Below are 71,420 nucleotides of genomic sequence, written 5' to 3' on the forward strand. Positions count from 1 at the left end.
ACTGCCTATCAAATCATCTAACAGTTTTATTTCAGTCTTTTGTTTTACTCAAGTCTCACAGCTTACATGACTTTTTATTCCCCCAGAGGTTTTTTATACCTAAAGTAAAACTTGCCTACTGCACTCACCAGCTGAGGCATTTCTTGACTACTCAGGCATCTCTTTTCTTTGAATGCCTGTTGAAAATACTGTTCTTTCAGGACGGCTAGGGTTGGCAGCTAGAAGGAAAAAATCCACAGTCTTTGTTAAGGAGAAAAGGCATCTTTGGATAGCTGCAAGCACAAGTATCCTCAAGGTCTGTCTTTAACACAGACAGAGAGCCAGCCCACATCTTCTTCTGCAGCTGAGCCTGGAATTTGAAACTGTATGGAGTGAGAAAGCCAAGCTGGCTGTGTAAGTGGTGATGCTGTGCCCGTTATGGGCTTCCCTTGCCTATATGTAAATTTATCAGCTCTCATGTAGGATATTGAAGTGACTTCTGATGCCATTAAGACAAGGTATCCCTGTCTGGACTCAATTAAAAATGGCCTTTGGGTCATTAATACACAATTAAGTGCAGTCTGAACACTCCTCCAGCCTTGTACAACATCATGGCGTGAGACTGGAAAAAGAGGAAGTAAAAGGCACATAATCACTAAAAAGGACCTTGTCAGCATATAACCTGTCTGCTCCTATTTGGCCCAGACATGAGGGAGGAGTCAAAATTCAATCCACTCAAACTAGCAGCTTCTTCTCCTTATTGTTTTCTCTTGGCAGCCCACAGCACAGTCTCTGGGAGCTTTCTGTGAAGATCTGCAGAACCACCTCTGCCCCTCAAAATACCCTGACAAGGGTGGGCACATCACTACATATCTGCAATGCCAGAAAGCAGGCTGTCTTTCAACTTTCTTTCCCCATAGATAAATAAGTAAATATTTAAAAAGAAAGGTTGTCTTGATTTTAAAACTGCCTTTATGGAGGGAAAAACCCCAAAAAACAAAAAGCCCCATGTTTTTTTGGTTTCAGCTGTCCAGCAGTGCAGCCAGCTGGCCGCTGCAGCTCCCTGAAGTGATTCTGCTGGTGTCAGAGAGCAGAGCCACGACCACCCCATGGTGCCAGTCTGGGAATGTCAAACAGGGGCAGTCGGCGCAGGCAGCACTGCAGTGTGACAGCAGGGGCTCTGTCAGTCACTGCTCACTGCTCTAGTGGATTTAGTTCACAAATGATGCCAACATAGGCTAAGAGGGTCAGGCGCAATCTCAAATGCAAAATAAATTTGGTCACAATTTGTCTGTATGGGATTAAACTGCATTATCCACCCCTTGGGTTAGTTATTCTGCTGTAACTGGATTCATCTTAATAGTTTTTCAGAACTCCTTTTCATCTCTGGTACATTAGTTTCTTTAGCCAAGGCTTTGAATTTCTCAAGTGTTTTCAAACATAACTGAATTTTTCTTTGTGGGTTTGTCATTGTCTCATTCTTCCTCTCTGCTTCATCTCACCTGTTCTCTGTTTCATGGTGCTGAACAAAATGTTGTTCTCCCTCTTGTCTTCAACAGCTATTACTTCTCAAGTAAGTTCATTAACTCTTAAATTCTCCACTTTCTCTATGGAGAAATGTAATCAGATGATTTGTGTCTAGCCACAGAAGTTGCACACTTTGCCTAAGCCATCTTTGCATTATCCTGATGCTTCCAGGGCTGCTTCCTACACATTGACATTCTCTGCTTTGGTGTTGCTCAAGATGACTGATCACGTTGTCTTGTTTGTCATTAATAGAATCTTTCAAGTATTGTTTAAAAACAAGTATAAAATATAAATGCACCTTGGTCTTCAAATGAAAGGCTGTAAGTTTTTTGTGTGTTTTGGGCCTGTCCTGTGCTCTTGCAAGCATCAGAAAATTCTGCATCAACATGAAGTACCTGTTGATCCCTCCACTGACATCTCCAAAGTCACAAGCCAAGGTGAAGCACATTGCCTGCAGCTGTACAAAGGCTTCCTGTGTCATGTGTTGCACAGGACTGACCTCACCAGCTGAATGGAGCTACTGAACCAGTTACAGATGCAGTCTGACAGTCACAGAACAAACATGACTCATTTAAGAACATTCCCTACCTTCCTTTTTAATAACTGGTTTCTCCAAAGTCAGTAAAGTAGAACTGAAGAGAGAACAAAGAGTTCTTCAGTGAGCTCTGCACAGTGTTCTCACACACCCCTTCCTGCACTGCAGGAGCATGTTTGAAACAAGGGCTCCACAACAACTCCCTCTTCTCTGGTGGTGTCCAGCTCTCACACTGTAATCACCCCCAGCAGCAGATATGGACATGCCAATACTTACAACAGCAATACCATTACTAAGGAATGGATGGTTCTGCGTCCTGGATCTAAAACCAAAAAGCTTTAAAAATACTAAATGTTGGTGTGCTGCAGAGATCATAATCCATTATTATGATAATGATGGTGTTGAGATGAGAACAAGATTCTGAAAATAAGGAGATTTGTGTCTAATTTGACCATCAAAGCTTGGTTGTGTAACTTCACATACAAGAGTGTTCAACTTTCACACTCAATTTTCTTAAGAATGAGCTAAGAAATTAATTCCTGGTATGCTTTTGCTTTTCCACCTTGCAGTAAATCAATTATCACTTTGATAAAACTTTTGGACAAAGTAGATAATAGAAATTACAATATATCAGGGTAAACTTTGAAAATTAGACCTTTACTTGTAAAATATTTTTGATATTACAAAATCTTAACTCCACCAGTGCCATTGACAACAAAGAAAAAATCTTGATTCTATAAGGGGATCTGAGGCTTTGTTTCAGATGAAGCTATCAAAGTACGCAAACAGTAACGTAATACACAGGTCCTCATACTAGGTCTTCTCCTGTTGTTTCACTTTGATTGTAGTGGACTGATACTACAGGGTTGCCATGGCATCCCAAACTGGAAACAAGGGAATGCATTCACCTCAGTAGCAGTGGCTGTGCTTGGATGGGGCCAGTGCAATTTTCAAGTATATTTTGTTAATAATCTCCCTATACAATTCATTGTACTGTAATCCAACGTGTGGCTGGGAAAAGCTTCATTCAAATAGATTTGGCTTCTGTAACTGGCATTTGACATTAACTCAGTGTGAATTGCAAGATTCTCCATCTCAGAATTCGAGGTGTAGTGTAAGGGCCTCACGATGTGGGAAGTGCCCTGTCTCTGGTCTTGGGCACTGATTTGTATTTCTGGGGGATCTGAGTCCAAGTTCAAATGATCAAGTTTGTACTCAGGTAATAGCTTATAGATATGGACATAACGAGCTTTAATTGCAGTTTAGAACTTGAGGAGATGTTTTCTCAGTAGTAAGTCAGTGTATGACAAGAAAAGTTGATTCATTGGTTATTAGGTTCCAGTGAAGTCTAAAATCTGTCATTTAAAAAATATTCCCTTTTTTGGTTTGATTTCTGAAGTGCCTTGAAGAGTAGGACAACATCACTGATTAGGCCAAAACACAGCTGAAGTAGATTAGCCCTGTCTTTAAATATGAGCTGTTAAGTTTAGTCAAAACACCTGTTTGCTTTTAATCCTCCTCTTAATGTGTTAGCTAACTCTTGATAGGGAATCCCAGATAGGACTACAGGGAAGCCAGCACAGAGAAGGTGCAAAGTCTTTCTGCAGAGGAAAATTCTCCTCGTTCTAGCAGTGCCATGAGTGGATGACCGCACAAGGAAACACTTCAACAGACTTCAAGGCACCATGAATTAGGGGGGCAGCAGCAGCACGACTGCAGCCTGCCCATGCTGCTGCGTGCTCCCCAGCTCGAGCAGGGCACAGGCTCCATGATTCAGCACTCCTTGGTTCCTTGGGTGGGCTTTCCATCCACTCTGTGCCTGTCCAGGGGGTGCCACTAGTGCAAAGCTGACTTGGGTATGCCCTCACAGGCTGCCACTACAACGCAGATGTATTCTAAGGCTGCCCCAAGTCTTCCTTGCACTGTGTTCGCTTTACAGAGACCAAGAATGCTATCACTGCATGAGAGGAACCAGTCCCCCAACTAAGCACTGCTTTCTGCAGTGTTAAATGAAGACAGCAAAGGCTACCAGCATTGTTACCAGCCACAGCTGGTGGGTAATGCACAGCAGGAGAGCAGGGCTGGGGAAACAAAGTGATAATTGTAAATTACCCATATCAATAAAAGGAATGAAAGATGCCTTTTTTAGATGTGTTTTTTACACCCACTAGAAAGAAAGAAACCCCAATGCTCCCTTAGTTCTCTATCCAGACCCAAAGAAACTATGAGCAGCATTTTTACAGATGTGTATGGAAGGCATATCTCACAACTAGTTTTTTTTTGGCAAGGTAAGATTTCCTTCATCTTTCTGTTTTGTTCTAGTTACTCAATTTTTCTCAAATATAGTTCCTTTGCTTTCCTGTAGCACAGCCTTTCCTCTAAGGAACAACAACTAGCTAATATTACTTAGGATTACTAATTCCTGCATTTTTTTTTATGTCCTTTAACCATTCTCCTTTAAGAAGTAAGGGTTTGGTTTGGTTTGGGTTTTTATTTTTTCTATTCACTGACTTAAACTACTTGTTTTTTTTTTTTTTTATTGTGAAGTTGCACAACAAAAGCATTGAATTCCAGAGTTCTTCTACTGCTAATGAAGTATGACATGTTATAAGTGGATAGAGTATGTCTCATTATGGTAATGAGTACTATATTTTAGTGAGCTTCTGTGTAAAAACAGCTCATGTGATTGTTTTGGTTTTGTCTGCTTCGCTCCATTCAGATGGTAAACTTTAAATTGGCTACTGACAAATAGCAAAAAATCCCAAGGATATTCCAGACAAAAAAATTTCAAGAAATTTTACACCCAGGAAATGGGAAAGATTTCAGCCCTCTTTGGTTTAGTTACTCTCTTAAGCAAATTGCCAAAGCTGTTTATATCAAAGGGATTTATCAAAACACACTTTGTATCAACCCTTCACCCCTTGCTTCTATGTTTCAATGACATGTGCAAAGTGAGCTGTCCTTTATCTTTTTTTCCAATTGATTAGAATTAAACCAAAAGAATTTCTGATCTCTTATCAGAAACTTCTATTTATTGATAGCATCTGTAAAACTTTATTTACTGAAGTCTCCCTAATTGACTTAGTACAAGGGACTTTTGCAATGCCTGATTATTAAAATCCCTGCTTTGTTTTCAGTAGTGTGGCCAGGTACATCAGGTTTTCTTCCTGAAGCAAACTCAGGCAGTCACTAAACACCCTCTCCTGAAAACAAACCCAAGCTTCCGCTGACTTCAGTAGCAGCAACGAGCAGTTCAAAACAGCTCAAGTGTGAACGAAAGCCGGAAAATTAATTGACACAGAGGAGTAATGGGAAATCCAATCTGAAAATGAAGTGTTTTTAATTAAGAGACACTCTCCAGAATTATACAGAAAGACACTCTTTCCCATTTAGAATTTGGCTCTTCCTTCCTCAACAAGTACAAATCACCGGTCTATAATTAGTACTGTTGTGGAAGGAATGGCTGAATGTCTGGCTGGAGTCAGGCCTGTGACTGTGACAGGGATGCTGCACCATTCTAGCTAGTTTGCCACTTAGCATCCAGTTTCTTACAAATGTTTCTGTTATAGTCTGTTAATGTTATCATATTTGTTAAAAATGAAAACAAAGTAAGGAGGAAGGGTGCCTCGATTCCCAGTAGCTGAGAGCAGCAGCGCGACTACCTTGGATAACGACTGTCAGTTTATCTGTGAACAAGTCCAGCTCCAATCCCAAGCCAAGACCTAATCCAACACTTTATGTAATGATTATTTAATAAAAATAAATGCTCACTGGTGGAGAAGTCCGTACCCAGATGTTATCTCTCTACCCTTATTCCATTTGTAAAGGAAGGTATGTCTCACTGTGTTTCTGTAAGAGATTGGTAACATTTCACTCTGCAGCAGTGAGCCCAAAAGCAGATCATAAATGAGACAGAGGGCAGTAAACTGACTCTGGTCAGCAAATGCAGCATTTAAATCAATGCAAAGTGTGTGCATTAGGAACCAGTGGGGAGGTGAGGGTTGTTATACACTGTGGTACAGGTACAGAACCATGTCCTGGATGCTCAGGTGTCTGTTGAAGAATTTGGATGTCTCAAGAACACCTGCTAAATATGGGCACATTTAATCCAGAAAGGAGTGCGCCTCAGGTATCAAAAGTGTGGAAATATTCTCTGCAGTCTCACTCCCTTTAAAAGAGCTTTTCAGTGCCGTATCCATGCTATATCTGGACTCGGGAATGTACTTTCTCACCAAGGAATATTCAGTTTACAGGCAGGAAACAAACCCAGGGAGCTTTCTGAGAGATTAACAAATGGAACTGGCTTGCTGAGGGGCCAAGGAAGCAGCAGAGTGGGAAAAGGAACAGTCAAGACCACATAGGCATGAGTACTTGGTGGCAGTGGTGCCAACCCCTTGATGGAAGTGAAATGCTAGATCAGCTCAGAAATGCTGTGAAAGCTGTCTTTGGCATAAATGGCTGGATGCTTTTGAATGGTGAAGCCCAACCTTATATAATCACTTTCTTTCAGGGCAGAAGAGGATGTATAAATCCAACACAGCAGGCAGGAATGAGGATGCACTTTCCTGCTTAGCATCTCTTACTAGCTCTCTTATGCTAATCTAATGACATGCAAATTTCATTTTAAGTGCCTATCTCTGTAATTTGATGTTCCTCTTGGTCTTGGATCCTCACTCCAGCTCAAAATATGTTCTTTGATCCTGTTTTGGTTTGGCTTTTGTCTTCCCACAGCTGTGATGTAATCCAACCAAAAACTTCTTTCATGGGATATTTTCAGTCAAGTCGGTTTCCTAATCTAACTAACAGTACAATTGCATAATCACTGATTTTTGACTCAGTGGAGGTGGTAGGACTGTTCCTTTTGGTGGATGTGTAAGGACTTTGATCACCTTAGGCAGACCGTGAAATCACAAACTATCACTCTCTGAGTTATGCAGGAAGCTTTAAACCCCTTTTCAGCACTGTGAATTCAATTTCAAGCTCTCTTCATTCAGCCTTCTGTGTGGCTGACTGCAGAAGATGAGTTGCTAATACACACTAAACAGAAGGATCTCAGACCTGGAGTGCTCTGAGCTTTTGCTTCTAAAATCATGCTCATGGGCTTGGGGATAAGCACAGGGAGGTACAGTTTGTATCCTTCTAAAAGAATTCAGAGCTCCTTCATGTGTCAGTTTCAAGATATTTGGAACATAAAATTACACTGCATTTGCCAATAGAAACTGAGTTTTATAAGAATAGTAAGAAAACAGTAAGAATAGGGACAGAATGAAAACCTACATTCCCCAGAAATTGTCAGCAAAGGTTTTCTGTCTGGTGACAAGCAGACACTTGTGCAGAGGACTTTTGAACTGCAGCATATTTCAGGAACTTGCTGCTTCAGTTGAAGCTCTTTATCGCGTTTTTTACATTCCTTTACATTTTAATCAAAGCATTTTCAAAACTGTATGATATTGCTGTGTATTTGTTGCAGTTTGTTCATACGCTCTGCAATGCTTTTAGAAAAACCTGTCCATATATTTATTGGTGATGAGCAAAGTGGGTTTTTTCCTTTCCTCCTCCTTTGTCTGTACGGAGAGCAAGAGTGATGACTTTTGCTCATTAGCAAAAAAAGCCTTTCCGGATCTTTGTAAGAATCAATGACTGTCAGCGTCACTGTAAATGGTGAGTAATTAGACCTAGGAAATGAAGAATTAGACGTGGGCTCCAGCTGTAAAGTATTGATTGTTATTTTTAATAATACACAGTTCCGTCAGTGCTGTGGAGTATCTTTGAACAGGCAGCTTCTACAAGTGGATAGGGAAGCACAGTTTTTCAAAAAGAGGAGCCTTATTTCCTTAGCAAACCTAAGCAAGCAGTCCTCAGGTAGTTTTTCAGGTGGTCTCAAACTATTATTTTTCCATATTGAAAGTCTCGGATTTTTCCCCCTTTAAAAATGTAGGTACTGTCAATACGTTGCTGCTTATCAGAACTGACTGAATTGCTTCAGTTAAGCAAAAATTCTACTTTTTATGTATGCTGGGCAAAGGTTCGGCATTTGCGTGTGCGCCTAACAATCTACTGCTGTACGTGTGAGAAGCAGCGGGATTCCATAAAAAGCCCCACAAGGAGCAGCATTTTCCTGGCGGGGCCGCACGAGGGAGCCGGGCAGCGCTGGAAGCTGTGCCCCAGCTCGCCGGGGCAGAGCCGCCTTGGGGCAGTGCCAGTGTGGGACCTGTGTGCGAGGCACACGCACAAAGGGCTCGCTGAACATAGCAGTGATTTGTTCTGCCATGCTCCAAGAGTTACAACTGAACGCGCACACACACAAAATAAACAAAGCTGGGAAAAAAACCACAACCATTTAAATGCTTTTCTTACAAGCTTTGTGTTCTGTAGAACCATTTGTGTGTGCATATAGGTATTTTACTCCTGCCTATCAGACAAAGTCACCTTAAAAACAAACATGTAGAACCCATAAAATTTTGCAATAACTTTATTTTGCTCTATTCCTTAGTAGATGAGTCAATAGCAATATTCACTCCTTTGGAAGCCATGTGCATTGCACTCTTGTTATTTCAAATTGGAGATGTCTGGAATAATTTGTATCTACACATATGATTTCTCTTGTGCCAATTTTCTGGAAGTTGCAGAATTTGGACCGAACTTGTTCAGAGTGCATAATCGCATTTTGAATAACACAGCTTACCCTGTTTTTTGGTACATTAAATATAAAGCTGTAACTACTAAAAGGTGATATGAATAGAACTTAAAAATTATTCCCATAAGCTTGACTGAAACAGCTGACTAGTATCCCTTTAAATAAGCAGAACTCAAGTAATGCCTCTGGTAGTTACCAGGGTGGAAAAGGTACAGGCTATTTGTGGTGGTGGGGGTTGCCCTTCTGCCAGGACTGGCATGTCCTGCTGCAGGGGGGAATGTGTGCCCCGGGAACTCATTTAGCTCTAACACAGTGCCATGGTTTGCCATCCTTCTCATATTTGCAATCTGATGGGGTGGGGGACAGTGTGGATCTCAAGGTTTTGCTTTGGTTGAAGTGCCTTAGTTGGAGTCTGTGGTAAAAGACCAAAGCCCTTAGCACACAGCCAGGGACAGGTATTTTTGGCACGTAACACGAGAAACAACATCCCATGGAAACCAAGAATATTATTCTACATCCCGTTAACCCTAAAGCAGAGAACTTACAAAAAGACAATGAAATTCTGGATGTGAAGACCTACCAACAACAAGTTGAGCAAACTACACAAAGACTGCCTAATTAGGATTAATCTTAAAATTAGACTCCTCAGAGGAGCACAAACTAAGAATGGTATCCTGGTAAGCTTACTTGTGCATTGCAACAAATCCAGTTGCAGAATCTGGTCCTAATGCTTCCGCTGCCCACCCCCTCTCCTCTCCAGCAGTTAAATACTCCACAGTCCTTTACTCACAGGCTGTTTCTGTAACAGTCAGAGCATAAATATCTGTGTACCTAATAGACTTATCCTTAACACCGCAGTGAGGGAGGGAAGTGGCATTAACCTCATTTTGCAGATAAACAGTGGAAGCACTGATGGTTGTCCTGTGCTTCATCCTATGGAGCAACTGCATGCATGGAGTGTAAAACGCTGTCAGCCTGAATGTGGCTTTGGCACATCCTCTGTTCCTTCTTTGCAAAGCCATCTACCACAGTGGAGACAGAGGAAGCTCAGAATATGCATAAAGTAACATGAATTTCTCAGCTACTGATTGCTCTGCTTAGCCTTGGAAGATGTGGAGACTGGAGCAGGGCCGCAGTGTTTAGCCATGGGTTATTGGCTTATCTCACTGAACTGCTCAGGTTCTCTCACCAGGGTAGCGTGGATGGTGCAGGGGCCCGAGGGCGAACCTGTGCGACCGATGTGTAAGAATTCATTAAATTCTTTATTACTGTAAGATGGGAAGTGTCGATGGTCTTCGAATGTTTTGCTTGAACAGAAGCGGAAAAACTTCTTTAAACAGAGAAGTTTTTAAACATGACTCTTTAAACAGTCGGAATGGAAAGCAATTGTATGGTAACGTGTTACCATGGAGAAATACTGTTGCCGAGAACAGTATATACGTTTAATAAGAGCTCGGAAATTCTTACTTTAATCATTGTTGTAGCTGTTCAGACCGATGCTGCCGGCCGGTGCGGGAGAAAGCTGCAGCCCTACGCTCTGCTGCGCTGCCCTTTGCTTTGTGACCCGGAGCCTGCTGAACAATACGCAGGGGCACTTTCGAAACTTCAGGGCGTGCACCCAGCGCGGGCGACAGCACCAGGAAACGGGATACGGGTGCTGCTGCCTTATGTAAGCGAACCGAGCGCCGGCGGGGTGACCCCCGAGGGCTGCGGAGCCGCCTGCGCGGGCGCGGTCCGGGCGCGGGCCCCCCCCGCCCTCAGGGCGGGCCGCGCCGCGCTGAGGGGCCCGCTCCAGGCTCGGTGCGCGCGCCCCGGCCGCCAACGGTCCCTGCCCGCGCGCGCGCGCGACACGTCACGCGCGGCTCCGAGCGGGCGGGGGCGGAGCCGCGCTCCCTGAGGGCGTCACGTGACCGCCGCCCCCCAATCCATCCTCCTCGGCCCGGCGGTCCCGTGGCGGCGGCGGGCGGGGGGCGCGGGCGAGCGGAGCTACCGCGGCTTCGGCGGGAGGCGGCGCAGGGGCTGGCGGTGAGTGCGCCGCGGCGGCGGCGGATCGGGGGAGGGGTGGGCCGGCGGCGGGGAAGGCTCTGGAGGCGGCCGCGGCTGTCGGTGGAAACATGGTGCCACACGTGAGGCTTATGTAAAGTGAGCGGCGGCCCGCCCGGCCAATGGCAGCGGCGCGCGCCCCGCCCCCGCCCGCGCGTCCCGCTGGCGTCACGCGGCCGCGGCCAATGGGAGCGCGGGCGGGGCGGGCGCGCGGCGGCCGGTCACGTTTCTGCCCGTATGAAGCCCGAGCCGGGACGCGCCGGGCCGGTGGGACGCGCCGCGCGCGGTGAGTGGGGGCCCGCCGGGCGCGCTCCGCGCGGCCCGAAGGGGCCGGGGGACCCGTGGGGAGCGGCGGGAGGGGGCGGCGAGCGGCGGTTGCGGGGGGCACAGCTCTCCCGCTTCCCCCGCCCGCCGGGCCGAGGTTACGTAACCCTCGCGCCGGGGCTCTCCCGTTGCCGGGACGCTGCGTGCGCGGGTCGCTCCTGTGCCGCGGGGTCCGTCCCGCTGCCGGCCCCGGCCCGCCGGGGAGGGGGCACGCGGGGCTCCCTCAGAACGGCGGCTGTGACACGTACCCCCACCCCCCCGCTCCCCGTGAAACCGCAGCGAGGGAAGCGGCGGCCGGCTGTGAGTCGCTCGCCGGGGCGGGGTGCGGGGCTGAGTGCGGCACGGCCCCCGCCCGCCTTGGACGGGGAGAGCGTCCGGGGGTGGGGGCACAGACACCCCCACCCCCAGCGGGGCTGGGACGGCAGCTGGGCTCTCCGAGGGGCGGCCGCCTGGGGCCGGGCAGGGGCGCAGCGGGGGCGGCGCTGGCCCTAGCCCGGAGCGGGGGAGGAGGCGGCGGGACCGGATCCGGTCCCCCGGCGGGGCTCCGCTCTGCCGTCCCCGCCGGCCGCGGGCTGCGGCCGCGTCTGTGCGAGGGGGTGCGGAGCGGGGGGAACCGGTGGAGAGTACGCGTATCCCATAGGAGCGCTGAGCGGCAGTGCGGGGGCACCGAGCTGGGTCCCGCTGGCCGGGCGGGCTGCTCCACGGGAGGAGCTGTGTGGCAGTGAGAAACAGAATCTCAGCGCCGCTGAGATGTGTGAGCTACAGGTAGAAGGCAACAGGTGCTGTCCATTTGTTTCTTGTGTTGCCTATAGTTGTAAGGACGCACTGTTCCTTGAGACGGTGTGGTTGTGCTGCTGTTCACATTAGGTGCATAGTATTACATGCATGATTACAAAACCCTTTATGTAAGTACAGTTTCATGCAAATAGGTGAGCAGCACGGTAACAGTCAAGCTGACGCTTTACATTTGACTTTTCGTAATAGGGTAAGCATTTCGTAAAGAGACAGCATTTCTCTGTGTACCATAGGAGCTTAAAAAGGCCTCCCAGGAGGTTGGTATGAGGTCTAAGATACTTGGGAAACTACAGTGCTTTACAAGTGTATTCCAGTGAAAAGGTAACTTGGCTGAGACACTGCATTGATCTGGATCAAAGAAACAGAATCATTAAGTATGGAAAAGACCTCTGAGATCCTTAAGTCCAACTGTTTCATCCATATGTCCAATCTAAATCTGCCCTCTTGCAGTTTCAGACCACTGTCTTTCATCCTGTCACCACATGCCCTGATAAGAAGTCTTTCTTCATCTTCCTTGTAAGTTCACATCTTTCTTTTCCAAATGCAAGACTTTGAGATTTATTGTCTTGGACATCTGAGATTGCATAGCTGTCAAAAGTAAAGGGAAAGAAGTGGAAATTCTCTAATGATTCTAGTGGTAAGAGTATCTATCAAGTCAGAAGTAGAGTAAAAACCTGATTAGTATGGTAAGAAAACCTTCCAAGTTGCTACTATTGTTTCAGCCACAGTTTGATTTGTGTTAGGGAGAGTGCCCACATTGTTGCACTGTAACATCGAGTTCCTTCTTGCTTATGCTTGTACGTGTTTGAGTGCTTTTATGATCTTTCTGTTTTGCCTTTGTCTCTGAAACTTGCATTATTTCTGCAAAGTGGGGAAGTTTCACTGAAGGACTGGACTGTGTCCTTGCTGCATGCAAAGCTAGATGGTAGCCTTGTGATGACAGCACTGTCCTGAGGTGTGGAGTCCTGATTCTGAACTCTGGAGGTTGCTCACCTCAGTAGTAACACACAGAGGAAAAGAGATGGCCTTTGGCCTGGAGTAGAAGAAAAAAAAAAGTCAACCAAAACCTTCAGGTTTTGACTTAAGGTTTTGGTGAGGTTTTGGCCATTTCAAGTGTATATTTCAAGGCAGAAGGAAGATACTTTAGCTGGATGTCATAAATGTCAAACACTACAGTGAAAGAGGGTGGTCTGTCCTGTAAAGAAGTGGTTTGGCTTGATGTAGTTTAGAAGGCAAAGGCGTGGAAAGCAGGTTTTTTGCTTTTGTGCACTTCTTCAGATTTGGCAAATTTTTTTGTTTAATTTATAATTCAAAGACTGCATGGTTTTGCTTGGAATATTTGTTTATTTGTCTATTGGTGGGACTTGTTATAGACTTCCTATATTCATTTTAGCAAACAAATTCTGTTGGTGAAAATCTAAGTAATCCTAATTTTTACAGTTTTCTGTTATTCATTTTGGATTTCCACAGAGAGGCATTAAAGAGGCAGCATATTCTTGGCATAATGCCTTCTCTGCTTTTTCTTCCTCCAGTCATTAAAGTGTGTAACAACACAGTTTACTTGATAAACTTACTTGAGCCTCTCCCTGAACAATACGCTCTTACAGTAATAAGCTTTTTTAGTAAACTGAGATATTGATGGAGTTTAGTCTCAAAGTATGAGAACAGAATGAAGTGGGGAAAGTGATTGGCAGTAGAGTTCTGGATGATTCTTCTACTTCAGACATTTATTATGACCAGGAAGTGTTTGGCTTAGATTCAGACTGATAAACAGTTTTCTTTTTCCTGGGTTCTTGCCACACCCTTATTTCTCTTAATATCTTTACAGTATTAGAATATGCTTTGCTGCATAAAAAAAAAAATCTTTTGCTGCATAAAAAAATTTTTTTTCACCTCTGAAAGAATAAGGAAATGAGCAAGTTACCATGGGATGAGGTATATTTGTTACGGTTTAAAAGCAAGAAGACTACCAGTAGCCAGTAGAACAAGTAAATTATCACTGGTCTAGATCAACTGTAGTGTTTTCCATAGGGTTGCTATGGTTGGCCTATGTTAAAAGGAACGTCATGTTCTTAGCAAGGCCTTGTGTAATAGCTGGCATGAGTGTCCTGTAGACACTGTATTATACTCATAATATTACCACATCTTAATTACTAGATAATCAGGTGTTTCTGAGGAGGAATTTTTGTCTCCAGTTTTGATTGCACAGCTAGAATTCCTCTATAAGGATGGAGGATTATTGAGATTTTTAACTGGATTATCTTACTGCATTCATACTTTCCACATTCAGCTACATCCCTGTAGTGCCAAGTTCTAAACTGCTTAAATATTCATTATGTTAACTTAGCTTGTCAAGCACTGAACAGCAAAGGAGTCAATTAATACCCGTATTATTCTTTGTGATATTGTTGTGCTACTCAAAAGGGCTTTTACTTGTTCTTTTGGTTATGGATGACGTTGGATGCAGAAAGCATTGGTCTTGAAAGTAATGCTGCTGGTGTTTTGTGTCCTGTGTAGAAAGTGTCTGTCTGCTTTCCTGCTTTAACTGCTGCCTTAAACCCTGCTGTGGGGTCAGACTAGAATATTATTGGTTGCTGTTGGTTAACGAAGAAGGTTTTTTTTTTTAAGTAGAACTGACTTTTTAGAAGTAGAACCAAAGCTACATTGCCTTTGCTTGTAGAGCTCTGCCTTGTGACACTTAGAGCTTTGTTTGTGAGGGGATGAGGGTGTTTTTTAGACTTCTTTCTGTGAAGTATGTTTAAAGGACATGGGAAAAGAGAAGGTAGCAGTCAGAACCACAGTTCAGAGGGTGATAGTTTTCCTATCTCTTGCTGGGATTTCTTGCGGCCCCAAGCTCCTTTTGTGAAATAGTGTGGCAGAGACGACCAGAATGAGGAAGAGTGGGATGATTTGAGTGTCTGTGAAGCGAGTGGCAATCTCTGCAGTGACACTCTGAGCACGTTCTGTCGTGCTGCCGGGAGCCAGCAGCCGTGTGTAGTAGGCAGGCACTGAACACATGGGACCCCGCATGCCTGGGCGTCCATGCTGGGATCTGCTGCTCTGCTGAGTGGCTTAGCACATCACCAGGCACGCTCGTGCAGCCTGCCTGTACTCTGCCTGCCAGCACTGGGACACGGGCAGGCTCTGGGCCTGTGCTTTGTGTTTCTAGGCTACCTTCAAGTGTACATGGGATCTTTGTCTGAACGGCTGCACTGGGCTTGCACCAGCACGTAATCCTCTCACTTGGTGCTCTGTCCCTCATGAGGAGTTACCACGGGGCAGCAGCAATACGCTGAGTTTCATGTGAGCTGCCCAGGTAGTGGTTCTGAAGTGCACTTTTTGTTCCTGCTTATCCACATATGAAAGGGAAGTTATGAGACTTTGTGTATGTGAAAGCTTTTGTAAAGTCAAGAAGTTTTTGTACAGATGTTCTGGTGATCTGCTGCTGCTGAAGTGGTGTGTGGTAGTCCTAGAGGAGCCTTATGAGTTCTCTTATGTTTTTTGGTAGTCCGATTTAGACAACTTTGCTTGTAGAACACAATCAGAAGTGAGGCTAAATTTATCTTCCACAACATATATAAGCATGGAATATGGTTTTCATTTTTCCTTAATTTTCTCCCAATTGGAAGGAAAATTTTATTGAGGATGCTGAAGGGGTAGTGACTAAAAATGCTGCTTACATGGAACATGAAATAAACAGAAAGCATTTCTTGGGGCAAGAGGATGAAGAGATTCTGCAGATGGTGTAAGCAGGCTGCAGAAGTTCAGTACAAGCAGTACCAGTGTTGATCCTGACAGGATTTGGTGCTGGGAAAGAAACTTCATATGTATGCCAAAATGTCTGGGAAAGACTGTCATTTCGCTTCCACCTATTTTTGAGCATACCATGCTAATTCTCAACACTTAATTTTTCTTATAGGTAGAATAGGTAGAGATAGGTGGAGATTTCCTTATATAGATGGCTTTTTAAAAGTAGAACTGACTTTTAAAAAGCAGAACCAAAGCTACATTGCCTTTCTAACATCCTGTCCTGAAACAGAGGCAATTCACTGTTAAATAACACCTGCAATTTATTGTAATTGAAGCTTAGGGAGACAAGATGAAGTGGTGAGGATGTCTAGTACTTGTCTTTTTTCTTGGTTTGGCTTCCTATCCTCCTTATTCTTTGCAGCTTTTGTATCTTAGTACAGTTTTTGTGCTTGACCTTATTACATGTACTTTTATGTTTCTGCTTAGTTTCTTTAATTGTACAAAGATCTTCAATGTATAAAAGCACTTAATTGATTTCAGTTACATCTCTGCCATGGTTCTCCTGTGACTTGAGCTCTTATTTCAGTACTAATACATCCAACTCCTAGGACAGGTACATGGTGTTTGTTAGGTTGCTGCACTTTTTGGAGTGGATTGTTGATGCGATGGGGACACGGATTTATTTGGCACAGCATCTTCCAGAAGGGGACTTTGATTCTGACTGAAATGTTGAATAGGCTGTGAACCACGGCAATGTCTGAAGAGCAGCATTAGCCTAGAATGACAGTAAATGTGGTGAAAGTATGTCCTTTTTCTTAAAGGAGAGGAGGAAAGTATGTCCTTTTTCTTAAAGGAGAGGAGGAAAGTATGTCCTTTTTCTTAAAGGAGATATGCAAATATACTGCTTAATGGGGATGTCAACAAATACTAAAGTTGATGTATGGTATTGAGATACTTTTAAATCTAGTTTCACCTATAATAAAGGTGAAATACATGACTGCATGGCGGGACATTATAATTTTTCTCTCCTTTCTGTAACAACACTTGGCAACCTTAAATGTATAATTTTCCCCATTTTTTTTCTAAAAGGGGCAAGAGTTGACATGCAAAAGTTAGAGTTCTGACTGTTGATGTTGTACTTAATTGTCTCCAGTTCCACTTGGGAAGACAGTGGCATTTTCTGGTTACAGAGAAAATAAGGTGTTTTTTAAAATTCACACTGCATACAAATAATTTTATGTACCTTTAAGAAGGCACCTTTTTTTAAGACTGGAAGCTGGAAAGAAGGATGTCTAGAAATCAGCATGGGGCATGTGAAAGAGATGGTGTTTAGTGTCTTTACAAGATGTCTCAGCACAGGCTGCTTTTTGGGGTTTTTTTTAATGGCAAATACCCAACCTGTTGGCAATTACACTTGGCTCTGTGCCAAGTCTCTTATTCAAGGTAAAAGAATAAATTTGAGAGACAGTTTCTATTTGCTCTTGGGGATGATCAGTTCAGATCCACATTGGACTCTTGAGCACAGGTGGTGGGTTTAACAGCACAAGGAATACTTAGCTCAAAGGGTAAAATAAGCTTTATTTCTAGTCTGGCAGAAATGAGAATTTGGGGTGGTTTCTTACGTTTATAAAGGGAACAGAATTCAGTGAGTAGTTATTCTGGGCATTGCTCGAGGAACCAATTTAGAAGTTAGGTTACTATAATAAATACTTTTATCAGTAAAATTTTGTTTAATTTCCTCTCATCTTGTATTTGTAGTCCTTATAATTGCTCTTTACCTGTAGAGGACATATTTTGCATGATTTGACTTCTGTTACATTATGAAATGGACTTGATTTATCTTTTATAATAAAACTTTTATCTTGCTTACAAAACCTGATATACTTTTTTCTTGTTTTTTTAATAGGAATATATTGATGACACTTTGAGATTTGGAAAGACCATGATTAGTACATTCATTGAGGTGAGTGTTTTATGTTGTACCCAAGAAAGTGATTTGTGATATCAGTTCTTTCTTAATGACTCTGAACTTGGGAGTGTGAGAGGTGTCTCTGTGATTTTTGTTATTGCTCTTTGTGTACTTCCTTTGAATTGCAATGTCAGAATGCCCAAAAATAGGGATCTTCAGGGCTTTAAATTTCCAAAGACCTGTTGCACAAATCATGAAGTACATGGAAATGCTATGGCTTCTCTAAATCTTTATGAAAATGGAATTTAGTGTAGTGTCAGTATCAAGTGCTGCATCTGCATTGTTTGCTGGGCAAGTGTTTATTAATAATTTCCATCTTTTTGATTGCTGTTGCAGATGTTAAGGAACTTTCAATTATGAGGAAAATTTTGGGGTCCAGAAAACCAAGTACCTGCTGTTACTTAGATAATCAGAATGATAGCTCAGGAAGAAAAGGGAAAATATTATGCTCCTAACCTGAATTTAAAAAAGCCAATCGTAACTTCCAACAGTATTTTGGTCAGTTCTGCTCTGCTTTGAAAATAAAGAAAAGTTGATTGTTATTGGAGCAAAAAAAAAGGAAACATAATTAAAGGAGAATAGTGGAGGAATGTAATCTGTGATGTGAAGAGAATTGATAATTGCTTTCATTAAATGTGATCTGATGATGCCACAGTACTGGTCCTAGATAGGAAAGACAGCTAATCTGGATAATGCTGTAATATTGCAATAGAGATGGAATTGTAACTGAGATTTTGAGGATTAACACTACAATGTCTGTTCAGTCTAAATGATTGAGAAAAAAACCCAAACAATCCTGTTTTTCTATAGCTGGAAAATGTGATCTGAATAGGTTCTAAAATCTGACTCTTTTTAATGCTGCAGGTGTGACTTCAGTTTTCTGCAGAAAGTGAACCTGGTTCAACTTGGTTTGCCTCCCATATCACAGGTGTGTTCCTACAGCAGGGTTTTCACTCCTTTGTAATATTTGAAGTCTTCTGTGCTTAGAATAGAGATACATCAGTATGGAAGGAAATGAGGAAATGTCACAAGTTCCGTCTTCTTTGTGAACTGAACAAATTAGGCTTCCTTCTGTGGAAAACACTTTACTGGAGGTGCCATCTGTAGATGAACTCTTTTAGTGTTTTGGGACTTGGGCATACTCAATCACCTGTACATTTCTTCTGAAAAATTATAGAAAACAGGTAAAATTGGCTGCCTCTAATTCTGTTCAGACTGTTTAAATACAAGTCACTCAAACCAGGCATTTGTTTCAGATAAAAATCCTGTTGGTGTAGATTTGTCTTACTTTCTGTTAAATTGCAGAAAGGCTTATCATGAGAATTTTTAGTAGTTTACAAGGACTATTCTTTCTTAATGTTTTAATGTCTTCTTAAATATGTTAAATACATGAAACCAATATGATACACAATTAAAATTGTACATGCTGCCACTGTGAGTATATTTTCAAACTTAGACTTCTGAAAACCTTTTTAACTTTTTTTTAATTGAAATTTCATAGGGAGTTGAGTTAGTGTAAAGGAATTGCAAGAGCTGTCTTTAAACAAGGATTTAACTGGTGCTGAAAGACATTCCACATTTTCAATGTTCTGGCTAAAAACTGTGAAATCTGCAAGTAGTTCTGGCTACAGCAATTTCTAACACTTCTTTTGGTCAGAGATAAAGCCTATAATTTAAATCCTGTATTATCAGTTTATAAAAACAGAAGCAAAACATTTAAAGAAGCAGTGCATACAGATTTATATAATAATATGAGTATTTTAGAACTTGTATTGGCTTCATGATGTCACGCAGGACGGAATGTTGTGAATAAATTCTTCCTTTAGTCTGGCCAGCACAAATGTACTTTCAACAGTTGGTAGGCGTGCAGCCTGTTAAATTAAGGCATGTTAGCATGGCTGTCTTCCAGAGTGGTTAGCTTGGGATTTGAAAACTGTTCCAAACCTTTCTTCTGCGTATTCAGATGAAGCACTTAGAATGATGTAATTGTCTGCCACACAAATGTTGGTCTTCTGAACTTCTGATTTCTTTTGTACCATTTATTTGTGCCACATGGCAGTGGCATGCACCAACAGACTTAGTTTCTTAGATTTCCTAGAACAACTTTCAGTTTTTTTGTTTTTCATCAAAATTCCCAGTGTCTCTCTTGAGAAACTTTTTATTAGGAAGAATAATAATGTTAATGGGCTTTGTTAGTACAGACTTCTGGCCATAAAGAAACACTTTTTTGGGAGTGTGAGTGAGTACTGGAACAGATTGCCCAGAGAGACTATGGAATATCCATTTTTGGAGATAGCCAAAAGTCATCTGTTGGTGGTCCTGAGCAGCCTGCTCTTAGGTGACTCTGCCTGAACAGGGAGTTGGACAAGGTACCTCCAGAAGTCTCTTTTGCTCTCAATCATTGTGTGAATTGAAATTTTGTAACTGCCTGGTAAAATCTTTAATGCTCTTACCAATCCTACTGACAGGGAGCCCTAACATTATATTGCAACCAAAACTTGATGAGCACTTGGAGCTCCTGCTGACCACAGCAGGCACTTTGTTCTGTGCCTTGCTGGGGAGGCCAGCCCTGTGTTCCCAGTGGCTGTGTCAGCCCATGCTGACTGTACATAGTGTGATACCACTCTGATGGTGAATCCTAAGGGTTATTTTATCTAGTGAAGAACATGCTATTACTTTAAAACTCTTTAAGACCTTATTTGAGAGCAAAAGTGTTTAAAATGCAAATTTGTGTCTTCTTCCTTTGCTGTATGACAGTTTCATGTTTAACCAACATTTATCTACATAGGAGTGACATAGCTGTGAGCATCTCTCTGGTATCAGTTTGAAGAGGACACTGTTGGGGGGCCCAGGTATTTCTTTTATATTTTATAGTTATAGAGGTGTCCGGACTCTGTAATGGTCAAAGATTTCCAGTAGAAGAGGATGAGACAAGAATTAAATGCATGTGGGAGACTCTGGACCTAGGCACCTCATGCTTTTGATGCTAGCTGGGAGGGAGCTTGATAAACACTTTTGCCACCTTTTCATAGAAAAAACAGGTAAGAAACACACATAATTATTATGATTCATAGTAGTAGAAAGATGCTTCCCCTCCTGCTCCTCTAGAGCTTATGCAGAAAATATATTGTTCTCTGTTGTCTTTAAACTGGGGTTTCAGTCATATATATGTACTCATTCCAAACAATATTTTGGGTATAAACTGGGAGTCAAAACTTATTTGAAGCTAAAACATTTTTTTAGCCTTAAACCATACTTATTCTTAAATTCAGGTTTGAGTTTCTTCAGCAAGGAAACAATCTGGTTGGAAGCATCCTCACTGTGGATGCCAGGGCCCTGATCTGATGCTGACTTCTTCCTGTGTAGGTGCTGCTATAAATTCAGGGTGGCACTCGGATGGTTCTGGAACAAGGCTGTGTCTTGATCAGTTCCCTTTGTAGAGTGGCAGCTGAGAGCAGTGGTTAATGAAGATGACCCTTATAAGAGTCTTGTGTTCAGGATTTTCTTGAGCTGAAAGTTGAATCGTGATCAAAAATTTGTGAAATTAATATTGTGAAATTCAGATTTTATGGGAACATTTCTGGTATACTAGATGTTGATAATTTTATTGATACTGACATCTCATTGCTTGTTTAGAAAAAGAGCAAAACTTGTTCATGATTACTTGGCGTGAGTTAAGTAATCTAGTAAAAAAGTTCCCTTACTTTTTTTAAGTAAAAAGATCTTGCAAGAAATGATTGAGCATCTTTGTTATTGTTTCCTATAATCTGAGAATATTGCCATCTTTTTCTTTTCCCCCCTCCTAGAAAAGTCCTAGTGAAGGTATTCTTTAATTGCTTGCCAGGAAAACAAGAAGCTCTCAATGTTGGTGAAGTTGCACAGTTGAACAAGTCACTTCCTGGATTATTGTTTGTTTTCCAACATTTTCTCTTAACATTTTTTGACTCCTAAGCATTTAATTATTGTCTAATTGCACAGAGAGAATGCATTCATTGTAGATGTTAATTTTCAATCATATCTAGAATTGCATGATCTGACTAAGCCCTTGCTAGTTATTTATCATCTAAATAAGAAAACTTCTATAATTTTGCACAGCAAAAATCCAGAAGACATTTGGAATCCCTTCTTGTTGACAAGATCTTCAGTAAAATTTAATCCTGACCATTAGGAATGTCTCCCATAGGTTCTAGTACAGTTAAGAGTACCCGAATATTCACATGTCTATAGGCATAAAATATAGTGTGGCTCTTGCTTTTTTGGGAATATTGGTAAGTTGATAGTAGTTGTGAATTTACACTCAAATAATGAGATGTTTGCCTCTTACTCAGTTCTTGAATTGGATAATTTTGACTCTGGATTGTTGGTTACTCATCCTTTATATGCCAGTACTAAACATGATAGTTTTTTGTGTGAAAAGAAATCTGGAAAAATCTGTTCTCTGAATATAACCAGATCTCTGCTGAAACAAGATTTTTGGGTTTGAAGTTACTGTTCCAGAAGAAATCTGCCTCCTTGGTGTTCTACAACCCTTCTTTTTTTTCAAAAACAAGCTCAATTACTTTTTTCAGCATTTGTCCATACATATTTCAGTGTGGTTTTTTTGGTGATGTTCAAGTTCAGGCTGTTTCCTGTGTCTTACTGCAGAATAAAGGAGCAACTGTAGGTACTGAATAACCAGAAGACCTTTGCTGCATATCTAACCTGGCAAATCAATGCCTACGTTTGTCCTTAGTGCTCAGTGGAATCATGGTGCCTTTCACACACTGCATCAGGATCTTAGAGAGCTCTAGTCTTTGCCAGAGGGAATAGAATTGGGGTTTTTTTGAGCCAACTGCTGTAAAACCAAGCTTAACAGGTGCCAGTTTAATTTTTAAAAAGTTTTTATTTATAGAGTCAAAATAGACATCCCTTAAAAGTTTAGAAGATGGAGCAGAAAATAAAGAAAAGCCTGGCTTCTTTCAATATCAAACCTAAAAGAGCTCTTTGTGTTTCCATGTTGAGATGCTTACTGAACTTGGTCTGGGATGTAATTACCTTCCTCAAACTGGTAACAAGAGAGAACCTCAGACTGGGAAAACATGCAAGCTTTTGCCTTCCAGTGTTGTTTGGTTAGTGATTGGGAATTTATTCAAGCATATGAGTGGGATGAATATGTGCAATTTATTATGTCATTTTCCCTGAGATTAGTTTCAAAGATAATTAATCTCTTTGTGCTGTCTGACCGTCTGTGCTCCTGAAGTGTTCTCGCAGTGCTGGTGTCTGCATGCAGATGTTCCACTTAAGCTCTTTCTTTGCTCAGAGTGAAGTCTGGCCAGCTGCATCACTTCTTATCTAAATTGCAGAGCGTAGTGGAGGGTTATTGCCAGCCTGAGCTTTTTTCACAGTTACTTCTATCTCTTCTAAGAAAATATCTCCAAAGTTAGGGCATATATTAACATCATATTATAAATTAAAAAAGCACCAAAATTCCCCCAAAGAGGTAAAGTCTTTTTTTAGGAAGAATTCCCTTTCTTCAGAAGCTCTTACAAGTTTATCATAATATTTTTCTTGTTCCTTCCTCTTTAGTCTTCCTGTATTCCTTACTCTGGTATGTGCCTCTGGCACTGAGGCTTTTGAGATTTTGAAATTGAAGAAATTTTGTGCAAGACTGACTTTCAGTGACGTTAGTCTTCCAGTCTTGCCTAAGGAACCCATTCCAGCTCAAACTGAGCCAGTTCTTTTTGAAACATACCTTTACAGATGACGAATTTGTGTTTTCTCCATTACTCAAATACTCGTTTTGTTTTGGTTTTTTTTTTCTGGTTTGATTGTCCTTGTGATCCAAATTGTAGTCACTCTAATGTAGTTATTAGGTGTGGACAAAGCTGCAGAAGTTCTGGCACGTTGTTAGTTAGAACCAGAAGTAATATGACTGAATTGCTTCTTGACACAAATTTCTGCCAGGTGTCAAGAGGAAAAGAATCCACATAGTATCTTCTAAGGGTCAGTATCTATTTCTTTTCTGTTGGTGGCTCTCTTAATTTGAACTAATTGCTTAAAATAATTTTTTTTAAAACCCTAAAAGCATGACTGTTATTGAATCAATCAACTCTTGTTTCAGGAGTTACAGGAAATTCCTCAAAAGTTATTGGATAGCATACAGATTTATTTGTTTATTTAGGGAACCATTCTCTCCCACCTAAGGAAATACTGCTGGAGTTTCCTACAGATACCTGGCAGAAGCTAGCCTGAGTGTCATGGAAAGAAGGGAGGAGATGATATTTGGAGGTGGAAAAAATTACTCACCAGAGGTTTAACAGCTCCGATTTTCAAACTGTAAGACTCTACATGCTAGCTATGGCACATTTTCATTGCCTCTTAGGCTTCCAAAGATTACAGAAAATACTTTGGGAAAATAATTTTCCAAGGAAAGGTTGTGTCAAAAAAGTATTTGTGAACAATTCTCATGGCTGGAAATACTACAGCACATGTAATCCTCTCTGGCATCAGAATTCAGGAGAAGAGGTTTCTTGTGCCTAAAGACTAAACCACAGCATATTTACATCAGAGTAGGAAAGCTGGGCCCAATTATTGCTCTTTCTATAAATAGCACAGTTTTGCTAATACTGCATTACTGCTATATTGGGCTAATTACCTTTAGAGAATTTAGGGCTATTCTGAGAGTCTATCTATGGTAGCTCATACTTATAAACCTATCAGTAGCGATTTACATAGTTTTATTTATATGAGTAAATATAGCAGGCCAAAGTTGGGGTCCTTTTTTTTAGTTTTTTATTTTGTGAGAGCTCTTTCCCCCTATCTCTAAAGAAAACATACGATTTCCTAACAGACAGTGGTGTTTTGATTATGGCAGTATTTTTTCTCATGTATCTAAAGCTCTTTCTAAGTAGCATTTTGTCAGGAAAATAGGAAGAAACTCCAAACTTGAGTACAGAATATAGGATGAGAAATTGTAGATCTTGCCTTACATTTGTACACCTCAGGCCTCCTTTAAGGTGTTGCTGTGAGTGCCTTTTTTCTTAAAGCTTCATTTGAATCATGATGGGGTTAATTACCTTCACTCATGGAACTGTCCATGGAGCTGTACAACCTCGGTGTCCTCTGAGAAGTAACAGGATAAATGACACGTGGGAAATGGCTTTTGAGAGTGGCTGCAGTTACTTAAGCAGACGTGCTCCGATTTACACAGCAGTGGGAAGAGCATCCCCTGGGTGCAAATGGATCAACACATTTATGTGGAAAATGAATTTGTAGAGAATTCTACAAGATGGCCTTACAAATAAGATGAAATACTTTAGAGAAATAGAACTATGAAAGATGCATTGTAGTAGGACTCGTGAGAAGTAATTTTAGATGATTAGCTTTAAAACATTTACAATATAATGTGACTAAAGCTGAAAGGCCAAGAAGCATTTATAATGTACTGTAATTAGGAAATAGTTGACTTCAGATTGTGATGGTGTGAATTATAACATCTGTATTGTCTCACCCTTCTCATGAGAGTGAAAATGGAATAAGGCTGTTCAAAATGCCTCTCAGTTGCCCCATGTCTGGGTCAGAAAAGGGCTTAATCCTACACCTTGACAGAGCACTCCTCCCCTGTGCAGTCCCAGGAGGTTTGTCCATGCAGGAATTCCCCGTGCCATGTTCCATGGTGCTCTCCGCGGTGCTTTTGTTCCCTGTCACACCCAGCCAGGCTGGCTGAGCTGGGCCATGCCCCTGCAGCCCTGGACAGCCCTGGGCCCACGGACCCCACGTAGCCGGAGCCACGGAGCTTCACTCAGAGTGGCCCCAGGAGGGCAAGGGACGTGTCAGCTCCTTCTGGCACAGAGATTAAATCAGAGATGAACCATCTGACCCAGTTAATCATTGGCCACCAGAGAATGTGCCATTGTGACATAATCCTGCAGTTTCATCTCAGAGTAAATACTCTTTTATCGCATGCTCTGGTTATGTAATTTTCAAGACAGAAGTGGTTAACCTTAGTCCAGGGAAAAAACTGTCAGAGCTCCTGGGTGGTAATTCAGTGCCTGGGTATAGTGTTCAATACAAGAGCATCACAGGAGGTCTGCTTTATCTGCATTAAAATACCTGAAGGGATAACCTGCAGAAGGAAGAAGTATATTTTACTCTACTGAAAGGCATTTTTCTATTATCACTTATAATAATATAATTCACTTGTGAATTATGTAATAATATATAATTCACTTGTGAATTATATACACCTATAATTATTCACCTATAATTCACTTGTGAATAAACTTGTAAGGAAAGAAAATTATTTATAACTTTATACTATTACTGATAGCTTAAGTGAATGTCCTTAAACTATACTTTTAAATGAAAGCAGATATCTTGGATATTATTTGGACCAAATGAGGAGACTAGTGGTGTTTTCTGGAAAATGCTAAATAAATGTAAAATGCTTGGAAAAACATCAATTAGGAGGGTAAGAAAATACTTCCATGTGGTGTTGCTTTGGAGGGAGTTGAATCATGGTGTGTTTTAAATTACTATTGTGAATGTTTTCCATTACAGTCTTTTCTCAAATACCTAAATATTTGTTTATTTGTGTTTAAGACAAAACTGCTGTAGTTAATATTAACAAAACTTGCTTCTGAATTATTTTTATTCACTGTTATCCCAGTCAAAGGTTTATTAGTTAATAACTGTAATCTTGAATATTTTAAAGGAACAAAGAGAAGGAATACACATTGTTTTATTGTCTTGAAAACAACAAAGATTCTCAACAAAGAATCTTAGTTCATGGTTTTACATTATTGTTGTCTCTGAGTTGCTGAAATGGATGAGGATGTGAGTCAGATTAAATATGATTTTTTTAAAAGATAGATAAAGTTTAACTGCTCTCCAGTACTTCTCTTTTGATGATACTTCAATATTGGTCTGTCCTTGATTCATCTCTGTATACACTCTGATTTTTGAGCCTGGTGCATCAGAATTTGGTTTAAAAGCAGGGATATGGGTTTTTTTTTGTTTTGTTTTAACCTTACTTTTCCAAGCAATTTTTATCATACCCTCCAGATTAGTGGTAAGCAGTAGATAAAATTATTCTCAGGGTTATTCATGCCTTAGAATTTTTGATGGTGGTGCTTAGGTGTGTTTATGTGTTTAGTTTCCCTGTACCTGCTCTATGTTCTGTCTGCTCACCTACATGGCTATTGTATAAAGAAAGAAATGAAGAGTACAGTAATTTTCCTTCCCAACTGATCTTAAAAAAAAAACCAAACCCCAGTATAAAACAGAAGACCAATCCAAATTACCTCCAAACCAAATAAGCAATGGTCTGATGTCTGATTAGAGGATTTTTCTTTATCAAGGTAAACTGAAAGGCAGTGGAATGGTTTCACTGGAAATCATAATAGTGATTATCCAAATCTGTGCAGCAATACTGACAAGTATTAAGTAAAAAAACAGAAAACAAGGAAATATGTGAACTCTTCAGGAGTTTTTCCATGTTTATTCAGCTTTCTTTCTTATGTGTGGGTTTTTACTAAAAAATAAATACCTTCTTCATGATAAAACATTGTGAGATTTTCAATTTAACTGAAACATTTCACCATTCAAATGCTGAATATATTAACCATCATGTCATTTTTTTACTTTCTTCAAATCAATATCAGTGTAAATTCCAGTTTGTCAGCAAGGCAAACAAGAGAACAATTTTTTTTTTCTTCCTTCCCTTCCTCAGATTTGTGCATCTGTACTTCCAAACAGAATTTATACAGAGGGAAAATTCTGAATATGGCTTGATTTGCTCTTGGTCTTGGCAGTGTTTCTGATGAGTGTCCCACGGACTCTGTCACGTTCTGGGGGCTCTCCTCTAGCACTGAGGAGCAGAGCCCTGAGCAGCAGCCTGGCATCAGTGGAAACGTTTCTCTGTCATTCTCCTTAAAAGAGCAGCTCAAGATGTGTGACTATTCTGGACTTCCAAGTGACCACAGCCAGATGATTGCTGAAGACTCAGAAATTCAAGCAAAGCCTGAACACTCTCATGAAGTTCTTCAGGAAGATATTGAAATGAGCAGTGGTTCCAGTGGAAATGATTCCAGTGGAAATGACTCCAGTGGGAATGACACAAATGAAAACTATTCAAGTGGGCATGATTCTCATGGTCATGAATCTGATGAAAATGGGAAGGATTCAGCAATGCTCATGGAATCTTCAGACTGTCATAAAAGGTAGTAGCTATTATTACATACATTTCAGTTTTATTTTTGCCTCTAAAGACTTTTTACATGTGAATCAATATTTCTGAATAATAACTAAGGTATGAAGCCTCTTCAGCACGGAGCTGAGTGTGCTACTTAAGTTGTACTCTCATGTGAAGTAAATTATGTAATATATTTCATAAAGAAAAGGTCTATGGTGTTGGTGTGTGCATTGCCAGCATAATTTGCATCTTTCTTCTCATCACTGAGTGTTTAACTTGCATTATTCATTTATTTTCTTGTAAACCAACTTTTAAAACCAGATAAGAATCAGTTGATTCTTATGTGTGAGGATGCAACCATGCTGTTTTAATATTTTCAATAATAGTTTACTGGACAGAGCAAAACTATGTTAAGAACCACCTCTCTAGTAGACCTGTGAGGACCAAGGTGTTGGGACTCAATGATCCTTATGGTCCTTTCCAACTAAAGCTATTCTGTGCTGCTTAGATAAATGTTTACAGCTTTAGTGCCCATTTGTTGTACCATGCAGAAACTTTTCAAATTTGGGGTCGGGGTTCAGGGCTTTTGTTTGTTTTTGTCGGGGCGTTTTTTTGGTGGTGGTTCCGGTTTTTTTGTTTGGGTTTTTTGTTTGGGTTTTTTGTTTGGTTTTTTTTGCTTATTTTTTGGATTTTTTTTTTTTTTTTAGGTAGCCAGTCATTAATAGGAAAATAAAAAGCTACAATGAACAACAAATTTTTTGTTAGGTTTTCAGATATTAATCTTCTTCTCTTTTCCTTATTCTAGTTCAAGCTCAAATGCGTTTAGTCTGATGATTGCAAACTCTGACCACAATCAGTCCAGCAGTGGATGCAGGTAAATTAATGGACATATATTTTTCAGTAATATGCTAAATGCTGAAAACTAAATAATGTTGTATTTTGGTTTTTTTGTTTTGTTTTGCCTCAACCTGAATGACTACACAAGACATCCTGTCTTTGATTTCTTCCTGTCGTAATCAGTCACATCTCATATTAACCACTTGATTAAATTAGAGCTTTTTGTTGCTGTTCCATGCGAGTTGTGTGGTAACCTTTGAAGTCATATTACTTTGTTTTGATTTGGTAGCTTAGCTCTGTAATTTTTTTTGTGGGTCCTTTTGACTATTGCTTCAGTTACAGTGGGGTTTTGTAGCTCTTAAATTTTTTTTTGCTCTTCAGAATTTAGTCTGAACCTGGTGGTTTGTTAAGATCAGAATTCACCGTTGAGCTGGGTTGTTCCTGGGTGTCCAGCAGCTGTATCATCTGCCTCTCCTGTGTTCCATTTGCTGGGATTCAAGGCCCCAGGGTGTAATGATAAATGATACACAAACACCTGCTGCAGGAATGAAACCCTCTGTATGGACTCTGCCTCTGTACCTCATAGCCCTGAAAAGCCTGGTAGCTTGAAGGCTTATATTTAGACACTTCAGAGTACCCTGCTGACTTGTTTTTTTAAGTCAACTTTTAAGTCAGATCAGGAGATCAAAGCCTGGTCCTGAGTAGATCAAAGCTATCTAGCTAGAGCATGTTGATGTTAAGACCCATATCTAAGACCTGCCTACTTGAATGTTTTTCTACCTGATGCAGTTCCTAGAAAAGTGGCAAATTCAAATTACTCTTATGCACCATTTTGTGTGTGTTCAACTTATTTTCTGTGTCTGCCTTGCATGCACCTGGAGATTTTGTTCCATGCTGTATTTTCATCTGGAAATTGTGATCCAGTGTTTATGTTGCTTAGTGTGAAAGAGTGAGCCAAAGGCATTTCTTAATCTTTGTTTCCCATTGATTTCGTTTTCTTCGCTATGAGATCTTGGAGGGTTTTAGTTAGTACAGTTTTTTTGGTGTTTCAATTTTAAATTTTATTAATAGCTCTCTGCTCAGAAATAATTAAGAATCCAGATAGCAGTGTGTTCTCCCCAGCCATCGGGCACTGTGCTAGAGGGTTACAGAGCAGAATCTGATCAGCATTTGGGAATGGGAGACTGAAGATATCTAGAGAATGATCTTCAAAGAGAAGACTAAAATAGTCTGATAAACTACATATTTTTGTAGGCTTGATCTTTGATTCAGACTACAGGGTTTGCGTTCAGTATCAGTGCCAACCAACAACTCTAGTTTAATATCTGTAGGTACCTTTCCATTTACTGTCCACAAAAAGCAAAATGAAAAGCTCCTATCTTTATAAACTTGCTTATTCTGTCCTCTGCAAGTCACACCTTCCCTGTGGCTGCCTGCTGTGCCTGATGCTACTGCATGCTGGAAAAACATTCTGGAGTTGTGGAACTTATTTTCCAAGAATGTCCATCTTCCGTATTTGCTGCTGCCGTAGGCTAATTTGGAAACGTTTTTCTTTTTGCAGAAGAATCTGACCACTGTTATGAAGCAGTCTCTACTCTGAGAGTACAAACCAGCAGTATGCTCAGTTATTTCATAATCTTTCCTCTCTCTTTTTCTCTATTGCCAGCATGAAGGGTTCTTCTATGAAACTCTGTTAACAAAGCCCTGTTTGATTGCAGCAGTCTGAACTGTCAAGCCACGTTGTACACGTGATTTTAATACACAGTATGAACATCATGTTTCCCAAGGGAGTACTATAGTCTTTTGTTTGATCCCTTGCCGTTAGTTCTTGGTACAAAATGGCCAGTGAGTAAATGAACGCTGTGTGTCTCACAGTGCATTGTGATGGAAGCAAGAACAATGTGTATTCTCTAGTACAGCTTTGTCACTTTGCAAGCATTTTTGGTAAAATACCCAACACCTGTCAGATGATTTATCTACCTTTTCAAGCTCTTAAAACTTCTCAGAAAAATGTTCACAAATCCTCTTGAAAATTACTTGGCAGCTGAAGCCGCTTTTCTGGCCGCTTCAGTCAGGCAGTGCAGTTGCCAGGACTATTGTTTCCACAGCAGTGCCCAGGTTAACTTCTTACAGATTATCAGCCATGACAATCAGGTGTTAAGAGAAGACCTTCCTTTGGAAAGGGAGAAAATTTCAGGAATATTTAAGGACAGCTCTATAATCCTGTTGATAATTGTGAATGAAATGATCAGCTTTTAAAATCTCCAATGCAAAAGACAAGGTGAATTATCATTTTAACTCCTTCCTATCCCTCTGCCATACATCTTTGTTACCCTCTCCCTCACTTCCCTCACCTCCTTTTCTCTTCCTTTGTGATTGTGTCAGCACCTCTCAATAATGGGGAGAGATACCAGGAACTGGAAAGGAAGGTGATGACTTGGCACTGATAGTCTCTGTAGTTTGTCCTTCTCCACTGAGACAGCTCTTCTGAACATGCACCTGAGACCTGTGAATGCAGCTTCTGTCTCCAGCCTCCTCTGATCTTTTCCTTGCAAATTTAGTCACGGTTTCCTTATCTTATTTAATGTGTTGCCATGCTTAGGTGGGATATGTTATTCAAAGGATTTCTCCATTTGTTTTGTTAACTTGATGCTCTCCCACTGCCATTCCCTTTTCAGGGACCTTTCTTAAGAGAACCTGCTTGAACAGGAGGTGAAGACTTCAATGGACCTCCTGCTTCTCTCCTTTGGAGTCCATGAACATTTCTGAGTTTGATTTTGAAAAGAACTAAGGAAAATAACACTAAAAAGGGAAGAGGGGGGACTCTGGCAAAGAAAAGAAAAAAAAGAAATTCTGTGGTGCTTGGGCATATGTACTGCTGCACATACAGAGCCCATTTTACAAATACACTCCAAGTGGTGGTAAATCTTTCATTTTAAATGGTCACGCAAGAATTTCCTTAAGTTCTGGAAACAGATACTGAGTGAGTACTGGCAAAGTCAATGAGGCTAGTGGTAGAAATTGATGTGGGTGAGAAGTGCCAGAGTACATTTGAGCTTCTCTGAAGATGATATGTCACTTCAAGCACTCAAGTGATGTTGTGTTTTTTGTTTTTTCATCTTACAGTAGTGAGCAGTCCACTAAAGCCAAAACACAAAAGGAATTGCTGAAGACACTGCAGGAGCTGAAAGCTCACCTTCCTTCTGAGAAGAGAGTCAAAGGCAAATCCAGTGTCCTAACGACGCTGAAATATGCCCTTAAAAGCATTAAACAAGTTAAAGGTAATAAAGTGTGATACTGCCTAGATAATGCCAACCTGGCTAAAGTGAAACTTTCAAAATAGGAGTTTAAATAAACTAGCTCTACACAGAAAACTGTACTATGACTGAAAACCTTTCTAACCAAATATTTTCACATTGTTGCTATTTGTTGGCTTTTGTTCCTTTGGGAGTTGAAGCAGCTCTCTAGAGGCTTGATGGTTTACTGCTGTTTGATTGAGTTAGAAAATTGACTTGAAAACAATTTACGGTTTCATACTGTTTGAACTGTTAGACTAAAATACGTGACCATTCATATATGGGTAGATTAAGATGTGTACATTTGTTTGAGTTCCTGATGAGGAAGCTCTACCAGGGAAAATGATGTATTTGGAATAATGCCTAGATTTCCCAACTGCCAACTTCCCAACTTCTGCATTTACGCCAAAAAATATTTTTGCCATTTACTACTTCTGGGCTGGGTGTTCATTGATAATCCTGATTATAAATTGTTTGTTGTTCTCATGTAGCCAATGAGGAATATTACCAGTTGTTGATGATTAATGAATCCCAACCTGCTGGTCTCAATGTATCATCTTACACAGTGGAAGAAGTGGAGACTATAACCTCAGAATACATTATGAAAAATGCAGTGAGTATGGTGCCCTGAGTCTCAGTGTGTATTGAAAATGTTTCCTGGAACTGGAATTCTCAGGCATGCCACCTTCTTACAAGGGAAGGGTTGGTAACTGGGCCACAAAGCTGAAGAAACTGCCTTTGTGCCCCTAAGGGGATGTTAAGAAACTGAACCTTTTCAGACTTTGCAAACTTGTTTCTGTCAGATAGGTGGGAAATAAGTAGGCTTGAGCTCTGAATTGTACCTTGTGCCTGGAGACAGTGGTGTGACACATCTCTTTGTCCAAAGTGATCCTGAGAGGCATCATTAGGTTTCATTTCAGTGCACTTGCACTGAAGAAGTTGGAGAGTTAACTTTTTCCAAATTTTAGTCGAGGCACATGGTGAATCACTTCAGCTTATTCTTATAACTAGGAGTTATTTGATGTTTTACCAGTTAGTATGACTGAAGAATGACAAAAGTACTGGAAGCACTGTGTCATTTTCTGTGGGATTTGTCTGGTCTTTGCAACTTTTACAGGCTTTCTGTGAGGTCCAGTGATGCTGTGTTCTCATAGAGACAAGAACAGCTAGGACCATCACTGAAGTTCTAGCAGTGAAATGATAACTTGAATGGTTTTTTAAATTACATTTCTTTCCGTATTACTAGTATTTTAGGAATAAGTTATGGAGTCTTCAAAAAATAATGGCATCTAAATGTATTAGACTACTTCTACTATTTTTTTGAGCTGCAACCTCTGTTTGAATATATGAAGTCTGAATTCTCTAAAACTAGAGCATGGTGAGGGATGTTCCATGCTTGAAGTAGGTGGGTTTTGTTGAATCTGTGAATAGTAAAGGCTGCCTGCAAGGTGAAATAAATAGGAAGTGTAGAGCACAACTGAGAAATTCAGCCAAATATCATAAACATTGTTCAATTAATGTGAATACCTGTTTGTGAAAGCAGTGTTCTGCTGGCAGCTCTTCATTTGCTGTGCAGTGTTTGTGAATGCAGAACTAAAGGTTGTGACGCAGGGAGCTCCTCTGTGGCAGGAAGAAAAACAATACAAGTGTGTAGGACTTCTTCCCACCTGTGTACTCATTATTTTTTACCAAGTGGTTTGAGCCCTTTTTTCACTTTTTGCGGATGCACCAGCTAACACAAACAGCCTTTCAAAAATGCCTGAATTTCATACATGTAAATCATGTCTGTAACAAGCACAGGGAAAATGTGAAGTTATATAGCTGGAAGGTCATTAATTCTTAATTTGTAAATTCATTCTGCATCATAGAACTGTAGACAATGATATTTAGGGCTTGTAACGCAGTAAATAGTAGTGTATTATTCTTATTACATAATTGAAAAATATTCTGTCTACTTGATGAGCAGGTTCATTGTGTTGAACTACATCTGTAATAAAATTAAATTTCCTTAATTCTCATTTTGAACTTGCTAATGTTTTTATATGTTAGATGTTTTTCTCAGAAATACATGCTGCACTGAAGAATGTTTCAAACGGTCTAAGTAATTTGATATTTTTGTTTTTAGGATATGTTTGCTGTAGCTGTTTCTTTGATAACTGGGAAAATTTTGTACATCTCTGATCAAGCTGCTTCTATTCTCCGCTGCAAGAGGGGTTATTTTAAAAATGCCAAATTTGTGGAGTTCTTGGCACCTCAGGATGTCAGTGTGTTCTATACTTCTACCACGCCATACAGATTACCATCATGGAACATTTGCAATAGAGCTGGTGAGTGGGCTCAACAGCAGATACTTCTCTGGCCTTGCAGTCACACAAATTCAAATACTTGAGCTGATTTTGAATGTCCTTCCATCCTTCCCCATCACTTCTGGAGGCTGTAGCACAGGGACATTGTTAGAACACCTCTGAACAACACTGGGTGTACAAATCTATTCTATAAATCAGCAAGACTTGTCTCTTGGTTAAAAGTTTTCTCAATGTCATTATTTGTCAGTTCTCATTCCCCTTTCAGCGAGATGATGAATGAAAACAAAGTAGGAATTCATGCTGAATGGTGAATTTACTTTCCACTTGTACTAGCAATCAAATGGAAACAATTTTTCTTCACATTTTCTCTTCTCCAAGTGTAAAGGGGACAGTACTCCATCTCTTTCCTTTTAAAATGGTTATGATTTGAATACTGGACACCTTGATTATGGTGTAGAAAAAGATATTTCAGCTGTCATCACTGTGTGCTCACCAAGTGCAATCACAGCTCTCTTCTTCCAGCCTTAGAAAAAATATATTAGGCATAATTAATGGTGAAGGATCAGATTTCTCAGGGCACTTGGTATTTGTTTGTGGTAGGACTGTTTTACTCATGTACCTGCAGCTGTTAGTAATTGAGAAATATCTGCCAACTGCTTCAACTAAACACGTGAATTCAAGGTCGGCTCTAAATGTTTGAAATTTCAATCCACTGCATACTAAATCTGTGAAGTAAAGACAGGGTGTGAAGCATATTTAATCTGAAAAAACAATCAGCAATAAACATATGCTAAGCAATGCATACATAAAACAGGTCAAAAGGGACCTTGTGAGGTCTCCAGTGCAACCTCTGGCTCAAAACAGTGGTAAATGATATAAAATCCTAATTACTCAGTTAGGCAGGAGTTTTATTGGTTTTGCTTTCTTGTTTATGTACAGCCTCAAATTTAAAAAATGCAGTAAGTAGACATGTGCACACTCTCTCATGTATTAGCTGCCAGACAATATAATATCCAAAATACTGTGCACTGGAAGCCTTTGAAATGCCAGAGCTTCCCTTGGAAATCAGTGTGTGGCTGCTCTGGAAAAGGAGGGAAATAAGCTTAAGACATGAGAAGAAGCCTTCAGGAAAAAGAGAGAAGAGGAATGCTAGGAAATGTATTTGGTGGTCAGATTTGTAGTCCTAGATAACCAGACATTTCTGGTCATTGCTATAAAGTACTGTGAAAATGTTGATAAGAGTAAGCAGCTCAAAGTGGAGAGCTGTTTAGATATGTTTAGGAAAAAGACTTGATAAACAAGGAGCTGTGATTCACATGCCAGCCTCAGAATCTCAGTGATGTTCAGATTTAGTTGCTTGTGATGTACATTCTTTAACCAATACATATGGAGACTTCAGGGCACATTAAAAAAATGTATTATCTAAGGAAAAGTTAATATACTGAATATCATCATCTTCTAGTAATTTGTAACTTGTTATGAAATATGCTTAATATTTCTAGAGTCTTCCACCCAGGATTGCATGGAAGAGAAATCTTTTTTCTGTCGCATCAGGTAAGACAATATTGTAAAGCTTAGTGTTGTGTTATGAAACCAAGCATTACATAAGTATTTGACTTTTATAAGAACCATATGGTTTGAATATTTCATGCTTTTTCATAATGTGATTATAAAGCAAAACATATGCACATCCTTGAGTTGATTAAGTGTAGCAGCTACAGAGAAAAGTGAACTGATTTCGGCAAGTTCCATCTCAGAAGTTAATCTCTGTGAGTATTGACCTTTGTGCCATAAAGGAAGGTGGTACAGCATCTCCTCCTGCTCTGGAAAGCCTTTGGCTCATGTAAACAGAACTGTTCAGCACCTGCTTCAGTCTCCTTCATTCTAGAAAACCAATGGCTCAAATTTATTCAGGTTTCCCCTAGGAAGATACACGCAAGGGCTACTGGACGTGTCTCTGTTGCAGTTAATAGAGGACACAATTATTTGGTTTGCTTCTTTCTTTTTCTGCCCCAAAGCACTCGTCTTTAGTTTTGGGGTTTTTTTATTTATTTAGAAAAGCTGGCAACTTAGTTCATGTTCTTTCTTGTGCAATTTGATTTATTTATGCTTACTGCCTCCCTGGCAGCATTTCTGAAGCAAAAATAGTGGATCCAAGTATTTAATTACTTCTGGAGTAAATAAATACTTATTATTGAGGTATGAATAAACTTGAAATGAATTGGAGGTAATGCAGTGCTCCAGAGCGTTGCATTGGATGTACTGTAGAAGTACTGCTGGTGTTACTGGAGATTTTTTGTCCAACTAACACTGGTTTCAAAAGCTTTGCTTTCATTTAGCTCTGCTGTTATAAACTTAATACAACTGATTTTTCTTTGGTCACTGTGTAAATGGTTGTTGTTTTCATAACTATGTTTGCATTCTGGTTAAGCAAACACCTGTTATTAGATATTGAGCCTTCACTGCTTCTAAACTGGAATAAATATTGATTAAAAGATGACCTTTGTGTTAACTGAGGGGATATAGCAGTCTTCATAAAAAAACCCTGTAAATTCATCCTTCTGAAGGACAACAAAGTGACTTAATTTATTGTGTGAGCTGGGTTTTCTATCAAACTTCCATGTAATGCTGTTGTGGATATTTGTTTCAGTCATCAGAGAGAACAGCACAATCCACATGGAAGTTGGTACACAAAGGATACCATCAGAATTAGGTTCTCTTCCACAAAAAAAGAAAAAAATCAAGCTAAGATCTTGGGTGCTGTTTTAGTAGCTAATATGCAGTTCTTGTGTCATGAGGGAAATACAGTGGATAAATTAAAATTGTATTCAGCTTAAGATGAATCTGTTGAAATAATTAACTCTCTTTAATTATTAGTGCGGGAAAGGAGCGTGAAAATGAGATTTGCTATCACCCATTCCGGATGACCCCCTACCTTATCAAAGTGCAAGATCCAGAAATAGCAGAAGACCAGCTTTGCTGTGTGTTGCTTGCAGAAAAAGTCCATTCTGGTTATGAAGGTAATCCTTGAGTGCAGAAAGACTAGCTTGCTTTCCTAAAACTAAGAACTGTTGAAGCTTTATTAAAGTGAAAGAGAATTGTGTCTGTCTCTGTCCTTGCTGCTTCCCTGTATGCTCTTGGCCAGAATTTTGGAGTGGCAGCTTGAAGTAGTATATATGCAAAACCCCCAGTTGCTAATATGCTTTTATTTTTCTCTCAGCACCCAGAATTCCTCCTGACAAAAGGATTTTTACAACTACGCACACACCGACCTGTTTGTTTCAGGATGTAGATGAAAGGTAACTTACAAAAATTATTTTTCAATTTACTGATGAGCAAGCTATCCAACATCTTTGCAGGATTTAAGGTGTCTATATGGGGTTAAAAATTATGCAACTACTGAAGGGTGTTTAACTTAAGAAAAGTACATCCCCCCCATTTTCACTATGCATGAGAGCACATTAAACTGGTATTTAAATGCCTGCTAACAACTTGTTCTTCTGCTTTCCTTCCCTCTTGGGAAATTCTGGACATAAATTCAGTCAAGGAACCTATTTCAAAAGAATTCCTGTGCTGCCAGTTATTACCTGAATGAGACATTTAGGTGTGGGTTTTTAAAGTTTGATTCAGCAAATATGCTGCTGTTGCTCTCTGCTGGCCCAGGTACAACTAGAGGTACAGCTTTTCAGTGCAATATTACATCTTTTTTAAAAAAGGTATATAAAAATGGTTCAAATTACACTGGCTGAAGACTTCAAATTGCTTTGACAGTCATGAAAGCTGGTTAGGTTAAGTATTTGCATCCTAAATTAGAAATAAAAATGCCACCTGTGATCTTAATGTATATACAAAGACTTTAGGAACTGAGGTCTAAACCAAGCTTTCATAGAATCATTTAGGTTGCAAAAGACCTCTAAGATCATCAAGTCCAGCACTAAACCCTGTCCCTAAATGCCTCATCTGCACATTTTTAAATACCTCTGGGGATGGTAACTGCACCCCTTCCGTGGGCAACCTGTTCCTTGACAACCCTTTCCATGAAGTAATGTTTCCTAATAGCCAGTCTAAACCTGCCCTGAGGCCAGTTCCTCTTGTCCTGTCACTTTTTCCCTGGGAAAATCAACTCTCTCACCCTGTTTGCTGTTGTCTGCAAACTGGAGGATGGAGGGTGCTCTCCATCCTCCAGGCCAGATCATGGATGAAGACATTGGGCCCAATCCTGAGCCCTAGGGACTTGACTTGAAAAGAGAATTCACCTATTCCTGAGCTGAAAACACTACCTTTCCCCTTCCTTTTCCACTTTCCTTGATATTTTCTTTGTGATGGTTTCTGCTATTTGGGCTGTATATTGCACTGCATTTTGATTTTTTTCCTCCTTAGCAAAAACTAAGCTACAGTGGTAACACCTGACTGCTGAGATTCTCCCATTTGTTTTTAAGCATTCCAGGAATGCTAAAATTTTCTTTGTAGGTTGAGATGGGGGGGGATATCTTCAGATGGAGTAAGAGTATAATGGACAATTTTGAGATTCTGTGGAATTTTTTGGGTGGAAATTTAGCTTCTGAAAAAATACTTAATTCTTGGCAAAATCCTTAAATGCAGCAGAAGAGAGAGGGACTGGGGAAAGAGGTTATTGTGATGTTTAACGAAGATGGAGTCAAGCTAAAAAGAACATGTTTGACTTCTGAAACATTGTGGCTGAGTTCCTGTAGGATAGACAGTGTAATGCTGACTAACTGTTTTTCCATGCTATGGTTTATAAAGTCCCTCTAAACAGCTCAGGTTGATAAAAGAACTACTTGATCCACTATAGTTCTGTCTTCTTCATGGATTTTCCTCTCTCCTTTATTTCCACACACACTTCAAGCCAGCTGCAGAGTGGGTTTATCTTTACAAAGAGGCTGAGGGCTCTGTGCATCCACAGCTCAGTGATGTCCAGTAGTCATTTAACAGAAATGGCAAAATTGCTGAGTGGAGAGCCTTGCCCTTATTCTTGGGCTTGAGTGGAGCAAGTCCAGTAAATCCTTCCTTGTGAATCCTATGGAAGCTTCTTTCCTGTTCGTTTGATGTTACCACTTGTTCTCAAATACCATTTTCTAACACTTGCAGTGAGGGTTGATTGCATCTTGGTCTGAAATTAGGACTTCGTGTCATTTATTTCTGTTCTTGTGATTGTGTAGTTGATTTTGCTTTTAATTATTTAACTCCTGAGAGCATTGGCAGTCCAATAAATGTTTACCAAGACATGCATATGCAGTTTGTTACTCTTAAGCTCTTCAGGGTTTGGTGGAATACGCAAAGCAAGAGATTCTTAAAGAAAGCAGAGTCTTAATATTTAAAAAGGTGCAACTGAGCACCTGCTGTTGACTGAGTGTTGTTCATAACATAGCCCTGAAACTGTTGCTTGACTTGCATAAAGTTAATTTCTGTAATCAGTATGTGTTCATGGGTTGGAAAAATGCGTATTTGTCTGAACTCTGCAGGTTGATCTCTGCATAGAGTATATTAAGTAAAAATAAATATTTTCTTGAAATTAAATGGATCATTCCTATATGTATTTGTCTTAATATATTTGATACTTCATGCATTTAATGGGTATAAGTAGTTCACAGTGAAATGATCTTTGTAAATTAATTTAAAGCAGTTTTGTGTGTAACTTACAATAATAATATAAAGATACTTCTTATTCATGTTTTTTGACACTTTAAATGTCATTCTATAAAACACAAACTAAACTTGGCGGCATCTCCTCATCAGCCATTCTTATGCCACACGTGTATTTGCATTCGTAAAATTAATTTATTAACTTAACCTCTGAATTTTTATGAGTTATTCATTATGAGGATGAATTCATTATAATGATGCCAAGATAACATTCTCAAATACAGCATTATATGAGCACAGAAGGGCTGGTTGGAAGGGACTGCTGGAGGTTGTGGTTCCCTCCTTTTGCTTGAAATGAAACCTTGCCCAGTCCTGGCTAAGGTCAGCTGTGGCCTTGTCTCAGTAATGCCTGAAAACCTTCAGAGACAGAGATTACACAATCCGTATGGGAAACCTCCTGTGTTGCACTGCTCTGTTAAAAACCTTTTCCTAACATCCAGCATCAGCTTTCCAGACTCCAGTCAGGGACCATTGCCTGTAGTTTTATTGTCTAGCACCATCAAGAAAATTTAACTCCATTTTTGTGACTCTTCTTTTCAGCAGTATGGGAAGCTCCTGGATCATCTTTTACTCCCCTTTTCATCAGAGCAGGCAAGGCCAGCTCAGTCTCACATTCTAGATCCCTGACTTTCATAAAGCAGGTGGCAAACAGAAGCAGTGCTGAACAAAGCCTTCTTATGGTGTTATTTGATGAAGCCCTGGCTGACGCTGCTTGGAGTTGACTAAGATTTTAAAGTCCTCTAGCAGAACAACTTTTCTCATGTGCTTTGAACTTGGCAGCACTTCTAAATGTCAATGTGTCAAAGTGATCTGGTTTGGTATGAGTTCCATGCCAGTTTCTGCTCTGTTGCTTTAGTTCATCTACAAGCTTTTAAGACTGATTATAAAACTAATTGCTTTGGTAATAAGGCATTAGTTGCTATCCTCTTTTCCCTCTCAGCCTCTTTACTGGAAGGGTATGCTTGATGTTTTGGGGAACTGATGTAATTCCAGTGGGTTGTTGGAAGTGCAGTGTTGAAGGCGTTTGCTGCATAATGCTTTTGAGTTCCTACATGGCACAGATCCCCTGTCTGGTGCACTGGGGCTGAGTTCTTCATTAAAGCTGTTCAGATACTCAGGTATCTCCCTGCCCTTGGACCTTTGGCAGTAACTGGGCCTGGGGGAAGATGTACAGCATTTTGAGCTTACAAGATGACTTGTTGGTATCTGGTAACTTAAACATCACTTGAGTAGTGTTGACTTAGTACATTTTTTTTCCAAAGCACATTTTCAGTGGTTAACCTTCAGGGTAAGGTGCAGAGTGGTATTTGTGAACTTTCACTCTTTCTCCTTAAGGCAAATGCTTGAAGTGTTTAGTAAAAATTATTTCATCACATAAATTAGTTTTTCACATCACTAGAAGTGGTCATGGATAATGTACAGGAATTCAGTGCCATTGCTTTTAATTCTCTGGTTAATAAACTTGCTCCCTTGCAGCTCCTCTGAGCTGAACTCTTCACCTGCCTGTGAGAAAGTTGTCTTGAGTGCTGGTCAGCTCCCCTGGTGCTAATTCAGCTGTGGTAATCCTGTGATCCTTAGCTATGGCTCTCAGCCAAGGGATTGGGGTACTATTTACCTTCATGAGAGTTTTACAAGATTAAACTTTATTAATGGTCTTTTAAAATTGGGGTATTTATCCTCTAAAGTTCGGCAGCAAAAAAAAACGACAGAACTGCTCTAGCAGACTCCTTGATTTGGTCTAACCACCACCCCACAAACAAACAAAGCCTCCCTTGTCCTAAGTGTATGACTTGTTAACTTGGCACTGCTTTTTCACCAAATCTAAACTTAAAATTATTCTCTCTCTTCACAGGAAAAGCAGCAAAGAAAGCTTAAAATTAAAACATTTCAAGCATGAAATGTACATTTATTCTACTTGATTTTTATTATGTTTTCTTTGTCTTTCTTTCTCCAGAGCAGTACCTCTGTTGGGATACCTACCTCAGGATTTAATAGGAACACCAGTCTTGGTGCATCTTCACCCAAATGACAGACCCTTAATGCTAGCAATTCACAAAAAAAGTATGTAACCTCTTACTGTGGCAGAAATACACATTTTTTTTCTTGAACATAATTATAATGACTACAAATACCTCAACAAGTAGTAAGAGAAAATTAATTGTGACTTTGATTTTTTTCCAGAAGTAAATACTAAATCTTTTACTGCACAACTTGATTCTTAATGCAAATCCATGAAAATGAGAAATCAGTTTTGTACTTTCTAAGAAGCATACATATCTATTGTAAACAAATTGACTATAAATGAGTATTTCATACATAAATGTATGAAATGAATGAGAAATAAAGAAAAAGTTATGAGAATGGTGTGATAGGAGGTGTCATATCTTACATGATGCTCTTTCTTATTTCATGGAGAAGAAAATAAGAACCATTCTGGCAAAGTTTGTAAAGTCACTTCTTCAGCCTTCTTCAGTTTGTTGTATTCTAAAGGTGATTTTCTTGACCATAGTCAGTAAATTATGAAGATGTGCTTATTCTGGTAGCTCAGTATTTCTAAATGTATCAATGTGCCCAGTATTTGTTCCCTCAAGTGTCATCTTCCTCCATAGTGAGGAAGTACATTGAATGTCCATTCCCTCCATGAATGTACAGTTCATTGTAAAATCCTGAATTGTTATGTGGAATTGTGCCAACATTAATCTGAAATTTCTGTTTGAATCCTTCATTGCAGTTCTTCAGTATGGAGGGCAGCCTTTTGACTATTCACCAATCAGGTTTTGCACTAGGAATGGAGATTATATCACCATGGACACCAGCTGGTCCAGTTTCATCAACCCTTGGAGTCGAAAAGTTTCATTTATTATTGGGAGACACAAAGTTAGGACGTAAGTCAGGATATTTTTGTTTTCCTTTCCCTCAGGTTTACCTAGAGATCCTTAATATGAGGGAACAGAATAAGCATTAGATTCTGTGTAGGATATACAGGTGGTAAATTGAAACTGTGGTCTCTGTGGTTGAAACACTTGCATTTGCAGTGAGCTGGTGTATGTTTGGTTTGTGCAGGGGTCCCTTAAATGAAGATGTCTTTGCTGCTCCCAACTACACAGAGGACAGAATCCTTCACCCCAGTGTTCAGGAGATTACAGAGCAGATCTATCGGCTCCTTCTGCAGGTACAGCAAGGGCTTTGCTCCTTCCCTGCTCACGTCCTGCTGAGGAGAGACTCTTTGTCTTGCTGTGACATTGCCTTTGGCTGCTTCTTCTGTATTGGAGTTGTTGGCTACAATCTTGGGAATTCCTTGCACTCATGATTACCACACAAGACTTACTGATGTTAAAGCTCCAGTTGATATCTTAAGAATTTTGTGTAGTCATGAAGTCCTCCAGACAAACAAACAAAAGAAGACCCAAAAAAACCACCAAAAACCACCAAAACAAAAAAACAAAACAAAAAAAACCCAAACCAAAACCAAACCAAAACCAGAAAAATAATCAAAACAAACAAACAAAAAAAAAAACACCAACAAAAAAAAAAAAAAAAAAAAAAAACAAAAAAAAAAAAAAAAAAAAAAACACCAACAAAAAAAAAAAAAAAAAACACCAAAAAACCCTAGGGAAAAAAATCCCCAAAAAAACCAAGTAACAAAAAACCCAGTGTAAAACAAAATCTCTTTTCCTGACATGGAATTACGGGTGTCCTGAGGGGTGTGTGTGTATACATACATACTTTTTTTTTAATGTTGTTTTAACAGCCTGTACACAACAGTGGATCCAGTGGCTATGGAAGTCTGGGTAGCAATGGTTCACATGAGCACTTGATGAGTGTGGCATCCTCCAGTGACAGCACAGGAAATAATAATGAAGACAGTCATAAGGATAAACCAGTAGGTTTTTAATTTTTGTCATTCAAGTATGTGGCACAAAACATACTAAGTGGGGATTTTTAACTTTTAGAAATAACATTTTCAAACTAGAAATAGGAGAAAGGATAAAGAAAATGCTTTTTTTTTTGTTTGTTTAATATAGAAAACCCTTTTGTCTGAGGGAATAAGCATTTCTGGTGTAGATGAAGCCTCAGGGTACTGAAGCACAGTAATAGACATGAAAGTCAGTGTTATAAAGAATTTAAACCTGTACAGTGTGTTCACTTCATCTAATGTCTGTTAAATGCTATATGCTGTGTTTCTTGGAAGACCAGCCAGATATGTGAAAGCAGTTTCTTTTGGGAGGGGAAAGTCTGTAATTACTCTTTTCCCAAATAAAAGTAAGAAGATTAAATGCAGTAATACCTGCATAACCAAGGGGTAGCTTGACCCTGATGGCTTTTCATGTTGCAAAAATACAGAATTTATATAGAATGAAATAAACTGAATGGAATAAAACAATTTTCTAGTTTGTATTTAGAACTTTACTTTGTGTTTAATTCTGAAAGCCAAACATTTCCCTTGATAAGTTGCATTGCTTGTAGGCTAATTCTCCCAAATCTGATTTGTGCTTCTGTGATCAGACTTTGCAGACTCCTGCTCTTGCCAAGGTGGTCACTTTTCCTGGCTTTCAGTTCTTAAACACTCTCAGGATTTCTTATTTAACAGGGAAATAGATGCCTGGCATTCCTTCACTATTTCCACAGACAGTGAAGGCTGCTACAGTCCAGTTCTGTAACATCCTGTCAGTGCTTGGTTAGACTTCGAGGTTTTTTACCAAGTGATAGGTTGGTTTTTTTCCTGAAGACATCTTTGTAATGGATATTTTATATTTTCCTATCCAAGTTATTCAGACAGATTAAAAAAAATACGGAGTAATTGTTTACAGGATACATACTTTAAATTTCTTCTCTTTCCAATTCCAAATTTCTGCAGCTGCACAATAAAATTGCATATATACATATTTCTCCTGTGATCAAACTAATTGCAAGATGGAGATTAACTGAGGTTAGATTTAGTCTACTGAGGAATCACTATGCATAATGTTTTATGTCAAAATTAGGAAATAACTGTTCTTCCCAAACTGCTTTCAGGAGGTTTGTCAATATGCCCGTAAGGTCAAGAATAAAGGACAGCATATTTTCACTGACAGTAAAGCAAAACTGGACTACAAGAAAGAGTCTTTGGCAGGTAAGACATGAGCAGTTCCTAGTCTCTTGTGCTGGTGCTTTGGATAATATGGCAGCAGTACTTATTTCTATTTGAGCTCTATCCAGTGCATAAAAACAGCATTTTATCAATTCAGATTATATTGTCCTGTGTCTCCCTGTGCCCAGGAAATATTGTGTTTGGCTGTATTGAATCAATAGTGGTTTAACACAGTTAAGGCATGGCCTAAAGCTGTTGTCTTGAAATAATTTAAGTGGGCACTAGAGTTGTCCTCATCCTGAGTGTGTTTCAACCCTAATGATATATATTCTCTTATAGCCATAGTGTCTATTACCTTTGGATCCATATGCAATATAATTAAACTTTATAACTCCAAGCACCCATAAGGACAGGGAAATGTTTACATAATAGTCCTTTATTCGTGCATTACAGTGGCTAATTTGTGACCTGCTAAACATGTAGAAATGAAAAACTTTTACTGTTGCTTTTGGGGGAGTTTGTAAGGATTTCTTGTCTTAATTGCATAATAACAGTATCTCTTTCCACAGAGAAACAGAATACTGCTGGTGGTCAGGTGAAAGGTGTAGGGGGAAAGGATACTGCAGGAACAGTTGCTCCAAAAAATGTGACTACTGAAGAGCTGGCTTGGAAAGAACAACCTGTGTATTCCTATCAGCAGATCAGCTGTTTGGACAGTGTCATCAGGTAAGCAACCTGTGAGTAAATTACTCTTGACCTCTGGACACAGGACTAGTATGTCTAATATTGCTAAATCTTTGCATTTTAGGTACTTGGAGAGTTGTAATGTGCCTGGTACAGCAAAAAGAAAATGTGAGCCTTCAACAAGTGTTGCATCACTGAGTTCTGGAGTTCATGAACAAAAAGCAGCTGATAATTCTATCCAGCCATTGGGAGGTAACTCTACATCACAGTTTTTTCATAGCTGTGTTTTGCTGGCAGGCAGTTGGATGCTATTTCTTTGCAGAATAATGATAAATGTATCTTGGGCATGACCTCCTAGCTTCCTTCTCAGTGTTTTATGTTGGTGATTTAACTTTCATCATTAATATCTTCGTTACAGTTAAAATACTGAGTAGTTGATGCATATCATATGCATATCTGGATTGTAGATGTAATAAACTAATTTGTACTGTGCAAAATACAGTAGGATTTTGAGGTTCAGGACTTGAATGATTATCAAATGTAGGAAGTTTATTTCACTGTTGGGACTTGTAAGAACAATCAGCTGAAGAACCTAGCTGCTAATTAATTGCAACAAAAATATGCATATTACTTTTCTGCTTAAAAAAAAGGAACAAGAGAAGGTTAAATGCAGCATTGGACTGTTCTGTGTTTTATAAGATGTTGGAACTCAATGTTCATCCATGAAGACAAAAAGCTGAGGATTACTGAGGCAAGCTGTCTAAAGAGTCTGCTGCAGACAGAAACATTTAGTTAATTTTTTAGGCCTTAGACGTAGCGTTTGACATAGTCCCTTGTCTGGATGGGGAGCTAGATGAAGATTTATAACTGGTTAATCCAAGGACTGTGAGATTGGTAAAGAACTATATGCAAATGAGAGATTTGCTCATTCTACCTTGTCATTATATGGGGCTGAAGGGAGAGTGTCCAGTGGAGTTTCTCAAAAAATGGTTGTGGGAATGATCTTGGCTATTTGATGAGCTTCAGAAAGAAGTTCTAATGCAGCTTTTAGAATCAAATTAGAAGGTATCAGTAGACCAGGAGCAAAGAGTCCTACAGCAGGGATTGAAATGCTGTAATTTGGAGTCTCTGTGGTTCTGGTTGGCAGGAGATGACATGGGTCACCAGCTCTTTGCCCCACTGATGTCTGAGACAGATGAAGTCACCAGTCAGGAAAACGGCAAACTTTGGATCTTAATTATGTGTTACGGAAGTATTCCTATGAGAGGAGGAATGTTTTAATGCTGTTTTGTGAGGCACTGCTCTGACCTCTGCTGGATTACTGTGTGTAGCTTTCAGGAGAGAGAATTTTAAATAGCTGGATGCTCAAAACAAAGCTCTTACAGTAACTAGCTAATGAAAGAAATCAGTGTACAACGCTGTGGGAGCTGGGGAAACTTATTCTTGGAAGAGGCTAGAAAATTTCTTCCAAAACTGTGCTATGAAAGAAGAGTGAAGACCAGAAAAAGAGGAAAATACCCTTTATTGAAAAGGTTTGGTTTGGTGGTATATGGGCATAGAAGATTGCATTTGTTGCTCCACAGTCATTCTATTCCTGGAATGTATAAAGTAAAAAGCTCACTTTTTTGTCTTGTCAAGCACAGTTTGGCCTTTACTGTTTTGCAGCCCTAGCAGCATGTAACTTGAATTTGCTCTTGTTTATGTTCAGTAAGCTGCAACTTTATTACTTTTAACAGATCCTGCTGTGTTGAAGGCTTCTGGTAAATCGAGTGGTCCCCCAGTGGTTGGTGCTCACTTAACATCTTTGGCTTTACCTGGCAAGCCTGAAAGTGTTGTGTCTCTCACCAGTCAGTGCAGCTACAGTAGCACCATTGTTCATGTTGGAGACAAAAAAACACAACCTGAATTAGGTAGGATTTTGCTAATATTTTTTTCTTCAAGATGGCAAGTGCTAGCAAGTTCAAATTTCAGACATGTGAACAGCTGATGTCTGCTTATGATTTACATTTTCTTACAGCCAAGATGTTCTTAGGAAGTGGAATAAATAGGGATGGAACGTGTAATCTTAAACTTGCAGCAAAATTATTACAGAATTGTAATACCTTAAAAATGCATGTACATTTTCTTTGCTTCATCTTCGGTATTTTGCCTTCTGTTCCAGTAGAAATGATAGAAGATGGTCCAAGTGGAGCAGAAATCATAGATGGCCAACTTCTTGCCCCTCCATCCAGCTCTGCACACATAAGTCAAGAGAAGGAGCCGTTTAAAAAACTGGGACTTACAAAGGAGGTCCTTGCAGTGCATACGCAAAAAGAGGAGCAGAGCTTCCTGAACAAATTCAAAGAAATAAAGAGATTTAATATTTTTCAATCACACTGCAATTACTACTTACAAGATAAACCAAAAGGACGGCCTGCTGAACGTGGTATGGCAATAGTTTTCACCATAAAACTTGTATTTATATCGAAAGTCAGTCCTGTTGGGAAGGCATTTCCATTTTTAGTGTTTTTGTGGGGCCGGTGTGAACAGTGACAGTTGCATGCTATTTTCAAAACCCACAGAAAAATTTTCTGACAAATCTTTCTAAAAGATTAAAGTGGAATATTGCTTTTAGTGTCACAATGGACATTTTAGTAACTAATATTTTGATTTTTGTAAGTTCTCTATACTATTACTGTCATGCATCTACTCTCAAGGGACAAAAAAAAAACTGCTTTAGAATGTTTGCTTTACTGTATCTGTGCTTGTATTCCCTTGCTTTTCTTTTCCTTCTGTCTTGCCATCTGTCTTTTGTTCAGATTTGTGGTTTTGTTTTGTTTTCAGCTCCTTTGTTTTCCAGTTTTCCCCATTCCACTGTTGTGTAATTGGTGAGACAATTTGATAATTGTCTGGTTGCCTTTAAGGTAATAATGTGATCAGCAGGATGGAAATGGCAGAGACTAGCAGTAACAGTGAGATTGTTTTGTTTATTAGGCCAAGGAGCTCTGGATGGCATTTTCAGAAGTGCTTGATATAATCTGTCGTTGTTCTCATTTCAGTCTTTACTTGACTTGGAACAGAAGTGAGACACTGCTAATCATTTTTTCAGATTTTTATCTTAATTTTTTAATTTAAATAGTTACACAGGTCCCGTATAGCTATATTTTTATAACCTTTCTTACAGCTTTTCCTTTTGCAGGTGGCCGTGGACAAAGAAATGCCACTTCTGGAATGGATCAGCCTTGGAAGAAAAGTGGAAAGAACAGGAAATCAAAGCGCATTAAACCACAGGAATCTTCGGACAGCACAACTTCTGGAGCTAAATTCCCCCACCGGTTCCCCCTCCAAGGTTTAAATGCCACAGCCTGGTCACCATCAGAGACGTCCCAAGCCAGCTACTCAGCAGTGTCCTTCCCCACTGTCATGCCTGCGTATTCCCTTCCTGTTTTCCCAGCAGCAGGGACGGTGCCACCAGCTCCTGAAACTTCAGTCTCTGGTTTCAGTCACTTGCCAGACTCTGCAAACACTTGCTCTGTGGGGCCATCCCAGTTCTCTGCACCCTTCATGACCCCTGTGGTGGCTCTTGTGCTCCCCAACTACGTGTACCCGGAGATGAACAATAACTTACCTCAAACGCTTTACCCCGGCCAGCCCAACTTCCCTGCCCATCCCACCTTTTCCTCACAGACAGTGTTCCCTCCACAGCCCCCCTTTGCTACAGCCAGCCCCTTCCCACAGCAGGCTTTTTTCCCAGCACAGCCATTCCAGTACAACCCCCCAGCAGAGACTGAGAAGGCTCCTGTGGCAGAGCCCCGCAACGACCCCTCCCGTTCCTGCACTCCGCAGTCACCGGCTCCTCAGGACCAGGCTTCCCCACCGCTGTTCCAGTCCAGGTGCAGCTCTCCTCTGAACCTCCTACAGCTGGAAGAAACCACCAAAACTGCCGAGAGCGGAGCTGCTGCGGGGGTGCACGGAGCTCTGGGCGAGGAGGGAGCCATAGGCAACATCAGGACAGCAGACAATGGCAGTGGGAAGGAATCCTTACCTGTAAGTCTGGGTCACAACCCCTTCTCCTGGCTCTGCTGCATCATTTCCAGTCCTTTCTCTTCCAGGGCAACTTATTAACAATAGACAGAAGTTACATAATGCCTGGAGCTGGACTCACAATTGTAGTTGGTAAATTCAAACTTCAGCAAACTGGACAACTCGACAAAACATGAAGTCCAAACATTAGAATAGCCTGAGCCTTTAAAAATTAAATCTACCTCATGATTCTTCTAAAGTTACACTGGGAAGCTTGGAAATATACCCTGAAAGAGTTTTCTTCCATTTCATTGAAGAAAATAGGAATATGGATAAGCCCATTGAAAATCACTGAAATAAACTAAAATAAAGCGGGCACTTTAATTTTAGCAAAAACATTTGTGCTAGTGAATTTGTGTGCATGGCAAAAACAATCTGTAAGTGGTCTGAAAGAAGCTGATTTAAATTAAAACCACATCTGTGTTTACAAACAAACAACCAAAGTAAATGAAGAATTCATCATTTCTTGCAGACCATAACTTTATTTTTGTTTTGTTTGTTGCACTGAAACTATGCTGAACTATTTGGTAACTTTAGGGGTTTTGTTATTTCCTGGTTCGTTTCAGTTTGATAAATCAGTTGAACAAATAAATTGAGATGGAGTAATATGTCTGTAAAGGTTTCCATGGTAGATATATGTAAACTATTATTTGTGCTTTCTAAAGGCACCGTACAGTATTGTTATAAATGCTGTTGGGATGGAGCACCATCCTATATTTTTTTTTGCTGCCTCCTTCCATTATTCAGGAATGTAGTCAGGGTAAAGTCAGTTCTTTCCATTATTATATGTTTTGCTAAGTTCTGTCAGCCTTAATTGCTAATATTTAATCGTCAAACTATTTGCAGTCAAGTTTTGATTTGGTTAAAAATTAGTGTAGTTAATGTCCCTTGCATTAAAAATATACAAATAAGTGATCTTGCCTGGGAAGCACCTGGGAACATTTTCTTTCTACTCTCAATAGCACTCTTCCTTCTTATCTCAAGGAGATGGAACCGTGAGGGATGTTGCTGCAAATCCTTTGAGGTAGATTATAGTAGGAGCAATTGCTAGTATGTTGTGAGTGCCTTGGGTAAAATCTGACTTGTCCAGGACAGTAGGTGCTGCCAAAAATGAACAGGAAATATGTTTCTCACTTTCTCATGAAACCATATTCATAATTTTTTGGAGAGAAATTTGGTCGGTCTTACTGAAGGACCCCCTGTCTGCCTGTCAGTCCATTCATTATTCCTTGGCATATGTTATTGGTGACTGTCTTTGAATAATCATGTAAACATTAGAATATGAAGTGAAATGGATTTATTACTAATAATTTACATGATTAGTAATCCAGCTATTACATTTAGTAATAAATGTATTAATGAATAAAGCCCATCTCATATGCCCTTTTCATACCAGTTGATCCCATCCTCTTTGTCTCCTCTAGTTTTGTGTAGAAATGTAGAAATTTTTTTTCTAAGAGAAATGTTGAACTAATTTTGTAAGATGGTCTTGGGTTAAAGTTCACGTTGATGTGCAAGTATAGAGGAGTGCTGACAACTTTGTAGCCTTTTACTTAAGTGGACATTGCAAAACTATTAACTGTTCATTACCTGGAAGCATAATTGCTGAGAATTTAAAGTAACAAAGCTATTGCATTTAGTAATAAATAGCTTTGATTTTTGGTGTTTGGGTTTTTTTAATATTATTTTTTCTCCTTATCACTAGGCTGAATCTCCAATGGATGCTCAAAACAGCGATGAGCTCTCCATGTCCAGTGTCCTGCTTGACATTTTACTGCAGGAGGGTGCATGTTCAGGCACCGGCTCAGCCTCTTCAGGGAGTGGTGTGTCTGCAGCTGCTGAGTCCCTGGGCTCTGGGTCCAATGGCTGTGGCATGTCAGGGAGCAGAACAGGTAACTCAGGCAGCCAGAACCTTCCTGGCATTGCAGAAGAGTTTGAGGTATTGCAAACACCATGAACAGCAAATGAAAAGCTTTATCTTCACTCCTTGTTGCATAGTTTGTTCTTGATTTCTTTCTTACTGCATTACTCAAATGCTTTTCTGTTGTGCTTGATTTACAGAATCAAACCTTTTCTAAGTTTGTGTAAAACAGGCATTAAGGTATTATGCAGGTATAAAGGAATAATAAAAAGACCATACTCCTTCATGTTAATTTAAAACTTTTAAATTAAAGTGAGCTAATTATTCTGTTGAAAATTAATGGAGACTTTACTTAAGAATTTGAGTTTTCAGAAGATTAATGCAGTTACTCAAGGGTGGAAGTTCCCTCTGTTTATAAGAAAAGAAAGTGGTTGTATTTATACATTCAGTTCTCTTTAATCTTCTCTACACTCAAAAACATTCAGATAATCCATGTATTGGACAATTTATAATGAAATGTTAAATCTCTGTTTACAGGTAGCAGTGAAACTAGTCACACCAGCAAATACTTTGGCAGCATTGATTCCTCAGAGAATCACCATAAAACCAAAATGAAGACAGAAATGGAGGAAAGTGAGCACTTCATCAAGTATGTGCTTCAGGATCCCATCTGGCTGCTGATGGCCAACACAGATGACACAGTGATGATGACTTACCAGATCCCCTCCCGGTAATGCTAGTGGCACAGCCCTTCACACATTCTGTGCTTAGGGGAAGCAGAATGTACAGGAGGAAAGTGGCATAGGACTCTCTAGCTCTGCAGAAATAAACTGGTTTTAATGTTTAGCTCAGTGTCAAGAAAAATTCTTGCTTCCTTTATATGTTTTGTATACTACACAAGAATTCCTCAAGAAGAAATAATTGTTTAATTAGGCTTAGCTGTATTTTTACGTCAATTTCCTGAGCTGAAATGAAGTGTGTGTATTTTTTGGAAGCTGTTCCATAGTTGGTGATTTGTTACTACTTGCCCAGAAATCCCTGGTGAATGTGCTTAGATCTAGGCATGGTCTAGCCTGGAAGATCTCCAGTCCTTGGCTCTTGTCCTTGAGATGCCACATTCAGTGGAATGCTGCTCTTGGACTTGTGGATTTTTTTTTTCTGAGTTGGTAACTTCCATGTGTTCATTCTGTTCCATAAATTAGGATAAGGAAGTAGAAGGTAAAAATTATAAGACTCCTAATAAAATAAACTTACTTTAAAAAATAACTCACTAATTCAGTAGCAAAGAGCAGATATAGGGGAAGAAGGGGTGACAAGTCTGTGGATTTTTTTTTCAACCTACTTGTTTATATTTCTTGGGAGCAATGAATGGTGTTCTGAGAAGAAGTGGAGGTTTCAGTAAAGACAAGCCTTTGAAAGGGAAGGTAAACAAGCTTTCAAAATACAGAAGCACAGGCATGATGGGGAAAGTAAAGAATACATTGTAAGAAGTTTAGCTTTTTATTTTCTAGTTTTAAAAATACTTTGACATTTCTCAGTTTTTGTAGTCTGAAGTGTTGACAGCCATAGGTGGGAATTCCAGTAACCCATAAAAGCAGCAAAGCCTGCCAAAGAACAGGATATTTTGGTAAGAAGAGTGAAGCTCATTGTCAGAGTGATGCCCAAGGAGTGAAGTGCAAATCCAACCTGTTCTTAGGTATCCTGTAAGGAACAGAAATTATTTTGGGTTTTTGGAACTTGCTTTCTATTGCCATCTTTTATAGAGGGATATAGCTCGTAAATGTTGCTGTGGGATGGGTTTTTGTAGATTCCTGAATGGAGATGTAGGGCATTTGGAGGGAGAGGGAAATTTGGCTGCTGAAATAGAGCTGTTTTCTAATGTTTAGTTCATTCTTGGTGACCTTCTTGAACACATCTTACTACTCCTGCTTTATCTCCTGTGCATCAAGTGTCTGCTTTGGGTTGTCTCCCACTGAAGGGGGCTTGGACCTGCAGCAGCAGCAGAGGGAAACTGGAACTTTGCTGGTTTCACTGGTGGTGCTGCCTGAATTGCTCTAAGAAAACTGTTCTCACTGATGGGATTTGAAAAGATAGTGAGCCAGCAGAGATGTCTGCAAATGCAGAGAGCAGCTGGAGTAATCACATTTCATTTTCTTCCAATACAAGATTTCTAAGCATAATGTTCTGGAACAAAAATTGTCTTTAAAAATGTTAGTATTTGACTGTGTAACCTCGTGTAGGCATGAAGCCCAGAAACTGATGAAGCTCAATTTCTAAATACATTTTATTTTAGGGATTTGGAAACAGTTTTAAAGGAAGATAAGCAGAAATTAAAGCAAATGCAGAAACTACAGCCAAAATTTACAGAAGAACAAAAACGAGAGCTTATTGAAGTTCATCCATGGATCCAGCAAGGTGGACTGCCAAAAACTGTTGCTAATTCTGTAAGTTTAATGGGTTAATTACTTTTGCATGTATAATAGTGCTTAAATTAATAGCTGCCTGTGTTAGACTCTTCCTTTCCTGTTGCTGTGAAAGCTTGGTCAATTATGCATAGGAAAAAAAAGAAATTAAAACTTCCATGCAGTGGTTTCTAGCTTGATTCAATTTAGCATAAATCTTCTTTCCAATGGAGGAAATTAAAGTCCTGGTGAATACAAGAAATTTCCTTCCTCTTTTTGAATTTCTGTGTCACTCTTTGAAATGCTTCAGCAACACAGCAGAAACTTTTCTACATAAAAGTCTCTGCTTTATGTGCAGCAATGGATGCCCGTTGTTTTCAGAGTACAAAATGAATGGCAATACACTCCTCCTTTTTTCTATCAGACTTCTCACTCAGGATTATGATTCCTCTAAGTAGTTTAATGACTTGAAAGGAGGAAAAAAAAGGAAAAACCCAACAGAACAAAGCATTCATGCAATTTTATTTGTTGTCTGTGTATTTTACTTACTCACACACGAATATCTGATTGCATTTTCTTTTCCTTAAGCTTTCTATCATTTGTGGCTTTTTATGCAAAAACTGTCAAACACAGAGGCTCTGTTTGCACATGAGTGTTTCAAAAGTCATTGTGAAGGAGTTGCAGTGGAATCCTAATCGTGGTGTTAATGTTACTGCAGCATGATCCTACAAGCACCCACCTTGTGATCTGTGGCACAGCTGCTTTCAGTAGAGTTCTCAAGTACTTTCACTGATCTATTGTACTTTATAAAATCATGGTGTGTGGAAAAGTTGTGGAGCAAAATACATCTGGTAGCTACAGTACAGGTGGAAAGGTTCTCTTGGAATCAAGGATTGCATGCAGTTGGACTGCTGCTTGGAAAAGCTTTTTTTAAATTTTACTTATGGGTGCTTCTATTCTTTTTTTCTTTTTAGGAATGTATTTTTTGTGAGGACAATATACAGAGCAATTTTTATACATCATATGATGAAGAAATCCATGAAATGGACCTTAATGAAATGATTGAAGATAGTGGAGAAAACAACTTGGTTTCCCTGAATCAAGTCAGTGAAGAACAAACATAGCCTTTGAGCCTGTTGTTTTGAAAACTGCTTCAAAACGACAGTGAAGGATCTACAAAGGTTTTAATCTTTTATCCAGCAGGATGAATGCAGTTCATAAAAGCAAATGTGTTTCTCTTGCTCTAGAAGAGTCATTTGTGAATGAATCTCTTTTTAAATGGTGGCAATCTCTTCCCAGTAAGGACATTGTTGAAGATGGTATAGCTTTTCTTTAAAAGACTCGTTTTGCACTTACATGCCTCAAGTATTTCTTTATAAACTATAGAAACTTTCATTGATGCCTACTGATTTTTGTAGAGTGGGTTAAGAAGTGCTGAAAATCTCCTCACGTACATACTGTTCTTCAGATCTCCTTTTGGTGATGGTTCAGCATTATAAATTGTTGAGCAATTTTGCTTAGTGGCTCTTTAGCATTGTTCTTAATATTTGAAGTGGTCCAGCAGAGTAGAAGAAATAACCTTCAAGGAAATCAATTCACACTTGCCCTTCTCATACCAGTTGATCCCATCCTCTTTGTTTGTCTCTTCTAGTTTTGAATGTAGGAACTCTTTTTGTCTAAGAGGAATGTTGAGCTGATTTTATAAGATGGTCTGGTATTAAAGTTCATGTTGATGTGTAAGTACAGAGGACTGCAAACAACTTTGTAGCCTTTTATGTAAATGGACACTGCAAAACAATGAACTGTTTATTACCTTGAAGCATAATTTGTGAGAAATTTTTACTCAAGAAATCCTTATGCTTAAAGATTTTAAAAACTTAAGACCACAGAGGATGACTGGCCATGCTCCAGTGGCTGTTAGACAGAGCTTGGGGTAACTTTAGCCTTTATTTCTGACTTGTTCTGTCAGGAGGGTTGGCCATCAGTTTTTCCAGTGTGGCTAAACAACCATCAAATTTGTATGTGGCAAGAGAGAATTAGATGTGTCTTGTCATTTGAAGATAGTTCTTTTAAAAAAGAAGTGATTTTGAGAATAGTGTTGACTCACTCTATTTGATTTACATAATCTCAAATTTAGGGTGGCTGGAATCCTTTGCTGTCGAAGATTTCATTTTAATGCCTCTGAGATTGTATTGACTTGAATGTGTGTACTTTATGTTCTTGTGCTGTTTATGTCTGTTGGATGTGGGAAGAGAATATGAGAGAACACCTGTTAATATGTTAAAGGACTAATTTAGTCCTTTAAAGCAGTTTAGTTGCTGTGTTGCTAGATGTCAGCTGTAAGTCTTGGGGTGAAAAATGACGAAAGTTAATTCAATTAACTTCGATACGTTCGTCTTAAAATATTTTTTATGGGAAGCATTTCCTTTTTTCGTATGATAACGTTTCTATTCATTGAAATTTAAGGTTATTTTCATTCTATACAAATATTTCTCTTTGTATCCAGAGAGGATGTGAAGTTAGATCTGACACCAAAAACATGCAAAAGTGACTGGTATTTGCTTAGCAGAAGAAATAATTTGTTTCAAGTAATTAGTTCTTAATTGGAAAATTTGCACTGGAGACAGGTTCTGCAGGTAGCAAAGTGTGTCAAGTTGTGAAATAAGCAGAATCACAATTTTAAAGAATGAATAAGTATTTTAAATGTAGTGTGAAGCACTACCCAGAAGATCTGATGCCTGTCTTTAACAGTTCAGCAAGGTCAAACATAAATATTTGTAAATAACAAGTGAATGAAAAATTTTCCAGTATTGGTGTTCACGTCCGATGTATTAAATGTTTTAATCATAAATGGAACAGTGCAGCTATACCAACATATTAAATATATTTCATTTTTACATGGAGACACAAACATGGACCAGGGTTTGGGAAAAATAAAAGCTTTATATAAAAGGAGTGCATCATCATCATCATCCAAACAATTTTCAAAGACTTCTCAGCCACTTTGAACTTCTTTGCTTTAGCACGCTTTTTTTTCCCTATGTCTTTTTTTATTTGTCCTCATTTCTTTTATTATTTCTTTTCAATGACCATCTTGTAACCATAACTTAGTGAAAGGAAGAGAAAAGTATATTTAGAGCATTTTGTGGATGTGCTTACTTACGGACTTAATCTTGCATCCTTAAAGTGTTTGCATTTACAGGGTGGTATTAAAATATTTTCCTGTAACTTTAAATCTACATGCCTCCATTTATAGATAAGATTCTGAAGCTGTAATTTTTCCAAACTGTTGTAATATGATTTATTTGTGATGACACTTTGTCAACATGTCAACAATGTTTTCTGTACACTGTGCAATATATTTTGGTTTTGCCACTTGTGACTAATTTTTATGACTTTGCTTTTTAGAAAACTGGTAAATAAAACCGATATATTTTTAGTTGCCTTTCTGTTCCTTGAGGCTTCTACTCCAAGTAAGAAGTCAGAATATGTGCTTTACTGATGGTATGTGAGCTGGTATTTCAGACTACTCTAGAGCTTGCTGTGATGTTAGGTCTGCCTTTCTGTCCTGGAGTAAAATTGCTGCCAGCTTTTCTGACCTCTAAGTTGAGTGGTCACATGGAGATTGAATCTTTATACTGAGGAGTTGTTCTGAAATCATGTGCAAATTTCCTGGAAGAGCAAGTGCAGATGGGCTCTGTGTTGTTCAGATCTGCCACAAGACACCTTTGTTGTGCTTTTTGCTTTGTTCAGTGTCAGCTGCAGCCCCTGAGCTTTTACAGGGCTGGCTTAGGGACAGAGAGTTCCAGTTATGCCCCCTGCATTTGCTCTCAAAGTGATTTTCAGTCTTCTCTCAAGGTGTGAGGTGTTGCCTTTGAAAACTGCTGGAACCTTCCAAGCTGCAGAGCTTCCCTCTTCATGTTTACTTCTCTGGTGAGTGGAGCAGTGCTGGAGCTCCAGGCTTGGACTCCTCCTGTTCTGAAGGGACTCAGGTTATGAGACCTTCATTAACTTTTTTTTTTCCATGGCTGTGTTTTGAGAGGTTTGTGGATTTGGTCATAAAGGACCCAGATCCTTCTGTGAGCTGCACAGTCAAGGTGTTTGGGTACCACAGAACAGGTCAGCACACAGGGGAGTTGCCTTCACACCAAGGGCACAATGGTGGTGGTGTGCACTTCATTGCCAAGAGCTGTGTTTTAAAACATCCTTGTTGAACACATGAGCTGCTCTTTGCAGTCCTCTGAATTAACCCTAAATTTGTGGGCAGTTCTGTGTCTGTCTGAAAACACTGCTGTCCAACAGCAGCCAGGTTCCTTGCTCAGGTCAGCATGCAGAGAGGAGAGATGTGTTGGTGGAGCTCTGACAGAGCTCCAAACCCGAGTGTCACCCACCTGAACGGGGTCCCTGTGTCACCCTGTGCCACTCCAGAGGAGCTGGCATTTGGATGCAAGTTCTGGTAACTGATAACAAGAACCTTGGGAGCACTGAGGTGCTGCTGGTGGGATAAATTACCAGGTAACGTTTCACACTCTTTTCTGCTTTTGGTAATTTTTTTTTCAGTTGTAAATGTAATAGGAGTACGTGGCTTCAGGTATTCACATACTCCTCCTTGTGTGTGTTCTGTCAGCCCCCAAGCCAAGGGCTTGTCCTGCAGAGCTGCTGGGAGGAGCCTTTGTCCGAGTTTTTCCCACCTCAGCGGCCCCTAGATGTCACTGATGTCCTGGGATTATCTTTGGCAGCATTTCCACCCATTTGTCTTTATTCAGCTTCCTGTACATTGGGGCTGTTGAGTTTGCCATGACATTATTTGATGTGAAGTGAAAGCTCTGTGGCTTGAATTTCGAATAAGATGATGAGAAAATTCATACTGAAGAGCTGTTGGCCCAACGACAGTGAATGCAAACATTAAGCTCTGCTTGGAAAAGGGAAACAGACTGCTGAAAGCACCAGCTTTTAGTCCACTTAACAGCTGTCATGAATTTAGAGGTGAAAAAAGATGCTGTCCTTACTGAAAATTAAGATCCTTGATGGTTATTTTGTCTTTAAGAAGGGTGGAAAGAACCCAAGGCATTGATGAGCCTCTGACCCAAAAAAGAGCACGGTGAAATGAGTTGCATGTTTCTGGCAAAGTAACAAACATATGACTTGAAGGAGGATAAGGTTTGTAGGTGTAACTTCCAGAAATCCCATTGTTTAATTGATCATAAGTGCTTAGGAGCTTAAGAAATGTATTCAGTATATTGAACAAGGTAATCAATAGCTCAGGAACTCCATTTTCTCAGGGGCTGTGGAAGAGAACTTTATTTTCAGGGGTGCTACACAAGGTGTGTAACAACCGAGTCTCTGCTTCCCTGAAACAAAATACCAAACAAACAAAAAACTGAACCCAAACTTCTCCAGGCTTTCCAAGTGGAAAAGTAACATAAGACTGGGTAGAAACTGAGGCAACTGAACTCTTAATCATAGGTATTTCTCTTGGTGTCTGTGATAAAACATGAGCTCCACCAGGCTGCTGTGTGTGTGTGGTGAGCTTTTGTTCCCCAGCGTTTCTGGCTCTGTAGCTGCAGACAGAGAAGCTGCTGTGGCAGCACATGAATAGTGTTTAACCTCAGTGCATAATGCAGTGTGAAAACACTTGCCTCTCCCTTGGAGAGAAAACGCTTTTCAGCTGAAGGACACGTTGTGAAAGAGGCCCCGTGCGGTGAGGCAGGTGCTGAGGGATGCCCAGGGTGGGACAGTGCTGTCTGTGTGCGGCAGGAAGGGGGAAAGCTTTGCTGGGGCAGCCACTGCGCCCTCAGCCCCAGAGGGATGTGCTGCTTTGCACTCCATTTGTTTTCGTTTGTTTTGGAGACAAATACAAGGGTGGATTAAAATTCCCTGGTATTCCAGGATTTGTCAAGGTGTACTTCTCAGTCTGTAGTAAAACAGGATATAGTGAATTTATTGCTCTCTTTAAATTGTTACAGTGGTCTAAAAGTAAACTGCTTGTGTTGTTGTTGCACTGCCTGCTTCAAAAATTCTACTTCTGTCCAAGAACTTATTGGCTGTGCTTTTCCTTTTTAAAACCCCTGACTATTGCTTGCCAGAGGTAAGGTCCACTGCTTTCTCTTCTGTTGTCACCCTTGGAAATCTGTGGCCTTTTTGCGCACGCTGCTGGATAAATTCAGCAAATGTACTTCTCTAATTGGCTGTAATCTTTAATTTGCTTATCTGTAGGAAGCAGAAGGAGGGTTGGGTGGGTGGCTGTGCACAGCCTGCTCGGGTTTGCAGGAGCGCTGGGGCTGGAGCAGCTCCCTTTAGAGGAGCCTGGTGGGATGGGCTCAGCTCTCAGCTCCCAGGTGAGTGGTGTGGGTGGTACACAGGATTTCCTCCAATGATTTCATCTGAGCCATCTGTCCTTTCTGCTTGCTGTCACTTTTGTTCCTCCTGACCCCTCTCTCCAGCGTTTGAGTGTTTGCAGTTTTGTTGGGAGCCGATAAAGACTGAGGCTGACACATACACTGGGCCCAGGACTTTCTTTGTTCTTGTGTTAATAAACTTCTCTCACCTCCTTTAGCCTTCAGTCTCAGTTTTGAATACTGGCAGATCTGTCCTCACATATTTTGGTTCAGTTGCATTTCTAAATTTGCTAAAAACCAGGGGTTTCTGATGAAAATGGTTAATTAGATTGCAGAGTAACAACTTCGTGCTGAGCAGTACCTGCAATGCAGAGGTACTGTTTCTTCTGGAGTCCTAAAATATACAGTTTGTTTCTGCAGCAATACAGGATTCTAGGACATAAAATCACATTATTTTTCTCTTGCAGTGAGAGAACACATGCCATTTACTATACCAACCAGTGTATTTCAGTATCAAATGGTATGTAAGCGAACCATTTTGTATTTTTCATTGTTCAATGTAATAGCTATCTTCTAGTGTAGTTTTTCTTCCTGTTTAGGCTAAATGAGGTTTCAATTTACTTTAAAAAAATAAAAAAACCCTCCAGGAAATAATGGTGTTGAAAAAAAATACATGTCTGTCTTAGGGCATGGAAAAGCCAGGAATGACCTGGAATGGCTCTGGCTGCAGGAGGATCTTTAGGGTGGCTGGGGGGCTCTGCCTGTGCCTCCAGGGTTCTGCCTGTGCAGTTCCCAGCCTGGGGCCAGACCCAGCATCTTCTCTGCTGCAATGTGTGCATTTCAAAAGCATATGGCTGCCACAATGCGGGCAGCAGTGACAATGGCAGGAATGTGGCCATCGGGAGTTATTTCCAGTGTCTATATGCAGTTGTCTTTACAATCCTCCTCCTTTTTTGTGTTCTGAAGAGCTGTGCCTGCCTGTGAATAGGGCAGAGTTTGTCCCAGCTGCTCAGAGTAGGGCTGGGAGGGGAGGGGAGGTGGGCAGAGCCTTCTGTTCAGAGCTGATTTCTGGGGGATGCCTGCCTCTTCCTAAACCCCACATCCCTGAGGCAGCAAAGCTTCTGTTCGCTCCTGGTTGCCTCCCTCCTTTTTTGAGACAAATCCAAGTATAAATATATTTATTATAGAATTGTGCTGAAGTTTGTTAACTGCCAAAGCCACGTGGCAATACTGAAGGATTCCCATGTCGTGTAAAGAGCTGGGAAATTCTTCCATTGTCTTTTAGCATACAAAAAGATGGTTACTGAACTCTTTTCAATAAAGGCTTCCAAAGCTTTGGATGTAGACAGGCAGTGAATTTCATATTATTTTAGTAATAATTACATTGCATTACATGAGCAGTGAATTTAAATGAGTTCAGCTATAAAGACCTGATTAGGAGCACACATATGAACAACGTTGTTTTTTATTAGTCCTGCCAGTCCCCCTAAAATACCTGCCCTGTATGTGCTCTACCATTATGAGGTGATGCTTAAGTCTTAAATTTTAATAATAGAATTTTCAGGGATTTCTGGCTTGGATTTTTAAGTAAAATCTGTTTGCTTGTTTGGCTTTTTTTTTTTTTTTTTTTTTTTTTTTTTTTTTTTTTTTTTTTTTTTTTTTCTGATAGTCTCTTAGCTAACAGGTGGGATAAAGGTGTCTGTATCTCAATCTGAGAAAACCATTTCTAGTCTCTCATGGATTTCATGGCACAATGATAGAAATTGAAGCAGACTGCACACTGTAAATGGTTTTACAGGTTTCACTTATTGACAGAATTCCTTTGATGAGATGATATCTGGCTGCCTTTACCGCCTCATGTAGTGTTCAGGGGCCTGTGAAGTTTATGGTGTTGTCCTTCACTCCTTACCCTGACAGGATGGCTCTACAGGTTGAGTCTTTTTGGGTGGATTTGACAGGATCAGAGGGCTCAAAGGCTCAGAAGTTGTGGAACAGTGCCCATGGTGTCTTCTGAAGGGACAAACTGCAGCCTTGCAGGGGAAGTTGGCGTACCTTGGGCACATAAATCCTGCATGGCTGAAGGAGCTGCCAGTAAATCAGGGGGAAAGTGCAGCACTGGTCTGAGAATGGTCTGGAAATGGAGGTGGCATTCGTCACCTTGATCATTCACACAGTCCAGCTCGCTTATCTGAGCTCTTCCAAAGAACACTTGTAAAACTTTCAGATGTAAAATTTGTCTTTCAGTTGAGAGGAGAGAAATCTGTACCATCTGTTCTGCAGGGTGCTCCCAGGAGTGTGGATGCAAGAGCCTTCCCCAGATTCTGCAGATTTTATCAGCACGCAGTGGTGACTTGAAGCTGCTAGTCAAAACTTCCCGTGAGTAAATGGCTGTAATTAAATGTATCCCCAGCCTCCCAAGCATTGTTTCTGTACTGCTCAGGCTGTTAGATAAGGCTGGGGTTGAGCTGTGACACCTCAGCTATATATAGAAGGTAACAGCTTGCTGCTTGTGGAAACATTTGGGTTGTTGCACACTGGTTTGTGACTTCCATGAAAGAATTGGAGGAAGAGGATAATAACACAGCTCCAAAGGGCACTGCCCCTTTGAAACTGCTTAACACTACCTTTTTAAAAAACAGTTTTATCAACAGCAAAACACAATTTTTCGTTCTTTGGATGAGATACAGGAGTTCCTTGTCAGAGAGAATTTGAGAAAGAAACAAAGATGAATCGCTTTTGAGGATGTTTGGACCTTTAGGAACAGTTTAATTGAAAGAAAGTGAGGAGTTGTTAAAATACAAGCAGGAAAGAAAGACATGGGGCTAAATCTGTGTGTGTCTATAATCTGTGACCATAACAAACAAAAAAGCTGTTAAAACAGGGAAGGTTGGAATTGCCCTATGTCAAGACAAAAAATAGAAAAAAACATTTGAAGAGGACAGAGAAAAGTGATGTTTAGAGCTTTTGGCAGAAGAAGCTAGAGCTGCAGAACCCAACCCCACGAAGGGCTGTGTTCAGCTGGGCTGTGTGCTGAGCTGCACTGTCAGATCAATACAGACCTGAACTCTGAGGCAGCATGAGTCAAATCAAAACTGTGTCCAGGCACTTGAGAGTTTGGGTTCTTTGAAAACCAAACCCCAGATAAGTAAATGGGCTGCCTGAATCTCTTTGCAGCTTTATTCAGAAAAATGTCTGAAATACCATTGTCCAAACAGTTCCTTAATATCAAATGTTCTCTGAAAACAAAACCAGTAAGTACAAAACACGTATAAAATTATACTCTTTTGTTCCAGGGGAAGGACAGGGGAAGTGGAGCCCTTCCTCTTTGGAAGGTGTGTGTTTGATTTGATGCTGCTCAGATGCCATGGTTACAGGCACTACAGGAAACAAACCCCGAGCACCAGGTGGGCTCTCCCTCTTTCCAGTCCCCATTTCCCTGCCCATTGCTGAGATTCTAGCAGGAGATGCAGCAAGGTTGAAGGCTCGTGTGTTTCAGCATTAAAAAGGACCAGAGGTCAAAATCTTTTAATTTGGGCCAGAAAGCCAAATCTCCCTGTTACCCTGTAGGACTCTGCTGCATTTCTAGGGGGATGCAGTGTGAGTGGCAGTTTTGGTTTGGCTTCTCACCAACAAGAAATGAAGGGAAGGTGAAGACAGCACACTCAGTGGAGACTTTCTCACAAACTGGTATGTTTTCCCAGCAGTGGTGGGACAAACTGGGCTCCACAGCTAAGCCCCTTCCTGCCTGGGCAGCCACAGCTGTGCTCTCGTGGCAAGGAGCTGTGTGCCCTGTGCTCAGTGCCCGCGGGTGCTGCACTGGAAAAGTGACAGAGGGACTGCTGGAGCGAAGAATCCTCCTGTTTGTGTCCACAAGATCTAAAAATACCTGGCATGGCCTCCAATGTGTTCAGGGAGGGAGGTGATACCTGAGAATTCCCGTGGTGTTGCCAGCACTGCAGGAATCTCTTTGCCCAAGGCAGGCAGTAGGGATGCAGGCATTCTGTTTGGGAGGGGAAGGGGAAGAAGAAAAAACCCACAAACAAACCAGAGAATGCTTGAATACATGTAACTTTTATTCTTTCCTGATCCACTTGTTTTGCATGACATGGATTATGTTTGCATATTTCATTTTCCATCTGGCCCATGTCATTTGCATCTATTAATTTTAAATGCATGTATGTGACTGAGTTAGAGTGGTCATTGCTAGGCTGACCAAGGAGAGCCCTTCTCTGAAGTGTTCAGTGTTGGGTGGGACTTAACAAATCTGTTTGGGTGGCCAAAGGGAACAGGGAGAGTTTATGCATCTGTCATTCACCCATCAACACTTGCTCTTCATCTAAGACCACAGTGATTCATCCAGTACCTGAGTCTCATAATATCTGAATCATAGGAGACTTGAGCATGTAAAATTTGAGGAGGCTTTTTCAGCTGAATTGGCCAGTTAGGCAGTAAAACTCCTGCCTTGAGAGACACATGACCAGTTGTCTCCTAATGTAATTCTGAAGCTAAATTCACACTGCCTGAATACAGAATGGAGTGAGGAGTGTCTGGCAGCAGACTCCATCCTGGGAAACGGAGAAGATTTTGCTTGTTTTGAATGTACTTACTTGAATTTTATCTATGATACAGATTGAAGTGCAAGAGAACATTGGCTTGATTCAACAGCAGTGGCTGGCAGCAAGAGCCCTGATTTTAGGGAAGATTTGACAGTGCTGAGAGGTCAGCAAATGCTCTGGCCTTACAGTTTTGTTCTCACTCATAGCCTAAAAAAGAGTTCTTTAGTCCCCTTCCCTTCTTCCTTTGGCCTTTGCCTCTCTGTGCTATAAAATGATTGACTGTAACAGCTGTAAATTGGTGTGTGACTGTATAAACCCACAAAAGACACATGCAAGTTGTTGGTAAATTCTGATTTTATCACCTTTCCCCCCAAGAAACCCTGAGAGCCCCTTAATTTCACAATCATAACAATTCAGAGGGAGGGGGTTTACATTTTCCATTTCAGGGGAGGCTCCTGCCTTCCTTAGCAGACACCTGGCTTTCCAAACCAAGGAAACAGCTCTTGATAGAACTAAGCAAGAGCAAACTGCTCTTGGCTGTCATTGTAACAACTTGCACATCAGCATAATGTTTTTGTTGCATCTTTTTAAAAAACACAAATCCCAAGGTGTTAAAGCAAGCAGGTACATATTGCTGCATGTCCTCCCTGGCAATGCAGCCTGTTCTAGCAAAAAGCTGACAGGTACCAATTTGGTTGGTGTTTTTTGTTTGCTTTTCTTTTTCAAGGGGTTTGGGGAGCAGGTTGTAATTTCAGCAGTAGAGGAGTGGTGCTTCTGGGAAGGAGCAGGGCTGGGAAAGAGCCCTGAGTAAGCAGAGAGCAGCACTGGGGCTCAGGGGTTGCTCTGTGTTTGGCTTTGCCGCTGGAGCTGGGTACGAGGAGCGACGCTCGCGCTGCCTGCAGGATGTGCATCGTTGTTCCTGCTTCCTGCAGCAGCTGCAAGTGCAGAGTGTCCCTCTGCCCACGGGCCAGCGTGGGCTCTGGGGGGTACCAGTGCATCTGGGGCTACCAGGCCCACGGATGCCTTAGGACTTTAGCTTTTCTATTTTTCAGATCCTGTGCTGCATTAGTGCATAACTCCAAACTCCATAACCTGTCAGATGCTGTTCTCCTGTTTTATTCAGATAAAACAATTCCTCTCTGAGCCTGAAACTCAAAGACACCTCACTGCCTCAGGCACCAAGAGATGTGAAAAACAATTAATTGGGGAGCAAACTTGGAGTAAATGACTTCATTAGCTGAAGCTGTAATTGGAGGATTAACCCCTGATATGTAAATGGACCAAACTCGCAATTGTCTGAAAAACTGGTGCCCATCGTCCCCCTTGGGCGCAGCCTCTGGGAGGCTTCTGACTGCCCAGGGTGTAGCTATTGAAGGCCTTCAATAAATACCCACTTTATTCTCTGAATCTTGTCCAGCCCCTGCTCTAGGTAGCCCCTCTAAAGCATCACCGCCAGGTGTGATGTGGGACTGCTTGTGCCCTTTGAGTCTTAAAACCTTTTCTTTGAGACCAAGAATATTCAGGAGCTTTCCAAATGCTGTCACTTTTTATAAAGCTTGCTGGGAAACAAAGGACACCCTGGGCACTCTGTAGAGGTACCCTGAGGCTCCTGAGGAGTCTTGGGCTTCACTGAGTGCATGTGTTGGCTTAGTAAGAAATGCTGATTCAGCTGAGGGATTAATGAGTGGGAGGCTTGCAGCTGCTTAGAGAGCAGCAGCTCCTCTTCTGGAGCAGAGATTTGCTCCAGAACCCCAGATTTTGGTAAGAAGCTGTGTGCTCCCTCTGCCTGGATGGGGGGATTAAATTACTCTCATTTCCTGACCAATTAATCTGCTTCTGTGAATGAAGAATCAGCACCAGGATTATGTGTGTAATGTGGTCTCAGGCTCCTGGCACTGGGCAGGCATCTGCTGAGGATCTGTTGAGCAGGAAAGGAATCTGAGCATGTTTTTTGGAAAGTGGAAGTGTGTAGGCAGATATTACCAGCGCTGGGGCCTCCAAGGGTGGTTGTAAACACCAAGTGACATTGGCAGGCCCAAAGGAGACAAATTTGCTCAGCCTGTCTGGTTCAGGTCTTGGTGAGACGTGTGGGTGCTGTGGACAACCTCTCCCCACTGGTGGAAGAGTTTGGTGGGGCTGATGTGTCTCTTCTGGGCTCCCCCCCTTCCTCAATATGTGGAACATTGATTACAAAACTTGTTGCATTGATTACAAAACCTGCTGCATGGGGACAGTGGAAGGGGTTTCATCGTGACTTCGCTCAGCACAGGCTGGTGCTGGTGAACTTATTTTGGGGTAGGAAGATTGGAAGTTTGAAGTTTTATTTGTGTGTCAGTCATAGATGGTACACAGCCCAAAACACAGCCAGGCTTCCACAGGGGCCACGAGAAGCTGAAACCCACCCAGGAGCTCATGAGTGAGCACAGAGGCTCTGGGGGATGCCAGAAATGTCCCTTCCCTCTCACTGGACACAGGCACATTGTTTTAAGGGTGCTTTAAGCTGTGCCTCTCTGGTGATGGTTTTAAATTAGGCTGCTCTGCTTTGTACTTAAATGGTGCAGGAGCACTCAGAGTTCAGCTGAGGGTGACTGAGTCTGTGCAATTCCTGAAGTGGCCTGTGAATGCGTGTTTGAAGATGCCTTGCGTCTGAGCTTTCTCAGATACAAAGAAAACTGCTCTCCTTGCTTTCTGCTAATATTTTAGCCAGAGACCAATGCAAAAACTATAAAACCACAAATTGAGTTAATTTTACACTTAAGAAATCCAAGGCCAGAAGGGATCAGTTAATATAATTACTTGTATGTTGTTGCTTTACTAAGTAGTTTTTGTTTGTAACCAAAGCAACTTGTATTTGCTTCTGGAAATATATTCTGTCTCACTTGACATTAAAAGAAAGGAAATTCATTACTTCTTCTGGTGTCTAATTTCAATCCTTTTCCTTCTCATTTCAGACAATCTGGACCTACTATCTAGGTCTTGGCACTTAAGGCTCTACTATATTGGATTAAAAGACTTTTGAAGCCATGACTTCCTCGGCTTGGTGAGCTATACAGAACACCTGGGTAATGCAGCATAGGTGGTATAACTGATCAAATCACCCTCATCTTGTTAAACTAAATTAACTTAAGGCCTCATGCTCTGAGGTGTATTTTCATGTCTGAATGTTTTATGAACCAGCTTAGATTTTTTTTTTAACCTCCTTAAAATGCAGTGCAATGAATTTCACTTGCTGAAAACTATAATGAAATGCTAATGTTGTATAGGGAGCAAAAATCCTGGAAGGAGAGAGACTGTTTTTCCCCTTTGCTTTTCCTTTAGCTTAGCTCATGCAGAAGCCTGAGAGGCCCAAAGTGAACAATTTAGAGACACTATCCATTTAGATAACTGGACTTGGGAACTTGCTAGAGGATGCAACTTGGAACCAGGCATCTCATGCAGAAAGAAAAAAAAAAAAAATATCTCTCAGGAGGCAGAGGAAGGGTAGGCCTCTGGTTAAGCCAGCTGGATTAGTGTGTGAATCCCTGCTTTTCCCATATACTGCCTGCATGACCTTGGAACCATTGTGCTCCTCTGTAGAGCAAGATGATGTTCCCTCCTGTCCTGATTGAAAGATAAGTGTGCATTCTATTTCCCATCTGTCAGAGGTGGGGCACTTCTCTGCTGTTCATGGGGCAGTTTTTTCCTTATCTCTCCCACAGCCAATCCTCCCTCCAGGAGATCTCTGCTGTCCATGGCCACTGAGTGTCCCTGCATGGCTGGGAAAATTCCATCATCCCATGGGGAGAGGCTCTGCCCAGGGGAGGAGCCAAACATTCCTACCTGGATACAATCTGACCTTGGAACAGCACAGCAGCCTTTGCCCACTGCATTCCCAGAGGAGCAGCTTTCTGCCCCACTGCATTCCCAGAGGAGCAGCTTTCTTCCCCACTGCATTCCCAGAGGAGCAGCTTTCTTCCCCACTGCATTCCCAGAGGAGCAGCTTTCTTCCCCACTGCATTCCCAGAGGAGCAGCTTCCTGCCCCACTGCATTCCCAGAGGAGCAGCTTTCTTCTCCACTGCATTCCCAGAGGAGCAGCTTTCTGCCCCACTGCATTCCCAGAGGAAGCCCAGGCCCATCTCCAGCAGCCCTGGAGCTTCAGAGGAAAACTCCAGCCTTGTCCAGGATCCTGCTCCAGCAGAGCCACAGCTGGCACTGCAGGAGGGCTGAGCCTCCATGGAATGGCACTGCTGCCACCACCCTGACACACAGGGTGCCAGGGCCTGTTCTCATTCTGGCAGTGGTGTTTTGTAATACTCCATTGTTTATTTTTTTTTTTCTTCCCTAATAAAGAACTGTTATTCCTATTCCCATATCTTTGCCTGAGAGCCTCCTAATTTCAAATTTATAATAATTCAGAGGGAGGGGATTTTCATTTTCCATTTCAGGGGAGGCTCCTGCCTTCCTTAGCAGACACCTGTCTGTTCACACCAAGACACCTCCAGTCCTATCCATACTGCCTTGTGTGCATCAGGCTCAAGCAAGGATGGCACAAACCATGGCCTGGGCACACCTGACAGGAGATGTGCTGCTTGGCCCAGCCGTTTTCATCTCCAGAGAAAAGAGCAAGTGGCTTGGACAAAAGTTTGGGTGTGCTCCAGCAGCTGGACATGGGCTCTGTAGAACTTGTGTGTCTGCAGGGTGGGGGAGCAGTCAGGACTGGAGAGCTGCTGCTGTGAGAGTGTGTGCAGAGCTGTGCTTGGACATGGGGCCAAAAACTGGGAAATCCTGAAACTGGGCTCCAGCAGCTGGAGCTGTCAAGAGTGGATGGCCCCTTGAGGATGTGGAGCTCTTATCTTGGAGAGTTTACCATAATGTGGCAAGGCTCTGGGTGCCAGGATTAACCAACACTCATTCCAGCACTTCTCATAGGAATAAATCCTCCCGTTTTTGTGACATTTCAATACCGTTCTGCTAACAGCAGCATCTTGGATGGTAAAAAATGTAAGCTGTGTTACAGACAGGAACCAACTGCCTGCTTAGCAGAGATTTTCTGCATGATATCTGTGCACCCCCTAGACCTGCTGCTGAGGCCTGGGCTGGTTTTATTCTTCTGTCCCTTTAATTGGAATAGAGATTGAAACATTTATTTGGAGAGGGAGACTGAAGAGAGCTGCAGGATACTTGCTAGTGGGAGATGAAAGAAGATGCAAGTTGATTGGTGTCATTTTTAAAAGCTTGATCTTGCCTCCTGGCCAGGGGTTCTGATAAAAGACCTGGGACATGATGCCAAGAGGTTGGGAAGAGGTTCGAACTCCAAGTCCTCCCAGCTGACCTGGTCTAACAAGGAGCATTTTTTCCCTGTAACAGGTGTGAGTGACTGACATACAAAGAGAGGGGAAAACGAGCCCTTTTAGCCCTTTTTTCCATTATTCTCCACCTGAATATCAAACGAGAGGGGTCCTGTTAGTGTGCTGCCTCTCTCTCCTTTTACAAGGCAGTGCACTGTCAGATCAGATGGTCTGTTTGTATTACTTTGGAATGGAAAAGAGTAAAGGCAGTTTCTATAAAGAAGAACTTGAAAAGGCTTCCCTGATTTTTCATCAGAGCTGTTGGAAACTTTCCTTCCCCACACTGCCCCTTCCCCAGTCCCACCCCAAAATCCTCACCTCTTCCTGTCTTTGTCAGGCAAGTGTCAGATTTGACACCTTTGCACTAAGGTACAGAAATGCAAATGGACAAATCCAGCAACACCTAATCAGGGGATGTAAACTTTCTGTGAACCTAATTTGTGGATTAAAAAAAAAAAAAAAGGCCATATTGCTACCACATTTCTAAAATGCTTTTGACACTATTGAAAAGCTCCTCATAGTACTGCTCTCACCTGGCTTTTCTGGCTTTTCTTTTCAGCTGGACCAGCACCAATAAATGCTCAGGAGAAAGGGCTGGAATCCCTCTGCTCCTCCCAGCCACTCCAGCTTTGGGAGAGCAGCTGTCCAGGCGGTCTCACAGCCCTGCTGCCAGTTCTTCCTGCAGCAGAGGGAAGGGGATGTGCCCGGGAAGGCTCCCCTGGCTACGGGAAGGGCAGCAGCACAAGCAGGAATGGGGAAGGCAGCAGGCCCCTGCTTTGGCTCCCACTCTCCAAGGCCCAGGACAGGGAAGTTGAGCACCACATCTGCAGTGCTGCTAAGCAGGGATGACTTTGCTTTGAGCTGTCCCCAAGCCCTGCTGAACCAAAGCTGGCACTTGTATGTTGACTCTGGGCTGTGTTTCTGCCACCAAAGTGTCAGGATTTGCACTTGCTTTCACAAAGTATTACAGAGAGCCCTAACACGAGGGTCTTTCATCCCATGGAGATGAAGCCAAGCCAAGCTGCCTCTGGTGCTCCTGCAGCAGTGGAGAGGCTGCCTGGAGCCAGGACCAGCCCTGCATATGGCACTGCTGAAGCCACTGAGCTCAGGCAGGGTCTGGGTGCTGCTGTGGGCCACAGGCTGGGCTCTGGCTGCTGCTGTCACGTTCAGGAGCTGGGCTGTGGCCTCAGCTCCTTCTCAAGGGCCTTTTCCAGCCATTGGACACGAGGGGCTCTGGCTGAGCAGGGTCACACCACAGTGAGGGGCTGTGTGTGAACTGCCCTTG

At 40.9% G+C, this 71,420-nt stretch overlaps 1 protein-coding gene across 11 annotated transcripts; it reads left to right on the plus strand.

Moving 5' to 3' along the window:
• Nucleotides 1–10,516: 10,516 nt before the first annotated feature.
• Nucleotides 10,517–57,352, plus strand: PER2 (period circadian regulator 2). 11 transcript variants are annotated; one of them, XM_053986827.1, is made up of 27 exons: nucleotides 11,132–11,345; nucleotides 17,497–17,553; nucleotides 18,424–18,487; nucleotides 20,440–20,600; nucleotides 23,720–23,874; nucleotides 27,269–27,758; nucleotides 28,536–28,604; nucleotides 31,694–31,848; nucleotides 32,355–32,476; nucleotides 33,989–34,190; nucleotides 35,672–35,723; nucleotides 37,047–37,189; nucleotides 37,390–37,468; nucleotides 41,788–41,894; nucleotides 42,565–42,718; nucleotides 42,897–43,005; nucleotides 43,585–43,716; nucleotides 44,850–44,946; nucleotides 45,474–45,630; nucleotides 45,713–45,840; nucleotides 47,325–47,498; nucleotides 47,750–48,013; nucleotides 48,752–49,614; nucleotides 51,356–51,542; nucleotides 52,049–52,241; nucleotides 53,805–53,955; nucleotides 54,888–57,352. In XM_053986827.1, the coding sequence occupies exons 6-27, from the start codon at nucleotides 27,487–27,489 to the stop codon at nucleotides 55,035–55,037; spliced, it is 3,960 nt and encodes a 1,319-aa protein (XP_053842802.1). In that variant the 5' UTR covers nucleotides 11,132–11,345; nucleotides 17,497–17,553; nucleotides 18,424–18,487; nucleotides 20,440–20,600; nucleotides 23,720–23,874; nucleotides 27,269–27,486; the 3' UTR covers nucleotides 55,038–57,352. The 11 variants fall into 11 exon arrangements, with proteins under 11 accessions (XP_053842799.1, XP_053842800.1, XP_053842802.1 ...); XM_053986824.1 differs by lacking the exons at nucleotides 11,132–11,345; nucleotides 23,720–23,874 and adding an exon at nucleotides 10,517–10,703; XM_053986825.1 differs by lacking the exons at nucleotides 11,132–11,345; nucleotides 23,720–23,874 and adding an exon at nucleotides 10,951–11,007.
• Nucleotides 57,353–71,420: the final 14,068 nt, after the last annotated feature.

This window comes from Vidua macroura, chromosome 10 (assembly GCF_024509145.1).
Source record: "Vidua macroura isolate BioBank_ID:100142 chromosome 10, ASM2450914v1, whole genome shotgun sequence".
Lineage (NCBI taxonomy): Eukaryota > Metazoa > Chordata > Aves > Passeriformes > Viduidae > Vidua > Vidua macroura.

Coding starts and splice junctions, on each gene's coding strand:
- PER2 (XM_053986824.1), top strand. CDS start 27,487: ATGTGTGACTATTCTGGACTTCCAAGTGACCACAGCCAGATGATTGCT. Junction 27,759..28,535: donor TCTTCAGACTGTCATAAAAG/GTAGTAGCTATT, acceptor TCCTTATTCTAG/TTCAAGCTCAAATGCGTTTA. Junction 48,014..48,751: donor AGGACGGCCTGCTGAACGTG/GTATGGCAATAG, acceptor CCTTTCTTACAG/CTTTTCCTTTTGCAGGTGGC.